The sequence below is a fragment of the Macadamia integrifolia genome, chromosome 1 (assembly GCF_013358625.1).
Source record: "Macadamia integrifolia cultivar HAES 741 chromosome 1, SCU_Mint_v3, whole genome shotgun sequence".
Lineage (NCBI taxonomy): Eukaryota > Viridiplantae > Streptophyta > Magnoliopsida > Proteales > Proteaceae > Macadamia > Macadamia integrifolia.
The window spans coordinates 8,519,661-8,582,333 of record NC_056557.1 but is presented as its reverse complement, the minus strand read 5'-3'; the positions used below and the strand labels follow the sequence as shown (position 1 = coordinate 8,582,333).

General features: G+C 36.2%; 8 protein-coding genes across 11 annotated transcripts; all 8 read right to left on the bottom strand.

Moving 5' to 3' along the window:
- Window positions 1-3,823: 3,823 nt before the first annotated feature.
- Window positions 3,824-6,533, bottom strand: LOC122076748. Of its 2 annotated transcripts, none has more exons than XM_042642249.1 (3): window positions 5,733-6,533; window positions 4,449-5,177; window positions 3,824-4,162 (listed from the first exon to the last, which is right to left on the bottom strand). In XM_042642249.1, the coding sequence occupies exons 1-3, from the start codon at window positions 6,375-6,377 to the stop codon at window positions 4,067-4,069; spliced, it is 1,470 nt and encodes a 489-aa protein (XP_042498183.1). In that variant the 5' UTR covers window positions 6,378-6,533; the 3' UTR covers window positions 3,824-4,066. The 2 variants fall into 2 exon arrangements, with proteins under 2 accessions (XP_042498183.1, XP_042498192.1); XM_042642258.1 differs by having other exon boundaries at window positions 4,081-4,162; window positions 5,039-5,177; window positions 5,733-6,526.
- Window positions 6,534-9,595: 3,062 nt separating this feature from the next.
- Window positions 9,596-14,409, bottom strand: LOC122058423. Its single transcript, XM_042621143.1, has 4 exons — window positions 14,269-14,409; window positions 13,518-13,609; window positions 10,498-10,792; window positions 9,596-9,787 (listed from the first exon to the last, which is right to left on the bottom strand). Exons 1-4 carry the CDS (start codon window positions 14,407-14,409, stop codon window positions 9,596-9,598), a joined length of 720 nt encoding a protein of 239 aa, XP_042477077.1.
- A 2,516-nt stretch (window positions 14,410-16,925) lies between these two features.
- On the bottom strand, window positions 16,926-19,664 carry LOC122078786. Its single transcript, XM_042644918.1, has 3 exons — window positions 18,828-19,664; window positions 17,496-18,224; window positions 16,926-17,221 (listed from the first exon to the last, which is right to left on the bottom strand). The coding sequence occupies exons 1-3, from the start codon at window positions 19,482-19,484 to the stop codon at window positions 17,126-17,128; spliced, it is 1,482 nt and encodes a 493-aa protein (XP_042500852.1). The 5' UTR covers window positions 19,485-19,664; the 3' UTR covers window positions 16,926-17,125.
- A 3,548-nt stretch (window positions 19,665-23,212) lies between these two features.
- Window positions 23,213-38,696, bottom strand: LOC122078794. Of its 3 annotated transcripts, XM_042644937.1 has the most exons (5): window positions 38,397-38,696; window positions 37,512-38,197; window positions 36,779-36,959; window positions 36,209-36,259; window positions 35,714-36,014 (listed from the first exon to the last, which is right to left on the bottom strand). In XM_042644937.1, the coding sequence occupies exons 2-4, from the start codon at window positions 38,172-38,174 to the stop codon at window positions 36,246-36,248; spliced, it is 858 nt and encodes a 285-aa protein (XP_042500871.1). In that variant the 5' UTR covers window positions 38,175-38,197; window positions 38,397-38,696; the 3' UTR covers window positions 35,714-36,014; window positions 36,209-36,245. The 3 variants fall into 3 exon arrangements, 1 of the variants encoding a protein (XP_042500871.1); XR_006140190.1 differs by lacking the exon at window positions 35,714-36,014 and adding an exon at window positions 23,213-23,253 and having other exon boundaries at window positions 36,209-36,959; XR_006140188.1 differs by having other exon boundaries at window positions 36,209-36,959.
- LOC122078776 lies at window positions 27,237-29,940 on the bottom strand. Its single transcript, XM_042644906.1, has 3 exons — window positions 29,158-29,940; window positions 27,814-28,554; window positions 27,237-27,500 (listed from the first exon to the last, which is right to left on the bottom strand). Exons 1-3 carry the CDS (start codon window positions 29,815-29,817, stop codon window positions 27,405-27,407), a joined length of 1,497 nt encoding a protein of 498 aa, XP_042500840.1. The 5' UTR covers window positions 29,818-29,940; the 3' UTR covers window positions 27,237-27,404.
- A 4,843-nt stretch (window positions 38,697-43,539) lies between the features above and the next one.
- Window positions 43,540-46,169, bottom strand: LOC122076614. Its single transcript, XM_042642020.1, has 3 exons — window positions 45,489-46,169; window positions 44,027-44,779; window positions 43,540-43,856 (listed from the first exon to the last, which is right to left on the bottom strand). The coding sequence occupies exons 1-3, from the start codon at window positions 46,131-46,133 to the stop codon at window positions 43,752-43,754; spliced, it is 1,503 nt and encodes a 500-aa protein (XP_042497954.1). The 5' UTR covers window positions 46,134-46,169; the 3' UTR covers window positions 43,540-43,751.
- A 7,633-nt stretch (window positions 46,170-53,802) lies between these two features.
- LOC122084581 lies at window positions 53,803-56,429 on the bottom strand. The gene is made up of 3 exons (XM_042653274.1): window positions 55,707-56,429; window positions 54,413-55,153; window positions 53,803-54,099 (listed from the first exon to the last, which is right to left on the bottom strand). Exons 1-3 carry the CDS (start codon window positions 56,403-56,405, stop codon window positions 54,004-54,006), a joined length of 1,536 nt encoding a protein of 511 aa, XP_042509208.1. The 5' UTR covers window positions 56,406-56,429; the 3' UTR covers window positions 53,803-54,003.
- A 1,245-nt stretch (window positions 56,430-57,674) lies between these two features.
- Window positions 57,675-58,379, bottom strand: LOC122058347. Its single transcript, XM_042621030.1, has 2 exons — window positions 58,317-58,379; window positions 57,675-58,175 (listed from the first exon to the last, which is right to left on the bottom strand). The coding sequence occupies exons 1-2, from the start codon at window positions 58,377-58,379 to the stop codon at window positions 57,675-57,677; spliced, it is 564 nt and encodes a 187-aa protein (XP_042476964.1).
- Window positions 58,380-62,673: the final 4,294 nt, after the last annotated feature.

Here is a 62,673-nt window from a genome sequence, read left to right as displayed (position 1 = left end):
TTTTTTTTTTGGTGAGTTTGTGCCTCTCTTTTCTCTTTTGTTAGTTTAAAGAAACACTTCTTGCACTAGTGGATTCGCCAAATTCCCAGACTGCTCTTGGAAAAATCCAGTGTGTGATATCATACTTCTCCATTGTTGATGGTTATTCCCCTCGATCAAGACAGAGCATCTTATGGTAGTTTGGTAAGACATGCTGAGGGTGCACCTATTTTGCCATATATTGTGGGCAATGAAGAAATTTTGTCGTTTTGTGTGTGGAACAGGGGCCTCCAAAATTTTTTAATTTGTTCCAACTCTAAGGTGGCGATTGATGTTACAAATTGTACTGACCACTGTCCTTGGATGGTCAAACATTTGGGGTGTGCCATTGTTCATGAGTGAAGGCTTGGAACATTGCTGCATTTGAGATATTTGGCGGGAGTTGAATCAACAATTATTATTATTATTATTTTCTTTTTTAAGAGCAAGAGATTGTTCTACCGGGTCACGTGGTCTCTGCAAGAGTGCGAGGGTCAATGAGAATGTACATAGAAGCATCAATATGGATGTTTTTATTTATTTATATTTTATTTTAATGGAGGGCAAGGTGGTAAATTCATATGCTATTGTGCAAGGGAAACATCGATAGCAAACACAAGTCTATGTTTATGAGCAAGTAAATTAAATCAAACCACCCTTGCAAAGGTCACTGAACTGAACTCTAGGCTATTTTAAGTCCCATGATGTCCTTATCCACGTTTACTTTTTTTGCTTTGGGATCTTTAATTCAAAGCTGCCTATGGCTGGCAAAGCATCAATCGGTACTGATTTAGACAAGTCTTCAATAACCTCAAAGCCTGCATCACATAAGTTATAAGATTGTTGTAAGAAGCATGACCAAATTGGCAATAATTATAAAATGGGCTTTCTGTTATATGGTTCTTGGAAAATAACGATCCCTTGAGCAGATTCAAAATCTATAAATGGAGACATAAAAGGCAACAGAAACAAATTTCATTTAGTTAAGATTGCCTGTATAATCTGTACACAAAATTACAAAAGATTCTAAGGTACCCAATGTACTAATAGTACTTGAAACATTATCTTTATAAGTCTTCATTCTTCAATTCTCCAACTAGTTTTTGTATAACAAAGAGATAGAGATTCACAAAAGGTCCAAATTACAGAGAGCATAAAAGGCAGAAAACCCATTGCAATCAGGTGAAAATCATACCTTCCTTCCCACCTCTCTATCTATTATTACCCATAAACCTACACTTATTGGTCCCTTTATGGACTGCTTTCTTTGGCCTTTGGCCTTTTATTTTTCTCTTTTGTTTGTGTTTTATTGCTTTTGCCTTTACTTTTGTGTCATATTTTGGCCTCTGCGTGGAATTATTCCTTTTGCTTTTGCGTCTATCGTGGGATTTTTTGTTTGGACACATAATGCCCTTTGCTTGGTTGATTAATAATTGATGGGAAAAAACCTCTGTGGGGAATGTGGCTCCAGTGCCTAGACATAGAGGGAGGTGGGGCAAAATGACCGTCGCACTCCCCATTAAAGGTGGAAATGCCACCTCTGTTGTTGCTTTCATCATTGCTCCTATTGGCCCCTATGCACGCATAGAGCCAATGTTCTCCCACAGGAAACACTTGCCCTTAGTTGATTTATTGATGTATGAATTCTTTATGTGAAATGTGAATTTGGAGTTTTCGCCTGTATTTCCTTTTTAAATTTTGTCTCGTGATTAGTGGATTCATTCAGCCTATTTCTTAAGAAATAAAAAAGGAAATTCAATGCCAGAGGAAATTACTTCTGAGAGTTTTTTTTTTTTTTTTTTTTTGCTAACGACGGCTATCCAGGCCTTCGGCCTGACTAGTCCCGCGGGCCCATACTGACCCCATAACCACATAGACCGGGTCATACCGAGGTTGAATGAGAACCATTCAACTTTCACTGAAAACAATGAAGAACACTAAACACCCCGTGTGAGTTGCCCAAGGTGTGCTTAGTGGGAGTCGAACTTAGGACGTTCAAATTTACGGCTCGTACCAAGTTCATTGCTCACCAACTGCACTACCCCCTTGGGTTAAAATAGGCAGACCTGCATTCGTATAGGAGACACCCTTTGAGTTATAGATTGCTAGAGTTAATTTGTAGGATTTTGAGTTTTCCTCAAGCCATGGTGAATGCAAATTTGTTGACCACGGCTTTTTCTCGGTCAAAAAATGGAAAATATTTTTCCTATTAATTACATGAATCAAATGCTTCATTTCATCAAGGGTATCACACAAGGGGATGGGATTATGAACTGTCCAAAAGAAAGAAGGGGAGGAAGATGTTTAATGTTTCAAGACCCTCGGATGGTGGATGAACCTACCTGTGAAGGAAAACTCTCCTAATTTTTATGTCATGTAAATGCATATGATATATTAAACACCTTACAGTAAAATCAGGATGAATAGTTGGTTTGTTTTTGTGGACAATCTAATAAATCTTCACTTAAGCACAATGAGGTACGAATGTTATGACCTCATAGTTAAGCGATCGAAAGAGCCTCTTGACATTCTCAAGGGTAAAGTTGCATATTTCGCAACCCCCAGACCTCACACACACAAGAGACTCGTGCACATAGTTAGCAATTCGGCCGAACCGAATTTTAAAGAATTTTATCAAAAATTCGGACCGAATCCGAATTTAAAATAAAATTCTTTAAAATTCGCGACTTTTTCAAAAAAGAATATAATTCGCGAATAATTCGGACCGAATCCGAATTAAACCGAATTATTCGGTCCATTTAAACATTATTTAAAAAAAAAAACCAAAAATAAAAAATAAAAAAAGAAAAAAAAACAATTTAAAAAATAAAAAAAACCCCAATAAGATTTTTTGACCGCTTTTTTGACCGAATCCTTAAATTAATCGTCCGAATTCCGAATCGTGCACGGGTACGCCCTTTTTAAGCGCAATTAGGAACTTGCAGTTGATCATTTTACATATGTGCAATATGTTGGATAAAAAAATAAAAATGTTTATTGCTAAAATAAATACAAATAAAAAAGGCTATATACTAGTATGTTGTTCTACAAAGGGAACATCGAAACCAAACCCAAGTCTACATCTAATGCTCGAGCAAGTTGATTAAATCAACTGACCCTTACAAAGGTCACTGAACTTTAGTCTAGTTTAAATCCCATGTCCTTGTAATGTTTTACTTTTCTAGCTTGGGACGCTTTCGGCGAAAATTGACCAAGGCATCAGTTAATACAGATTTGGAGAAGAGAGAAGCCTTCAGTATCCTCAAACCCTTCAGCATAAAATGCTCTGTTCATTGAATTACTCGTTATTTACTTCATAGTCATCATAATCAGAGGAGATCTGTAGAAAACCCCTGTACTCTGCAACTTCACTTCATCATAAACAGTGAAAGAAATATTTGCCTCCTCATGATAAAGGATAAGACTAGAACAGAAGTTTCAAATTGAAACTATAACCAATTGGAGGGTTTAAGCCCATTGCAAAGTGAACATACAAGTTCAGAATTAATTTTCATAGATGGTGCCTATGATCCTTTTAATTGGCAGTTCTGTTTGACCTGTTTTTGGGATAAACACAGTGACGAAAAAACATCAAGCACATGTTGGATCTGAAAGAACCATCTCAACACTAGAGGAAGAGATTCAGGGGATTGGAGAAGCCATTAATCTTATCCACAATATGATAGTTTTGAGAACTGGCCTTTGGTCAGCTTTTACTTTATCATTTGATAATTTAGAATACTCATTTAGACTTCTTCTTTCTTCAAGTAATTTAACCATGCTGATTTAAGAATAACAAGGAATGTGTGGTGGATTATCTTTCTGCATACATGCAATATCTTGGATCAACAAGATTAAAAATTCTTACAATCAAAACAATACAAAAAAAATGCTATGGACTAGCATATATGCTGTTCTATAAGGGGAACATCGATGAAAAAGCACAAGTCTACATTTATGAGAAAGTTAAATCAAACACTTACAAATTAAGGTTCAGTAGCCACTGAACACTAGTCTATTTTATATCCCATTATAGCTCTATCAAGGTCTACTTTTCTTGTTTGGGAATCTTTAGAGAAAAGTTGACCAAGGCATCAGTCAACACTGTTTGGGAGAGGAGAGAAGCCTTCAATATTCTCAAAGCCTGCATCACAAAAGTAATATTGATGTAAGAAGTATGACTAATACCCTTATAAACCAATGGCACCAACTTTAGTTGAAGATATAACAATCCAATGGAGCTGTATGAATGCAGGGAACGGACTAGCAGGACATATACATTACCAACCTTCACCATGACCTGACCATATGGTTCTGAATTTAAGGGAATCAATGCGATTTCACCATAGGATAGGACTAGTAATTCACTGGTTCTACCTAATTATCTATGAAGCATATCATAATAATTTCCAAAAAATTTAGCCACTCACCTCCACTGTGCCCACTTTAACCGTACGAACCTCCAAGTCATCAAGGGAAAACTCCATGCTTTTAAGAAAGGACAGACTCCAGAAGGAATCTATTGGAGTGAAAACCAAATTGTCTGTTATGAAGAACGTCTCTGGTCCCTTGAGAAATCCTCCTTGACTAGCATTTTCACTTGTTGGAGACTTGGGATTTACAAATTGTAATTGTGAAAGCCAATCATAAATATATGTAGGAGGCTTCTCAATAGTCAGGCAACCAGTGTCAGAGCAACTATCATATCTACACCACAAGGAAGGAGGAGGCTGTTCAGATTCTTTTACTCCTAGTGGGTTGCTACTACAACCAAAACCATGGCTGACCACAGGTTGCAGCAGCAGCTCTCTTAGACTATCATCCCTCATAACTCCTGAACATTCCACACTCCTATACAAATTGTCCATGGATCCCAGTGATGAATTCCCACCCAAGAGTCGTAAAATGGATCCATGGGGAAAAGTAAGGAAGCTGAGAAGAAAGTCAACCATGTCTTCCCCGGCTTCAGCATATAATACTTTTTTAATCGACTTATTCACCAATAATTTCAAATTCAAACCTTCTGCAGAGCTCAAGGAAGACTGCAACACTTCTCCCATCTCAAATTTTGAACCTTCAGATGTAAATTCTTGCTTTCTAAGAAACACATCTGTCAGAGGTGTCTTGGAAAATAAAATTCCCTTGAGCAGTTTCAAAACCTGTCAATGAAGACATGGAAGACAACAGAAACAAATTTACAGTAAGTTAAGATTGACTGAATGATTTAATGTTCTATCACACAATACAAAAGTTTCTGATGGAGGTACCGAATAGTGTACTCATGATAATACTTGAAACAGTGAATAGCTAGCTGATTTATAGGATCCCCAACCCAAAACTCTCACAGTAAAAGAAACTAATAGTGAATAAGACTTTAAACACGTCTATAAGCCTTCATTCTTCAAATTTCCAGCTAGTTCTCATATAACATACAGACACAGATTCTCAAAATGTGCCAATTAAGGCATTCAGCAAGGTCCAAAACAGAGCAAAATGCGAAGCAAAGATACTGAAAAGTCAAGCCCAAAGTAAGGCAAGAAGTCTAGAACCCAACTAGGAATACATGCAAGTAGTCTTCATAAACCCTTTGAAACCCCTTAAGATTAGCTCAAGAAGCAAAGATTCTCTTCAGTCACATTAAAAAGAATGTTCAATATTGAATCTTTGACCAATTAAAAAGTAGAAAACCCATTGCAATCAGGTGATAATCATACCTCCTCTGAGCCAATATTCAATGTGGTCTCTTGGAGTGAACTCATGTCTTTGAGCCCTAATTTGTGCAACTGTGTCAAGATAGTAGCTGTAGACATGGGCTCTACCCGCAAATCATCAGTTACTATAAACTTGGTCTTTCCATGAACAAACACTCCTCCATCTACTTCAGGACTTGCAGCATCGTTTTCTTTTTCCGTGCGTATCTCCCTGTCCATCCTTTTCCCGCAATTGCATCTGACATTCTTGAAAGTAGTATACAAACCGCCAGTCCCCCTTCGGCTGCAATTCCAATCAACACAAATATAATACTTGATGGGCTCTGTATCATCAACATTCAGTTTCAGTTTCCTGCACTTATTTTCAGAAGGATTCCTTGGGTAAAGTAGCATAGACTTGCATGCCCGAGTTTGCAGAAGCTGCTCCTCAAGATTCTCCACCTCTTTGTATAGAGCGGTTATGGATCCAAGAGTGGCTGGTCGTGGTTCTTTGCTGATGAGTCTCACTATGGTTCCCATGGAAATAGTCAAGAAGCTTAAAAGAATGTCCACAAAGTCACTCTTACTTTCAGCCATTACTACCTTGTTGGTCTTCTTGTCGATCAGAACCTTCAGGCTGATTGTCTGTGACCCTGATTGGGAAGCCATTGTTGATTGATTCAAGCAACAGTATTTGTTTCTGATTTCCTTCCCGATAGACCTCTGTAACTATATTGGGTTACCCATCTATCAACATATTCTCCTTTGTTAGTGGTTCTGCTTTTCCTTCTTTTGGGTCGTTCAGGAACGATTTCTTTTCATTTTTTTTTTCTTTTTGCTAAACTTTCCTTCCATTTGGGTCATGTCATACCTTGGAAAGTTGGGCACCTTGTCGGTTACGGTTGATATTGATCGCCAAATACCAATACTTTGACAAAAAAAAAAAAATAATAAATAAATAAATTAAAGTGACCTCCCCTGTAGGTTATCTTAATATTATAATTATCTCTGAACTAATAATTACACTGTATCCCATGATAATTAAATGGTATCCTTGCAGTTAACGGTGTGAAATCAGAAAAAACGAAAAAATAGTTTTACCCTTTGCACTAAAAGAACCCATTCAAAGAACCCATTCAACCATTCAAGTGGAATATATCCATTGGATCCGAGAACGAGATATTCTAGTGTTTCATCACTATGGGAAACAACCTTAGGATTGCAATGGAGATGCCGCACCTCTTTCAAGGAAGAAGTAAATCAAGTGATTTAGAATCGGCTCCGCCTAAGAAGTCTTTGAATTGAACCTAAAATGGAGGGAAAATGAATGGTTGGTCTTTTGAGTGATTGATCTTTTGATCTGATCTAGTTGAGGCAAAATATATGTGAAGATAACTGATTTTTTACTACAAGAGAAGAGCGGAGGAATCCTTTACAGAAATAGAGTCAAAGCTTCGGGCCTGTTTGATTTTTTTTTTTCAAAAACGGTTTTTCCGTTTTTCTGTGCTCAAAAGCGGAAAACACCTCAAAAACCGTTTGTTTTTTCTGTTTCGTTTCACTTGTTTTTTGAAACAAAAATAGAAATTTCTGCCTAATTCTGTGTTTGGAAACAGGAATGGAGAAACAAGTTAGAATTGTTTTTTCTGTTTTTAGAAACAAGTGGGAGCGACAAAAATTATTAAAATCCCGATACTTCACTGGACCTACCCAAACCCCAAACCCATTGTAGAAAATTCTCGCTATCCAAATGCTGCGATTCCAACCTAGTTGTGCGAAGCTCACAGTTTTGGATTGCCGTCATCCTTCTAAAGCTCATCTCCATGAAGCATACCTGCAACTCCAATGTCATGCCTTCACTCGTGAGTTGCATTCCTATAACATCGTGCCTTCACTCATGTCTTGAACTCGACTACACTGTTGAAAACTTTTTGGGAAATAGAAAAATCAAACACCTTTTTGCATTTCCAAAAATCGTTTCTTAGCCCAAAAATAGAAAAAAAAACCGTTTTTATTGTTTTTAGACACAGAAATAGGAGAAAATCAATCAAACGGGCCCGATTCGACTTACAGAAGAGAGAAGGCATCTCAAGATTTGTTTTGAAAATTTAGGGAACTGAGAGCGTAAAATCAAGAAGAATTGTTTTGAGGAGTTATTTTTTTGGAGAAATACCAATATATGTGAAAATTCAACTCGAACAAGATGAAACATTAAATTTTTGAGTGATTGGATACTAGATTAAATGAAAATTGTTTCAGAAATTAGATGTTGAGATTTCAAATATTTACTTACATTTCATAGAGATAATAGAACTTTGTAAGATAATTAGTTTACAATTTCAGATTTCTCGTGTTTGACGCAATGAAAACTTGATTCCTAAAAAAAACACGTAAAATTGTCACACTTTTTTATTTTTAGTTGTCCCTTTAAGGTTGTGACTGGGAGGTAATTTAGATACATCGCCAGACCTCTCTTCGTCGGTTGTCACTAGAGTAATGGTTTGCATTTAGTTAGGGTTTGGTTGGGGAAGAAAATGATAGAATTTTAGGTTTGGCTTAAAAGGGTAGAAAAGGTAGCTCAAGTACATAAAAAGGTATTTTTATCTTAAAAAAATTATCTAAATAAGTCACATCACATTATAGTAGATTCTTACTAATGAAGTTGGTATACTGTCAACTGTAGGAGATACAATGTAATTGTCAGTTCGATTGGGGATGGTTATAACATTAAGGTACACTTCAAGGGAAACCACTATAATTATCCTCCACAACCCCCCCCCCCCCAAAAAAAAAAAATCTTAGAACCCTGAGTTGGATTCCTTGTGTGAAATGTGAATTTATTTTGGTAGAAGTGTGAAATGTGAATTTTGGTAATTCTAATTATTTTAGGGTAAATATGAATGATTAGAGTTGGCCCAATGGATTATTTTTTAGCACTTGTCTCGATGGATAATTTGTTGGTTATGAGAGAGAGAGAGAGAGAGGGAGAGAAATTTGCAAGAAATAGGTTGTAATCAAGTAAAATAGAAATCATGAAACAAAATTTCCAGCACAAATTACATCATTCTTTGGATGTCCGTCCATCTATAAGAATCTCTGGCTAAGATTGTTAAGAAATTTTTTAGGGTTTAAAAAGTACCCATACACTTCAACAAAGTTACCTCTTTTATGGGGATTTTTTTTTTTTTTTGGGAAGTGACTTTCACTCAAATATAGTATTTTAACACCAATTATAGTTCCTCTAATTTGGAGTTTCTTGTATCTGCTTTCTGGAAATTTTATACTTAATTATTGATCACAATTAACCATCATAGCATGAGCATTAGGTGTTTTAGTTGTGTAGAGATATTAGATTCTAATCAGAGATTAATTCCTCAATATTTAACTAATTTTGTAATCTCTTCCTAGAGAGAACAGGTCCATAACACATAGCTAACTGCTGGTAAACATCGGTAACAAAACACAAGTCTATGTCTATGAGCAAGTAAATTAAATCAAAAAACCACCATTTAGAGAAGAGATAAGCCTTCAATAACCTCAAACCCTGCATCACATAAGTTATATAAGATTGATGTAAGAAGATTGACTAATAACCTTATAATCAAATTTGCAATTATAAATTAAATGGGATCTGTTATATGATGGTTCATCTTCACCATAAGAATCCAATGTTCATTAAGTAATTCAGTAGTTCTAACTGATTATATCATAATTCAGTAGTTATGGTAATTCTTGAACATTCCACGCTTTTGTAAAGATTGTTCATGGATCCCAGGGATGAATTCCCACCCAAGAGTTGTAAAATGGATCCAAGAGGCAAGGTCAGGAAGCTGAGGAGAAAGTTAACCATATCTTCCCCAGCTTCAGCATATAAGGCTTTGTTTATTGACTTACTCATCATTAACTTCATACTCATGTATTGTGGAAATATATATATATGAAGTACTTCCGCTGCTCTTAGACTGCACTGCATCTGCCATCTCAAAATTTAGGCCTTCTGATGTTAATATTCCTTGCTTTCTAACAAAAACATCTGTCAGAGGTGTCTTGGAAATTAAGGATCTCTTGAGCAGATTCAAAATCTATAAATGAAGACATCAAAGACAATAGAAGAAAATTTTCATTCAGTTAAGTTTGAACTTATAGTCTGTGTACACAATACAAAAGATTCTGAGGTACAGTGAATGAAAAAAACGGTATATACACATAAAACATTAAACTTCAATTCTCAAACTAGTCCTTGTATAACAAACAGATAAGAGATTCACAAAATGTGCCCATTAAGGTCTTTAGCAAGGTCCAAATTGGAGAGAGAAAGAGAGAGAGAGAGAGAGAGGTAGTAAATCCCAAACAGGGCAAAAAGTCAAGAACCCAAGTAGGAATACATTTAGTATCCTTAGACATAGCCAGTTGGAAAAGCAGAGGCAAAGATCCATTAATTAGACAAATACAAGAAGTGAAAGAAATATATACCTCCTCATAAAGGAAAAGACCAAAACATATGAGGAATAAGTTAATGTTCTACAGCTGCTTTAGTACTGATTTTGGGGATAGAACAGTATATATCCTAGTATGGAACTTTACTTCCTTTCCTTCTACTTAGGGACGAAAGTTAGCTACTGCCCAGGTTGCAGCCAAAGAAATGAAATCTAAAAAGATATTTTGGAAAATACAATAACCTAGGAGGGTATTTGTGAACCCTAGGGGGAAGTGAATATTAAATGTAACCCGGGTAGCAACCAATTTTTTTCTTCTACTACTGAGGGACCTCAAGTGAAGAAGAAAATCATACCTCCTCTGAGCCAATATTCAGTGTAGTCTCTTGAAGTGATCTCTTGTCTTTGATCCCAACTTTGTGTAACAGTGTCACTATAGTAGCTGGAGAAATGGACTTTACCTGCAGATCATCTGTTACCATGAACTTGGTCGTTCCACAAACAAACACTCCTCCATCTCCTACAGATCCTGCAGCTTCATGATCTACTTTTGCCATACATATCTCCTTGTCCATCATTTTCCCGCAACTGCATCTAACAGTTTTGAAAGTACTATAAAATCTGCCAGATCGTCCATTACATATTCCTCGGCTGCAATTCCAATCAGCACAAATATAGTACTGGGTGGGCTCTGTATCGTCAATATTGAGTTTCAGTTTGCTGCAAACTTTTCATTAGGATTCCTTGGATGAAGTAGCATGGACTTGCATGCCTCAGTCTGCAGAAACTGTTCCTCAAGTTCTTGCTCCACCCATTTGTATAGAGTGGTCAAGGACCCAATAGTGATTGGCTGTGGTTGTTTGTTGAGGAGTCTCACTATGGTTCCCATTGTTAAGTTTGTCTCGAATTCTTGACCCGTTTTGAAGATTGACCCAATCCGACATATTTTGGTGGTGACCCGAATGGAAAATTTTCTGAGATCTGTGATGGAAGCAGAGGGCTTGGGCTGGAGCCCATCATTGATCTCATATGGGGGTGCGGGGGCTACGCCCCCGTGGTATGGTTCGATCGGATCGACCGTGATCCGATGGGTCGACCCACGATTTTGGAGTATATATAATGTACTGTTGCTTGTTGAGAAAGTCATTGTATTCCAGGGTTTTCACGCAGCTAGGGTTTCAGGGCAAGTTTTTCCTCGCCGCTGCGAGGGTGTAATTTCTCTTCTGCATAGTGAATCATCTTCTTCTTCGCCCGAGGACGTAGCACACCACCCTAGTGTGTGAACCTCGTTAAATTTTTATCGTGCGGATCTATTATCTCTTTATTATTCGTGTTTCTTGGTGTTTGATCTAACAAACTGGTATCAGAGCTCTGGGTTACTTCGATCCATGGCTTCAACGAAATACAATATTGATAGGTTTGACGGCAACATCAGTTTTAGTTTATGGCAGGTTCGAATGATGGCTATTCTCACGCAGCAGGGTTTGAAGAAAACCCTATTTGGGAAGGCGAAGAAACCTGCAACTATGTCCGATAATGATTGGAGAGATTTGGATGATAAAGCCCTTTCAGCTATTCAATTGTGTCTGTCTTTCGAATGATGTTCTACAGGAAGTTCTCTCAGAGAAAACGGCTGCAGAGTTATGGGTGAAGTTAGAGAACCTCTACCTCACCAAATCCCTCACCAATAGGTTGAGATTGAAGCAACAACTGTATACCCTTTATATGGGTGAAGGTACTTCTATTAAATCCCATATATCTGAGTTCAATTCTATTGTTACTGATTTGAAAAAGATAGATATTAAAATAGACGATGAAGATTTAGCCCTATTATTGTTATGTGCTCTGTCTCCATCTTATAAGCATTTTAGGGATACCATGATTTATGGTAGAGAGACAATCTCTATTAAGGATGTCAAAACGAATCTGCAAAGCAAGCAGAAGATTGATGATGAGTTGACAACTACCAATAAATCTGATGGTGTTGGTTTGGTAGCTAGAGGGAGAACGAATGAAAGGGGTTCAGATTGTGACAAAACAAGGCTAGATCAAAATCTAAGCACAAGAATTTAACCTGCAATTACTGTAAGAAAAAGGGGCATATTAAATCTGAATGCTATAAGCTTTTAAATAAGCAGAAGGCAGGTGGTGGTGTTCAAAATCAACAGAAAAGAGATGATTCTGCAGAAGCTAGTATTACTGAAGATGAGAGTGAGTCTGATATGCTTTTGGTGACTGATGATAAAGTTAGATCACAGGATGAATGGATTCTTGACTCTGGTTGTTCCTACCATATGTGTCCCAATCGTGAATGGTTCTCCACATACGAATCAGTTCGAGGTGGAGTTGTGTTGATGGGAAATAATGCTTCTTGTAAGACTATTGGAATGGGAACGATCAATATCAAGATGTATGATGGCATTGTCAGAACCTTGTCCAATGTCAGGCATGTCCCTGATTTGAAGAAGAATCTCATCAGTTTAGGCACTCTTGATTCAAATGGGTGCAAGTATACAGCTGAAGGTGGAGTCATGAAGATCAGGAAGGGTGTTCTCTTATTGATGAAAGGAATCAAGGTTGGCAGTTTGTATGTGTTGCAGGGTACTACAGTTACTGGGTCTGTTGCAGCAGCTTCATCATCTATGTCTGAATCAGATGTCACAAATTTATGGCACATGAGGTTAGGCCATATGAGTGAAAGAGGAATGGCATCATTAAGTAAAAGGGGCTTGTTGTGTGGTCAGAGTACAGGAGCAATGGAGTTCTATGAGCATTGTGTGTTTGGGAAGCAGAAAAGAGTTAGTTTCAGTACTGCTATTCACAGGACCAAGGGAACTTTGGACTACATTCATTCAGACCTATGGGGGCCCTCCAGGGTTGCTTCAAAGGGGGCTGGTGCAAGATACTTGCTTACTTTCATTGACGATTTCTCTAGGAAGGTTTGGGTCTATTTCTTGAAGCACAAAAATGAAGTATTTGTCATTTTCAAACAATGGAAGAATTTGCTTGAGAAGCAGACCGGGAAACAAATTAAAAGGTTGAAAATCGATAATGGCCTAGAGTTTTGTGAAGGTAACTTTAATGAGTTCTGCAAAAATGAAGGTATTGCAAGACACCATACAGTTGTTAAAACACCCCAGCAGAATGGAGTGGCAGAGCGTATGAATAGAACCTTGTTAGAAAAGGCGAGGTATATGTTATCAAATGCAGGATTGGGCAAGGAGTTCTGGGCAGAAGCAGTTAACACAGCAACCTTGTTGGTGAATCGATCTCCTTGCACAGCTATTGAGTGTAAGACTCCAGAAGAAGTTTGGTCAGGTGAACCTACAGACTACCGAACTATAGGCTATTTTAAATCCCATTATGTTTAGTTTACTTCTCTTCTTTAGGAATCTTTAGGGAAAAGTTGACCAAGGCATCTGTCAATACTGATTTGGAGAGGAGAGAAGCCTTCAATAGTCTCAAAGCCTGTATCACAAAAGTAACATTGATGTAAGAAGTATGACTAATACCCTTATAAATTAGTTGGCACCAATTGACATCTATGGCTCTGTTAGACAATTTAGTCGAAGATATAACAATCCAATGGAGGTGTATGAATGCAGGGAACGGTTTGGCAGGACATATACCTTACCAACCTTAACCACGACCAGATCATATGGTTCTGAATTTAAGGGAACCAATGCATTTCACCATAGGATAGGAATAGCTGTAGACATGGGCTCTACCTGCAGATCATCGGTTACCATGAACTTGGTCTTTCCACAAACACTCCTCCATCTCCTTCAGGACTTGCAGCCTTGTTATCTTTTTTCCTGTGCATCTCCATGTCCATCATTTTTCCTCAATTGCATCTGACATTCTTGAGAGTAGTATACAAACCACCATCAGTATTCCGTCGACTACAATTCCAATTAGCACAAATATAGTACTAGGTGGGCTCTGTATCGTCGATGTTCAGTTTTAGTTTCCTGCACTCATTTTCATAAGCTTTCCTTGGATGAAGTAGCATGGACTTGCATGTCTTTGTCTGCAGAAGCTGCTTCTCAAGATTCTCCACCTCTTTGTATAGAGTGGTCAAAGGACCCAATAGTGGCTGGCTGTGGTTGTTTGTTGATGAGTCTCACTATAGTTCCCATGGGCATAGTCAAGAAGCTTATTAACAGAATGTCCACAAAGTCACCACTAGTTTCAACCATTGCGACTATGTTGTTCTTCTCATCAATCAGAACCTTCAGGCTGATGGTCTGTGACCCTTTTGAAGCCATTGTTGATTGATTCAAGCAACTGTTTAAATGAATTGGTTCCTACTTCACTTCACACCTCTCCCTCTATATATATAAAAGAGTTCCCCACCGTTACCACTACCCAACTAAGAACCTCATAATTGGATGAGACCCAGCGATTCAAATACCCCATTCAAGTTGACAACCCATAGAAATTAGAAAATAGTAAACGAAAAATGAAAAAGTGAGACTCATTTCATGGAATCCTGTTTTCAAATGTTGGAAGTGGGAGCACTCACCGCTTCGGTAACATGCGCCCCTCTGTTATAGAGGTGGGACTTAATTGCCAATTCAACACATATAATTGGGATTGCAAGAGTCCAAGAAAGCATCTAGTTAGCAAGTAACATTTTCTTTCATTTATTTATTTTCTAAGGCTCTCTTTGGTATGATTTCTATTTGTATTTATTAATTATTTTTTAAAAATTATTTGTGACAATAAATTGTGGATTACAAATAGTATTCGTTTGGTCACTATTTATAAAATAGATTATACAATGAGAAAATGGATTTCAGTTTTCACCTTCAGATTTGAGCTTCAAGCGAGAGAGATGATAGGATTTGAGATTTTTTATTGGAAAAGTATAAAACATACTGAAGTCACCTATTTATCATTGATTTTGAATAGTTTTTAACACACATGCTCATTTAAGGTAGCAAAAATCAATATAAATGATTTGTTGCCACAAATCACAAATAGCTTGAGAGTAATTTGTGATTTGTGATTTATTCTAATTTATTAGAAATAGAAATAAGTGTTATAAATTATACCAAACACATGTAAAAATAAAAATAAGTCAAATAAATACAAATAGAAATCAAACCAAAGAGAGCCTAAAATATTTTCATCCAAACTAAAGATGAAAACCCATCTAGATGGTGAATAAAGGCCAAGGCTACGAAGCTTTACTATCACTAGAATAGGCAGACCTGCAATGTAAAATTCATCATATAGGAGATACCCTTTGAGTTACATATTGCTAGAGTTAATTTGTAGGACTGTTGACCACGGCTTTTTTGTGGCGAAAGAATGGGAAATCTTCCTCCTATTAATTATATGAATCAAATGTTTCATTTCATCTGGGATATCACGCAACAGGGGGAGGGAATTATCGACTTTGTCCAAAGGAAGGAGGGGGAGGGAGATGTTTTAAGACCCTATGATGGTGGCTGAGAGAGCGGTTCAGGTTCACGTACAAGAATGTGCGAGAACGGTTCTGATCCGTGGATATAGAATCAATTTTCTCTCTCTTCATATAATAGATTCTATATACACGGATCAGGAGTGTACGAAAACATTCTCGTAAGTGAACCTGATTCGTTAATGGTGGTTGAACCCTACCCAAGGAGTAAAACTCTCCTAATTTTTATGTCTTGTGAATGCATATGATATATTAAACACCTTACATTAAAATCAAGATGAACAGTTGGTGTGTTTTTGTGGAAAAACCAATTGAACCATATAATAAATCTTCACTTAAGCACAATGAGGTATGAATGCTATGACTTGGTGGTGAAGCGGTCGAAAGAGCCTCTTGACAATCTCGGTTGCATAGTTCTCGACCCCCCAGACCTCGCACACACAAGAGCCTTGTGCACGGGTACCGCCTTTTTAAGCACAATTAGGAACTTGCAGTTGATCTTTTTACATATGTGCAATATGTTGGATCAACAAAATAAAAATCTTTATTGCTAAAATAAATACAAATAAAAAAGGCTATAGACTAGTATGCTGTTCTACAAGGGGAACATCGAAACCAAACCCAAGTCTACATATAAAGATCGAGCAAGTTAATCAAATCAACTGACTTACTGACCCTTACAAAGGTCACTGAACCTTAGTCTAGTTTAAATCCATGTCCATACTATGTCCTACTTTTCTAGCTTGGGACGCTTTCGGCGAAAGTTTAACTAAGGCATCAGTCAATACAGATTTGGAGAAGAGAGAAGCCTTCAGCATCCTTGGAAAAAGAAGCATGACTAATACCCTTCAGCACATAATGCTTTGTTCATTGACTTACTCATTATTTACTTCATAGTCATCATAATCAGTGGAGATATGTAGAAAACCCCTGTACTCTGTACTCTGAAACTTCACTTCATCATAATCAGTGAAAGAAATATATGCCTCCTCATGATAAAGGATTAGACCAAAACAGAAGTTTCAAATTGAACATACAACAAGTTCAGAATTTATTTTCATAGATAGTGCATATGATTCTTTTATTTGGCAGCTCTGTTTGATCTGTTTTTGGATAAACACAGCGACGAAAAAGCATCAAGCACATGTTCGGTCTGAAAGAACTATCTCAGCACTAGAGGAAGAGATTCAGGGGATTGGAGAAGCCACACGCTCCTTGGTCAGCTTTTACTTTATTATTTGATAATTAAGAATACTCATTTATATTTCTTCTTTCTTCAAGTAATTTAAGAATGCTGATTTAAGCCTAACAAGGAACCTGTAGTAGATTATCTTTCTACATACATGCAATACGGTCGATCAACAAGACTAAAAATTCTTATAACCAAAATAATACAAAATAAAAAATGCTACAGACCAGTATATATGCTGTTCTATAAGGGGAACATCGATGACAAACACAAGTCGACATTTATGAGAAAATTAAATCAAACACTTACAAATTAAGGTTCAGTAGAACTCTAGGCTATTTTAAATCCCATTATGTCTCTATAAGGTCTACTTTTCTTGTTTGGGAATCTTTAGAGAAAAGTTGACCAAGGCATCAGTCAACGCTGTTTTGGAGATGAGAGAAGCCTTCAATAGCCTCAAAGCCTGCATCACAAAAGTAACATTGATGTAAGAAGTATTGACTAATACCCTTATAAACCAATGGCACCAACTTTAGTCGAAGATATGACAATCCAATGGAGGTGTATGAATGCAGAGAACGGACTAGTAGGACATATACAACATGACCAGACCACATGGTTCTGAATTTAAGGGAATCAATGCAATTTCACTATAGGATAGGAATAGTAATTCACTGGTTCTACCTAATTATCTATGAAGCACATCATAATAATTTCCAAAAAATTTAGCCACTCACCTCCACTGTGCCCACTTTAACCGTACGAACCTCCAAGTCATCAAGGGAAAACTCCATGCTTTTAAGAAAGGACAGACTCCAGAAGGAATCTATTGGAGTGAAAACCAAATTGTCTGTTATGAAGAACGTCTCTGGTCCCTTGAGAAATCCTCCTTCACTAGCTTTTTCACTTGTTGGAGACTTGGGATTTACAAATTGTAATTGTGAAAGCCGACCAGAAATGTATGGAGTAGGCTTCTCAATAGTCAGGCAACCAGTGTAAGGGTAACTATCATATCTAAACCACAAGGAAGAAGGAGGCTGTTCAGATTCTTTTACTCCTAGTGAGTTGCTACTACAACCAAAACCACGGCTGACCACAGGTTGCAGCAGCAGGTCTCTGAGACTATCATCCCTCGTAACTCCTGAACATTCCACACTTCTGTACAAATTGTCCATGGATCCCAGTGATGAATTCCCACCCAAGAGTCGTAAAATGGATCCAAGGCGAAAAGTAAGGAAGCTCACAAGAAAGTCAACCATGTCTTCCCCGGCTTCAGCATATAATACTTTTTTAATCGACTTATTCACCATTAATTTCAAATTCAAACCTTCTGCAGAGCTCAAGGAAGACTGCAACACTTCTCCCATCTCAAATTTTAAACCTTCAGATGTTAATTCTTGCTTTCTAAGAAACACATCTGTCAGAGGTGTCTTGGAAAATAAAATTCCCTTGAGCAGTTTCAAAATCTATCAATGAAGAGATGGAAGACAACAGAAACAAATTTACAGTAAGTTAAGATTGACTGAATGACTGAATGTTCTATCACAAAATACAAAAGATTCTGATGGAGGTACCGAATAGTGTACTTATGATAATACCTGAAACAGTGAATAGCTAGCTGATTTATAGGGTCCCCAACCAAAAACTATCACAGTAAAAGAAACTAATAGTGAATAAGACCTTAAACATGTTTATAGCCTTCATTCTTCAAATTTCCAACTTGTTCTCATATAACAAACAGACAGAGATTCTCAAAATGTGCCAATTAAGGCATTCATCAAGGTCCAAAACAGAGCAAAATGCGAAGCAAGACAAATAAAGATACTGAAAAGTCAAGCCCAATGTAAGGCAAGAAGTCTAGAACCCAACTAGGAATACATGCAAGTAGTCTTCATAAACCCTTTGAAACCCCTTAAGATTAGCTCAAGAAGCAAAGATCCAGGAGACGAATACAACAAGTAAAATAAAGGAGAAAGTTTCTCTTCAGTCACATTAAAAAGAATGTTCAATATTGAATCTTTAACCAATTAAAAAGTAGAAAACCCATTGCAATAAGGTGATAATCATACCTCCTCTGAGCCAATATTCAATGTGGTCTCTTGGAGTGAACTCATGTCTTTGAGCCCTAATTTCCGCAACTGTGTCAAGATAGTAGCTGTAGAAATGGGCTCTACCCGTAAATCATCAGTTACTATAAACTTGGTCTTTCCATGAACAAACATTCCTCCATCTACTTCAGGACTTGCAGCTTCGTTTTCTTTTTCCGTGCGTATCTCCCTGTCCATCATTTTCCCGCAATTGCATCTGACATTCTGGAAAGTAGTATACAAACCGCCAGTCCCCCTTTTGCTGCAACTCCAATCAGCACAAATGTAATACTTGATGGGCTCTACATCATCAACATTCAGTTTCAGTTTCAGTTTCAGTTTCCTGCACTTATTTTCAGAAGGATTCCTTGGATAAAGTAGCATAGACTTGCATGCCTGAGTTTGCAGAAGCTGCTCCTCAAGATTCTCCACCTCTTTGTATAGAGCGGTTATGGATCCAAGAGTGGCTGGTCGTGGTTCTTTGCTGATGAGTCTCACTATGGTTCCCATGGACATAGTCAAGAAGCTTAAAAGAATGTCCACAAAGTCACTCTTACTTTCAGCAATTACTACCTTGTTGGTCTTCTTGTCCAGCAGAACCTTCAGGCTGATTGTCTGTGACCCTGATTGGGAAGCCATTGTTGATTGATTCAAGCAATAGTATTTGTTCCTGATTTCCTTCCCGATCGACCTCTGCAACTATATTGGGTTACCCATCCATCAACATATTCTCCTTTGTTAGTGGTTCTGCTTTTCCTTCCTTTTGGGTCTTTCAGGAACGATTTCTTTTCTTCTTTTTTAATTTTTTTTTTTCTTTTTTTGCTAAACTTTCCTTTCATTTGGGTCATGTCATACCTTGGAAAGTTGGGTACCTTGTCGGTCACCGTTGATATTGATCGCCGAATACCAATACTTTGAAAAATATATAAAAAATAGTTTTACCCATTGCACTAAAAGAACCTATTCAAGTGGAATATATGCGTTGGATCCGAGAACGAGATATTCTAGTGTTTCTTCGGTACGGGAAACAACCTTAGGATTGCAATGGATTTGTCGCACTTCTTTCAGGAAAGAAGCAAATCAAGGGGTTTAGGTTCTGCTCCGCCTAAGAAGTCTTTGAATTGAACCAAAAATGGAGAAAAAATGAATGGTTGATCTTTTGATCTGAACTAGTTGAGGCAAAATATATGTGAAGATAACTGATTTTTTACCACAAGAGAAGAGCGGAGGAATCCTTTATAGAAATAGAGTCAAAGCTTCGGGCCTGTTTGATTTTTTTTTCAAAAGCGGTTTTTCTGTACCTGCAAAATTGTTAGATTTTTCTATTTCGTTTCACTTGTTTTTGGAAACAGAAATAAAAATTTATGTTTATTTCTGTGTCTAGAAACAGAAATGGAGAAACAAGTTAGAATTATTTTTCTGTTTTTAGAAACAAATGGGAGCGACAAAAATTGTGAAAAACCCGATACTTCACTCGACCTACCCAAACCCCAACGCAGTGTCGAAAATTCTTACTATCAAATGCGGCGATTCCAACCTGGTTATGCGAAGCTCACAGTTTCGGATTGCTGTCATCCTTCTGAAGCTCATCTCCATTAAGCATACTTGCAACTCCAATGTCATGTCTTTACTCGTGAGCATAGTTAGCAAATTCGGATTCGGGAATTATTCGGGCGGAGAATTATTCGGAATAATTCGATTGATTAATTTAAGAATTCGGTTAAAAAAGCGGACAAAATAAAAATCGGAGTCGGATTCGGATTCGAGAATTATTCGATTAAAAAAATAAAAGTCGGGCAAAAAATTCGGATATTATTTTTATAGTTTATTGTATATTTTTTATTTATCAAGTTATTAACTTGATTTGTATACTTAGAAATAGCAAATTACTTTATACAATAAAGTAAAAAACTATAAAAAAAATTATCATTGAGCGATGGAAGCAATGGTTATTGTAATCCAATTTCTACTCATGAAATAGATTAGGCCCCAAAAGAGTGAAAGCAATATTACAACTACAATAAAACAAATAAATAAATTGACCACAAAAAATTTTCACTATCATTTTGCTTGGGTTCACAAGACCCATATTGCACTAAGACGCACTAATTTTTCAAAATTAAAGCAACAATATAAAAGAAGGTTGATTGATACGGCGATATGAATCTGTCCTGGTCCCTCGGAACCTCAAATTATCCATCAAGGCTTGATATCTCCCCTATCTTAGGATGAACTGATGAAGTTATGAGAAGAAATGAAACAAAGAGTAGATTCGTACAATTGTTACAGAAGAATTAGGTGGAGAAAAAAGATGGGAAGAAGGAGGCGGAAATTTGTGGGAGAAGAAGATGAAAAAAAAAAAAACTATTTAGGTGGTGGGTACCGTGGGTTTCATATATGACGTTTTGTTTTTTTGTTTTCTTGTTTTTAAATTTTAAATACTGTTTAAGTGTACCGAATAATTCGGTTCGGCCGAATTATTCGCGTTTTAAATTCAAATTAGTAAAAAGCGCATTTTTTACCGAATTTTATTTTTAATTCGGATTTGGTCCGAATTTTTGAATTAATTCGGAAAAATTCGGTTCGGCCGAATAATTCGCGAATTATTCGGCCGAATTGATAACATTGCTCATGAGTTGCATTCCTATAACGTCATGCCTTCACTCATGTATTGAACTCGACTATACTGTTGAAAACATTTCGGGAAACAGAAAAATCAAACACCTTTTTTAATTTCCAAAAATCGTTTCTTAGCACAAAAACAGAGAAAACCGTTTTTGTTGTTTTTAGACACAGAAATACGATAAACAAAATCAAATGGGCCCGATTCGTCTTATAGAAGAGAGAAGGCAACTCAAGATTTGTTTTGAAAATTTAGGGAACTGAGAGCGTAAAATCAAGAAGAATTGTTTTGAAGAGTTATTTTTGTGGAGAAATACCAAAATATGTGAAAATTCAACTGGAACGAGATGAAACATTAAATTTTTGAGTGATTGACTATTGGATTAAATGAAAATTGTTACAGAAATTAGATGTTGAGATTTCGAATATTTGCTTACGTTTCATAGAGATAATAGAACTTTGTAAGATAATTAGTTTACAATTTCAGATTTCTCGTGTTTGGCGCAATGAAAGCTTGATTCCTAAAAAAACCCCTAAAATTGTCGTACTTTTTTTTATTTTTAATTGTCCCTTTAATGTTGTGGTTGAGAGGTAATTTAGATACATCATCGGACCTCTCTTCGTCGATTGTCACTAGAGTGATGGTTTGCATTTAGTTAGGGTTTGGTTGGGGAAGAAAATGATAGAATTTTAGGTTTGGCTTGAAAGGGTAGAAAAAGGTAGCTCAAGTACATAAAAGGTATGTTTGTCCTTAAAACACTATCTAAATAAGTCACATCACATTATAACAGATTCTTACTAATGAAGTTGGTACACCGTCAACAGTAGGAGGTACAATGTAATTGTTAGTTCGATTGGGGATGATTATAACATCAAGGTAAATTTCAGGGGAGACCACTGTAATTATCCCCCACCCCAAAAAAATAAATAAATAAATAAAATCCTTAGAACCCTAGGTTGGACTGGGTTGGACTCCTTGTGTGAAATGTGAATTTATTTTGGTAGAAGTGTGAAATGTGAATTTTGGTAGTTCACATTATTTTAGGGTAAATATGAATGATTAGGGTTGGCGCAATGGATTATTTTTTGGCACTTGTTTAGATGGATAATTTGTTGGTTAGAGAGAGAGAGAGAGAGAGAGAGAGAGAGAGAGAGAGAGAGAGAGAGAGAGAGAGAGAGAGAGAGAGAGAGAGAGAGAGAGAAGAGAGAGAGAGAGAGAGAGAGAGAGAGAGAGAGAGAGAGAGAGATTTGCAAGAAATAGGTTGTAATCAAGTAAGATAGAAATCGTGAAACAAAATTTACCTCACATTACATCATTCTTTCGATGTCCATCGATAGAAATCTCTGGCTAAGATTGTTGAGAAATTTTTTAGGTTTAAAAAGTACCCATACACTTCAACAAAGTTACCTCTTTTATGGGGATTTTTGTTTTTGGAAGTGATTTTCACTCAAATAAAGTATTTTAACACCAATTATTGTTCCTCTAATTTGGAGTTTCTTCTATCTGCTTTCTGGAAATTTTATACTTAATTATTGATGAAAATTAACCATCATAGCATGAGCATTAGGTGTTTTAGTTGTGTAGAGATTTTAGATTCTAATCAGAGATTAATTCGTCAACATTTAACTAATTTTGTAATCTCTTCCTATAGAGAGAACAGGTCCATAACACAGCTAACTACTGGTAAACATCGGTAACAAAACACAAGTCTATGTCTATGAGCAAGTAAATTAAATCAAAAAACCACCATTTAGAGAAGAGATAAGCCTTCAATAACCTCAAACCCTGCATCACATAAGTTATATAAGATTGATGTAAGAAGATTGACTAATACCCTTATAATCAAATTTGCAATTATAAATTAAATGGGATCTGTTATATGATGGTTCATCTTCACCTTAAGAATCCAATGTTCATTAAGTAATTCAGTAGTTCTAACTGATTATATTATCTATGATGCCATATCATAATTTTGTAAACTTTTGAGACACTCCCCTGCTCTCTGTTCACGTTAATCTCTCGGACCTCCAAGTCATCCAGGGGAACCTTCAATTGTTAAGAGAGGAGAGACAGAAACTCCAGCTAGAGACTAGAGGTTTGAAAACCAAATTGTTTGTTACCATGAAATTCGCCGGCCCCTTGAGAAATCCTCCCTTTGGTGGAGACTTATTCCGTAAAGATGTACAATGTAAATTTGGTGTCAAAACGAGGTGGTTAAACCTAATTAGGTTTAAAATTTAGGATTTTGCTACTTGGTCATGTAACCCCTACATTAGTTTTATGGGCTAAAGAGAGTGAGTGGAGAGGCATCAACAAGGATAGAGTTTTGTGATTTTATAATGGTTGAGATGGTAATTTCACAGCATCCTATGTTTGATCAGGGTCCATGCAACCATGTAGCGTTCTTTTCCCTAAAAAGTTATTTTATGTGAGAAATATTGCCGCCGTACTCATTCATGAACACCATATATTGTTATGGATAAGATCTACCATCAATAGAAATGAGGAGCAGTAGCTCAAGGTAAGGAGAAATAGTGGTTTACAGGAATTGCTAATTCCTTTCCTTGTATCTTAAGGGGGTGTTTGGTTCGGCAAATCAAATGATGTATGTATCGGATATGAATGTCAATCTTTTGATAAACATTCTTCTGAATTATGTTTCTTTGTGAAAAATCATTTAATTGCCTTAAGGCTAGTACATGTTTCTCACGGGTTGAGATATTGGCTTCCGTAGAGAACGTCTTTCCGCTTTCTCCTTTTATACTATGTGGTAAAAATGTTGCTCAAATCTGAGTTTAAATGTTGAGGTAAACTCAGATTTGGAACATATCCTTTGTAATATGGTCATTCATGGGAAGTAGGATGCTCACTTATGAGGGTCATCCTAGTGGAACCAAACAACTCCAAAAATAAAGAATTATCATTCTAAAGAATGTCATCCCAAAGATTTACTGAACCAAACACCCCCTAAGACATTCTGATGTGATGGTCATTGTCTGGAAAGATAGCGTCATGCATCTATTGCTTTCTATTATCTTTTTCTTTGATTTTTCTACCTCCTCTTTTTATTCCCTTATTTAATATCCATACAAAGTAGTCCCTACCAATAACCATTAAGACTAACAAATCTTTCCCATCAAAATGTTGGGGAAAGTTGCCATGGAGGAGCGTTCAGCCACTTCTATAAAATCCTTGATTAATTACTACTCCCATCTTTTATTGTATAAGTTGATCATACTCATGTACTCTCTTGATACCCTTTGGACACCTTACTAAGTTCAAACCCCTTGGTCAAGGGACTCCCTCTCAACTGTGGGTGTAGGAAAACTCAGTACCAAAATGTTTGTCAACAATTAAAGCAAATGTGGAAACAGTTTTCCTAATTTGGCCAGTGTAGTGGCCTAGTGGGCATATCTAAACTAGTGCAAATGTCTCCTAATTTGACTGGGGTTGAGATTTTCTGGACAAGTGCATATATGTCCTAATTTGGCTATGCATTCAAAGTATCAACTGGTTCCCCAATTCCCACTGATCAATTAGAGATTCAAAAATCTCATTTGACACATATAATCGACATGGTTAATGTTCAGTGTCACGTAGACAAATTTGGTCGAAACAAAATAGAGGAAAATATAACAAATAAATGAAAAGAGATAAAATAGAGAATTCACAATTTGATAAATTAGTTTTACGAACTAACCTTTGAGTTTTGGCTAATTAGGAGGCAGCTAGCCTCTTGGCCATCGAGGAGGTTATGACCTTTTTCTCTTCTCAAGTAGAGAAATCATAAGAACCAATTGTCATCAAATCTGTCTTCTTTTAATTCATGATCTCTAATAAATAGGGCAGTATAGCCGTTACATAACCTACTTCTGTAACGAATCTGGGCAGCCTCTTTATTAAGAACCAGAATAGAGCATAGCAGAGGAAGTTCAATGAAAGAGTGCTTATACAAAACATTTGGCACTCACCTTCATAGACCCTTTGTGACAATTCTTTTTTAAATAATAAATAAATAATTGAAAAAGAAAACTTGTGGCATACACAGGAATGATAGAAAATATACTTGCAATACATCACATGGAGATCAGATAAACATGCAACAACGAATACATAGTCAGGTTTTAGGCATACCTGAATCCATGGCTGAACAACTTCTCAATGTCTTCTCGTATGCCCCTTGTACAACACGATCAATATTGGTCTGATCTATCCTCTTTCCCTTTTGCTTTAGGTCATTAGCCTCACTTAATGGGTCAGTGATAACCATGGTTTAAAGTATCTCCAATACCGATACGATACCCACCGATACAATACATGAAAGTTTTAAAATCCTTTCGTATCGATATATATCCTACGATACATACCGATATGCATCAATACACCACCGATAATCGATATGACTATGGAAAATATAAAATCGAGGTGAAATGTACGTTTCAGTATGTATCGGTACTCATCGGTGAGTATCAGTATGTATCGATCAGTACGTAGCGGTGAATATCGATACGTATCGGTATGTACCGATACAGTGCGCTACGGTCATATAATGGCCAAGATGGGTAATTTTTCAAAAAAAACATGATTTTTTGAGGGGATTTTGTTCCAAAGTTGCTGCCAGCCATATTTCTCTCTAACTAAAGTGGAAATCAAGGTTGGGAACAATGATTTTATATTTATGGGACAACTATAAACCTTTAATTCTTAGTGTGATTCCCTCAATTTAGTGTTTATGCATAATACAAGTTATCAATAGCTTTTTTTAACAAATTCTTTATGCAAAAGTGTTTAAAAAAATGTTTCCTATCCATTTCTGCGTGTGTATCTTTAACGTATCTTAGCGTATCTCCGATATGATACGATACCCTCCGATACGTATCTTAATTTTGACTGATCGATACGGCGATCGATACTGATACTTTAATCCTTGGTGATAACTATATATAGGGGTGAGGATAGAGACCAACCCTGCAAAGAAATTAGGGTTTCCTCCCCATTAAGGAAACAATATCTTAGGTCCACACATAGTAATATATATTTAATACCATTAAGGTGTGCTAATAGAATCCAATATCTCCATAGAGATTACTTACCATTATTGGATTCTTTCTGCTTACTCCATCTGCAGTCAACACCACTAAATCGATTTTGGAAACAAATTTTGGACTATGCTAGCCCACCTAATTGGAAATCTTACAAGGAACACTAAAGTGAGAACCAATCTCACATCTTGGAGCTTTTCAATAAATGGTGTGGGGAAGAGAATTTTCCCCCAAAAACCCACACTACATATACATCTTCTAACTATACTGTTGTAGTTCTGACAGTCATCATTCTCTGAACTCATTCAGCAGATCTCTTCAAGCTATACACATTCAGAATTTATTATAAAAATGCTGCTCATGATACTTTTAATTAGCATTGCTGGTTAGCCTACTGTTTGGTTAAACACAGTGAAGAAAAAGAGATTTAGGGGATTAGAGCAGGTATCATTCTCATCGATACATTTCACCTGGAGAAGGCAATCTTGATCTCAGACTATTTGGGAGCCATTAATCTTATCCAAAATATGATAGTTTTGAGAACTGGCCTTGGTTAGCTTTTGCTTTATCATTTGATAATTAAGAATACTCATATTTGGATTTCTTCTTTCTTCAAGTAATTTAAGCTTGCTGATTTAAGCACAAGAAGGAAAAGGATGGTGGATTATCTTTCTACATACATGCAATATGTTGGATCAACAAGATTAAAAATTCTTACTACCAAAATACTACAAAATAAAAAAGGCTATAGACTGGTAAATATGCTGTCCTATAAGGTAAACATCGATGACAAACACAAGTTTACATTCATGATAAAGTTCATTAAATCAAAATACCCTCAAAAAATTAAGGTTCAGTAGTAACTGACCTCTAGGCTATTAGGGTTCAACAAGTTTACTTCTCTTCTTTAGGAATCTTTCGGGCAAAGTTGACCAAGGCATCTGTCAATACTGATTTGGAGAGAAGAGAAGCTTTCAATAGCCTCAAAGCCTGCATCACAAAAGTAACATTGATGTAAGAAGCATGACTAATACCCTTAAAAATCAGTTGGCACCAATTGAATCTATGGGCTCTGTTAGACAATATAGTTTAAGATATAACAATCCAATGGAGGTGTGTGAATGCAGGGGAACGGTTTGGCAGGGCATATACATTACCAACCTTCACCATAAACAGACCATATAGTTCTGAATTTAAGGGAACCAATGCATTTTCACCATAGGATAGGAATAGTTATTCACTGGTTCTACCTAATTATCTATGAAGCATATCGTAATAATTTCTAAAAAAATTAGCCACTCACCTCCACCGTGCCCATTTTAACCGTACGAACCTCCAAGTCATCTAGGGGAAACTCCATGCTTTTGAGAAAGGAGAGACTCCAGAAGGAATCTGTTGGAGTGAAAACCAAATCGTCTGTTATGAAGAACGTCTCTGGTCCCTTGAGAAATCCTCCTTGACCAGCTGTTTCACTTGTTGGAGACTTGGGATTTACAAATCGTAATTGTGAAAACGTGCCAGCACAATACATATCACGCTTCTCAGTAGTCAAGCAACCGGTGTAATAGTTGTTATAATTATCCTGTACACTTCTACACCACAAGGAAGAAGGAGGCTGTTCAGATTCTTTTACTCCTAGTGGGTTGCTACTACAACCAAAACCACGGCTGACCACAGGTTGCAGCAGCAGCTCTCTTAGACTATCATCCCTCGTAACTCCTGAACATTCCACACTTCTATACAAATTGTCCATGGATCCCAGTGATGAATTCCCACCCAAGAGTCGTAAAATGGATCCAAGAGGAAAAGTAAGGAAGCTGAGAAGAAAGTCAACCATGTCTTCCCTGGCTTCAGCATATAACACTTTTTTAATTGACTTGTTGACCATTAATTTCAAATTCAAACCTTCTGCAGAGCTCAAGGAAGACTGCAACAAATCTCCCATCTCAAATTTTAAACCTTCAGATGTAAATTCTTGCTTTCTAATAAACACATCTGTCAGAGGTGTCTTGGAAAATAAAATTCCCTTGAGCAGTTTCAAAATCTATCAATGAAGAGATGGAAGACAACAGAAACAAATTTACAGTAAGTTAAGATTGACTGAATGACTGAATGTTCTATCACACAATACAAAAGATTCTGATGGAGGTACCGAATAGTGTACTTATGATAATACTTGAAACAGTGAATAGCTAGCTGATTTATAGGGTCACCAACCCAAAACTATCACAGTAAAAGAAACTAATAGTGAATAAGACCTTAAACATGTTTATAACCTTCATTCTTCAAATTTCCAACTAGTTCTCATGTAACAAACAGACAGAGATTCTCAAAATGTGCCAATTAAGGCATTCATCAAGGTCCAAAACAGAGCAAAATGCGAAGCAAGACAAATAAAGATACTGAAAAGTCAAGCCCAAAGTAAGGCAAGAAGTCTAGAACCCAACTAGGAATACATGCAAGTAGTCTTCATAAACCCTTTGATACCCCTTAAGATTAGCTCAAGAAGCGAAGATCCATGAGACAAATACAATAAGTAAAATAAAGGAGAAAGTTTCTCTTCAGTCACATTAAAAAGAATGTTCAATATTGAATCTTTAACCAATTAAAAAGTAGAAAACCCATTGCAATCAGGAGATAATCATACCTCCTCTGAGCCAATATTCAATGTGGTCTCTTGGAGTGAACTCATGTCTTTGAGCCCTAATTTGCTCAACTGTGTCAAGATAGTAGCTGTAGACATGGGCTCTATCCGTAAATCATCAGTTACTATAAACTTGGTCTTTCCATGAACAAACACGCCTCCATCTACTTCAGGACTTGCAGCCTCGTTTTCTTTTTCCCTGCGTATCTCCCTGTCCATCATTCTCCCGCAATTGCATCTGACATTCTTGAAAGTAGTATACAAACCGCCAGTCCACCTTCGGCTGCAATTCCAATCAACACAAATATAATACTTGATGGGCTCTGTATCATCAACATTCAGTTTCAGTTTCAGTTTCAGTTTCCTGCACTCATTTTCAGAAGGGTTCTTTGGATAAAGTAGCTTAGACTTGCATGCCTGAGTCTGCAGAAGCTGCTGCTGCTCAAGATTCTCCACCTCTTTGTATAGAGTGGTCATGGATCCAAGAGTGGCTGGTTGTGGTTCTTTGCTGATGAGTCTCACCATGGTTCCCATGGACATAGTCAAGAAGCTTAAAAGAATGTCCACAAAGTCACTTTTACTTTCAGCAAATACTACCTTGTTGGTCTTCTTGTCCATCAGAACCTTCAGGCTGATTGTCTGTGACCCTGATTGGGAAGCCATTGTTGATTGATTCAAGCAATAGTATTTGTTCCTGATTTCCTTCCCGATCGACCTCTGTAATTATATTGGGTTGCCCGTCTATCAACATATTCTCCTTTTGTTAATGGTTCTGATTTTCCTTCCTTTTGGGTCTTTCAGGAACGATTTCTTTACATTTTTTTTTTTTTTTAACTAAACTTTCCTATCTGGGTCATGTCATACCTTGGAAAGTTGGGTACCTTGTCGGTTACGGTTGATATTTATCTTAATATTATAATCATTATCAAGAGTCATGAAGACTTGAACAATGTAAAATATAATAAGACTTAGGTATGAATCGTCTAAGTTAAACATGATCAGGCCTTTTACCCGAGTTATTATAATATAGACGAATTTAATCATTTTTTAAATAATATCAAACTAGTTCACTACTTTAGTAATTCACTTGTATTTTTAAACATATTGCTACTAGAGTTAATTTGTAGGACCAAGATTTTCTTAAGCCACAAAAACGGCAAATCTCATGACCATGGCATTTGGATGGACTATGATCCCTCATAAATGTTGAATGTTCCACGCTCTTGTACAGATTGTTCACGCAATCTCACCCAAGAATTTATAAAATTTATCCAGGAGGCAAGGTAAGAAAGCTGAGGAGAAAGTTAACCTCGTCTTCCCTAGCTTCGGCATATAATGCTTTGTTCATGTCTGCTTAATTATTTATTTATTTCTTTTTTATTCATTATTTACTCTTTTGTTTTTCTTATACTTTAGGGTGTTTTATTTTGGTACACGCAATGCATTTGCTCGGTTGATTGATTGGTGTACGGATAATAATAATAAAAAAAAGTGTTAGAGATGAAAATGGATAGTCAAAAATTCAAATTCGATTCATATTTGTTTTGAAGTATTCAAATCCAAATTTGAATAATTCAGAAAAAGCTATTTCATTAGAATAAAAATCAACAAGTATCAGAAAAAAATAGATAAAAAACTAATGAGGGTTCTTAAAAATTCGAGAGGTTCTAGAGAATGTGAAAAGAGTGAGACAATCGAGAGAAGTGGATTGAGAATATTGGAGGGAGGAAGGTCCAGATTAATTACACCAGTACATCAAGGATGTAAACAGATAGTTGTAAATCCAAATTTGATTTGCATCTATATCCATATAGGGGTATTCGTATCCAGTAAAGGAATATACAGATTTGATCACATCCAATCCATTTTTGGTCAATATTCAATTAGTTTATACCCTTATAAAAATATGATATCAGATACCAAGTTGGTCACTATCAATACAACAAAATTTAAGGGAAGAGAAAGAAAAAAATAATAATGAAGTTGAACACAATTAGATGGGATCCACCACATGGATCTTAACCCTCCAATTTGCTCTATTCAACAATATACTTGAGACGAGGCCCAATTTGAGTATATCTTTCTCACAACTTCCACTATGTTTATTTTTGGCATGCCCCTAGCTCTTTTAGATCGTTCTATCTACATTGGATCACTTTTCCTTAATGGGGCATTCGCAACTGTCTGTTGTACATGGCCATATCACCTCAAAAGACTTTCTCAAAGCATATCATGTATTGAGGCAACTCCCAAATCCACTCTAATTCATTTATCAATTTTATCTTTCCTTGTTTTCCCACACATCCATTTCAACATCCTCATCTTTGTTATTCCTTGCTTGTCTATATCGATAGTCAATTACGATTGATATATTTATCAATATCAATACTAGTATGGATTTCTTGTATCAAACCAATTCGAGATCAAAAACCCGTTTTTCTACTTGGAAAAAAAAAATTGCTTTTAAGCCAATACAATTGATCCATATTGTTATGGTTAAAAAGGGTTAAAAAGGATTCCAATCATACAAATACGTAGATTTGTGACTTTAGGTGGGAAATATTACCATCGTACTCATTCATGGACACCAGATATAGTTAGGGATAAGATCTATATCCACCAATAGGGACTTAACTATCAAATTAATGTTTGATTTTTTTTGTTTTTTTGCTATTCTATCCTACTAAGCGTCGCTGGCCAATGGCCACCTACTCCTACACACAATCACTTGCATACACATGCATATGATAGGTTTGATCTCACAACCTCCTCCCCTGAATAGTTTTGTTGACGGCAATGCTGAATGAATGTGGATCCTTAGTGCAACTGCAAAGTCATTTTTGTTAAGACATGTTGGTTGGAACCAACCTTTGATGGTGCCTCTTCTTACATTTCATAAATAGCTATGAGGTTTAACACTTAAACCCATCCCTACAATAGCTTCAAAACAGTTTTTATAACTTCTTTCCGGGTTCATATCTTAATTTTTGTCATCAATTGATTATATTTTTAAGTATGTGCAATACCTTGGATCAACAAAATTAAAAGTTCTTACTTCCACTATTGAGCTGTTCTATAAGAACATCAATAACATCAATGACAAAACACATTTCTGAGTTTCATGAGAAAATTGATTGAATCAAACGCCACTTACAAAGGTCATGTCCTTATGAACATTTACTTTTCTTTCTTGGAACTTCTTCAGGCTTTCGAGGCTCGACGAAGACATCAGTCAGTACCGATTTGGAGAAGAGAGAAGCCACCAGTAGTCCCAAAGCCTGCAACACAAAAGTAAAATTGATGAAAGAAGCATGACTTAATACCCTTATAATCCTATTAGAATTTATAAAAATGGGCTGTGTCACAAAATTTTGATAGGGTTCTGGCATTTCAAAATATATAAGAATCCAGTACTTAAGTAATTCACTACTTCTACCTGATTATCAATCAAAAGTTCTTTGCCACTCACCTGGTACCTGCCCACTTTAACCGTCTTAACCTCCTAGTCATCTAGGGGAACCTTCATGCTTTTAAGAAAGGAGAGACTCCAGATAGAGACTATTGGAGTGATAACCAAATCGTCTGTTACAATGAAATTCGCCGGCCACTTGAGAAATCCACCTTGACTTGATGTATACCTTGTTGGAAAGTCGGGACTTACAAAGCTTAATGGTGAAAGACAATCACTTTCACCTCTAAGTTTAGACTTGGTAGCAGTCAGGTAGCCAGAGTAAGGTTTGTCTTTATTCTGTGGATTTTGATAGCTTCTACACCAAATGGCTTCATCAATATCTACTCCTAGAAGCTTGTAGGAATCATAGCAGCTAAGGCCAGGGTAAAGGGGAGGATAATTTAGGCTATCATCCCTCGTAAATCCTGAAAAACATCCCATGCTACAGTACAACTTCTCAATGGATTCCAGTGATGAATTCCCCCCTTCAAGAGTTGTAAAATGGATCCAACAGGTAAGGTAAGGAAGCTGAGGAGAAGGTTAACCATGAGTTCATCAGCTTCAGCAAATAATACTTTGTTCATTGACTTGCTCATCGTTAATTTAACCATAAAACTCATAACTACTCATAACTCCAGTATAGCTCAAGGGAGACTACAATGCATCTTCTATCTCAACTTTTACAGCTTCTGATGTAAATATCCCTTGCTTTCTAAGAAACACATCTGTCAGAGGTGTCTTGGAAAATAATGATCCCTTGAGCAGATTCAAAATCTGTAAATGAAAACATCAAAGACAGTAAACACAATTTTTTAGTAAGGATTCTTATGGAGGTACCTAACACAGTAAAAGAGAGTAAACAGTAAATGCAAATAAAGACCTTAAAGAAATTTATAAGTCTTCATTTTAAAATTCTCATACTAGTCCACTTTAGTGTAGAACTCTACTTACCTTCTTACTACTTCTTACTAATCAAACAATTTAGTAAGATATTTTAAATCAAAAGAAAAAAAAACAAAAAAAACAAAAAAAACAAAGAAAAAAACAAGAACAAAAAACAAGAACAAAAAACAAAAAAAAAACCAAAAAAACAAAACAAAAACAGAGCTTAAGTGAAGATGAAAACAGAAGGTTTGAATTGAATCTTTAGTTACTTAAAATGTAGAAAGCCATTGCAAGGTGAAAATCATTCATACCTCCTCTGAGCCAATACTCAATGTGGTCTCTTGGAGGGAACTCGTCTTTGATCCCAAGTTTATGCAACAGTGTCAAGATAGTAGCTGGAGTCATAGGCTCTACCTGCGAATCATCGGTTACCATGAACTTGGTCATTCCCCGAACAGACACTCCTCCATCTCCTTCAGCTCTTGCAGCATCATCTTCTACATTCATGTTTATCCCCCTGCCCATCTTTTTCCCGCAGTTGCATATGATATTCTTGAAAGTAGTATATCAACCACCAGATTGTCTTCGGCTGAAGTTCCAATCATCACAAATGTAGTGCTTGGTAGGCTCTATGGGCTCCGTATTATCAATGTTCAGTTTCAGTTTCCTGCACTTGTTTTCAAAAGGATTCTTCGGATGAAGTAGCATGGACTTGCATGCCTGAGTCTGCAGAAGCTTCTCCTCAAGATCCTTCACCTGATTGTATAGAGTAGTCAAGGAACCAAAAGTGGCTGGATGTGGTTGTTTGCTGATGAGTCTTACTATGGTTCCCATAGGCATAGTCAAGAAGCTCAAAAGAATGTCCACAAAGTCACTCTCAGCTTCAGCCATTATTACTTTGTTCTTCTCCTTGTCTATCAGAATCTTCAGGCTGATGCTCTGTGACCCTTGACAAGCCATTGTTGATTGATTCAAGCAACCTATAAAACAATTCTTCACTACTCTGTCTTTCCTACTCCGTTTGATAGGCTTATATAGCAGAATCCACTGCCTATGTAAACCCCATGTTAATAATGATAAGATGAAGATGAGGATATAAATGAGATTAACTACATGGAAGACCCAGTTCATGACGATTCATATACCACATTCAAACCGATCTGCAACCCATAGAAAATAGTAACCAAAGTAATAAAAGGTGGGACTTATTTCATGGAATCCAGTTTCTAAGCATTGGAAGTTGGAGCATGAATCAAGTCTCTCCTTAACCTCTGTGCCTCTCTTTTCTCTTTTGTTGGTTTAATTAAAGAAACACTTCTTGAACAGTAGCACTTGGAAAAATCCAATGTGTGATATCAGACTTCTCCATTATTGTGATGGTTATTATTCCCCTTGATCAAAACACAGCATCTAACTGTAAGGTGAAGATTGATGTTCTGAGTTGCACGACCCACTGTCCTTGGATGGCCGAACCATTTATCAAACGTTTTCAATTTTAAAATCAGCACTATTCCATCTCCTTAGGTCTTACAGCACCATCTTCTTTTGCCATGTGTATCTCCTTGTCCATCATTTTTCCGCAATTGCATCTCGCATTTTTTAAAGTAGTATACAAATGGCCAAATCGGGTGCATTCCCAACAAGCACAAATATAGTGCTCGGTGAGCTCTATATCATTGATATTTAGTTTCAGTTTCAGTTTCCTGCACTCAATTTCATAAGGATTCCTTGAATGAAGTAGCTTGGACTTGCATGGCTTAGTCTGCAGAAGCTACTCCTCAAGATTCTCCACCCATTTGTATAGACTGGTCATGGACCCAATAATGCCTGGATGAGGTTGTTTGCTGATGAGTCTCACTATGGTTCCCATGGGCATTGTCAAGAGCTTAAAATAACGTCCACAAAGTCACTGTTGGCTTCAGCAACTACAACTCTGATTGTTCTCCTTGTCCATCACAACCTACAGGCCGATTGTCTGTGACCCTTCTCGGGAAGCCATTGTTGATTGATTCAGGAAACTCTTCAAGAGAATCAATGACTAATTTCTTTCCCTTTCCCTCGACCACTATAACTAAAATGTGAATCTGATCGTCCACATTACTGTAAACATGAATCAATACAGTTGGTGATGGATATTTTAGTTGTGTAGGGATATTAGATTCTAATCAGAGTTTAATTCCTTTATATTTAGCACTGTTTATAAGGAATGTATAAGACTGAATCGACCTTAATCTCTTCTTAGAGAATAGTTCATATCCCAAAGCTACCTAGTGGCAAATAGAGCCTTAATTAGACAAACATCGCCAAACACAAGTCTATGTTTATGAGCAAGTAAATAAACTTAAATCAAACCACCCTTACAAATTAAGGTCACTGAACAAATCTTAGGCTATTTTAACCCATGATGACCTTATCCAGGTTTACTCTTCATGGTCAGGACTCCTTAATTCAAAGTTGAATATGGCTTGCAAACATCAGTTGGCAACGATTTAGAGAAGAGATTAGCCTTCAATAAGCTCAAACCCTGCATCACATTAGTTATAAGATTGATATAAGAAGATTGACTAATCAAATTGGCAATTATAAATTAAACGGACTCTGTTATATAGTTCATCTTCACCATAGGAATCCAATGTTCAATGCGTAACTCACTAATTCTAATTGATTATATTATCTATGATGCCATATCATAATTTTGTAAACTTTTGAGACACTCACCTGCTCCCTGGACACTCTAATCTCACGCACCTCCAAGTCAGCCAGGGGAACCTTCAATCGTGTAACAAAGGAGAGACAGAGAATCGAGTTAGACACTAAAGGTTTAAAAACAAAATTGTCTGTTACCATGAAATTCGCTGGTCTCTTGAGAAATCCTCCTCCACTTTGTGGAGACTTATTCCATAAACTTCGGCAACATCCACTTGTTCCACCATGATAATAAGACTGACACTTAGTAGTCAGGTAGGCAGTGTAAGGGTTATCATCTTTCTTCTGCAGATTTTCATAACTTGTACACCACAAGTAATTAGGCTGACCATCAATTTCATTTAGTCCTAGTGGGTTGTAAGAACCACGGCAGAGGCCAGGGTACAGCAGCAGGTCCCTTATAGTATCAGTCTCGGTAATTCTTGACCATGCCACACTCATATACAGATTGTCCATGGATCCCAGCAATGAATTCCCACCCAAGAGTTGTAAAATGGATCCAAGAGGCAAGGTAAGGAAGCTGAGGAGAAAGTTAACCAGATCTTCCCCAGCTTCAGCATACGGCTTTGTTTATTGACTTACTCATCATTAACTTCATACACATGTATTCCGGAAATGTGAATGAAGTAATTCCACTGCTCTTAGACTGCACTGCATCTGCTATCTCAAAATTTAGGGCTTCAGATGTAAATCCTTGCTTTCTAAGAAAAACATCTGTCAGAGGTGTCTTGGAAAATAACGATCTCTTGAGCAGATTCAAAATCTATAAATGAAGACATCAAAGACAACAGAAGAAAATTTTCATTTAGTTAAAGATTGGACATACAGTTGAAACAGTGAATGAAAAATGTAAACAGCATATACACATATAGACATTAAACTTCAATTCTCCAACTAGTCCTTGTATAACAAACATATAAGAAATTCACAAAAATGTGCCCATTATGCTCTTTAGCAAGGTCCAAATTGCAGAGAGCACAATGGACTGTAAGATAAATAATTAAAGATACTGAAAAGTCAAACCCAAATAGGAAGGACAGCAAACCACCCCAGATAAGAGAAAAAGTCAAGAACCCAAGCAGGAATATATTTAGTATCCTTACATAGCCAGTTGGAAAACCAGAGAGGCAAACATCCATTATACAAATACAAGAAATGTAAAAAATATATACCCCCTCATAAAGGAAAAGACCAAAACATAAGAGGAATAAATTAATTTAGGAAAAATATTCTAGTGTGGAACTTTACTTTCCTTCTACTGGGGGACCTCAAGTGAAGAAGAAAACAGAAGGTTCAAATTGAATTAAAATCATACCTCCTCTGAGCCAATATTCAGTGTAGTCTCTTGAAGTGATCTCTCGTCTTTGATCCCAACTTTGTACAACAGTGTCACTATAGTAGCTGGAGAAATGGACTTTACCTGCAAATCATCTGTTACCATGAACTTGGTCGTTCCACAAACAAACACTCCTCCATCTCCTACAGATCCTGCAGCTTCATGATCTAGTTTTTCCATACACGTCTCCTTGTCCATCATTTTCCCGCAACTGCATCTAACAGTTTTGAAAGTACTATAAAATCTGCCAGATCCTCCATTACATATTCCTCGGCTGCAATTCCAATCAGCACAAATATAGTACTTGGTGGGCTCTTTATCGTCAATATTGAGTTTCAGTTTGCTGCAAACTTTTTCATTAGGATTCCTTGGATGAAGTAGCATGGACTTGCATGCCTCAGTCTGCAGAAACTGTTCCTCAAGTTCCTGCTCCACCCATTTGTATAGAGTGGTCAAGGACCCAATAGTGACTGGCTGTGGTTGTTTGTTGAGGAGTCTCACTATGGTTCCCATGGGCATAGTCAAGAAGCTTAAAAGAATGTCCACAAAGTCACCATCAGCTTCAGCCATTACTACTCTGTTCTTCTCCTTGTCGATATAAACCTTCAGGCTGAGGGTCTGTGGCCCTTCTTCGAAAGCCATTGTTGATTGATTCAGATGTGAACCTGAAAGGGTATTTGATTAATAAGCATATAGAAGTTTGTTAAACATCAGGAGAAAAAATTACTAAATAAGTGTACATTCATCAAGAGCATTTACAAGTCTAACCAAACCCAATACAGCAAGCTTAGTAAATAATTGCAAGAAATAAAGCTTCCGAGTGATTTGGATCCTAGAAGAAGAAGAAGAAGAAGAAGCTCTTACCCTCTCTCTACGACTCTGCAACCTTGGGTTCAGTTGAGCATTTTCTCTATCTTTTGTTTATTTGTTCTGCTTTCCTTCCTCTTATGTCAATACCTGGACCGGTCTGAAACGTTTCTTTTTTATGGAAAATTTACTATCACTCCCCACTTGGCCTTTATTTACTGAAACTTTCTTACGTTTTTTATGTTTTTTTCTTCTGATATTCTCTGGTTTTGGACTTGCACATCTCTTTACGGTTCAAAACATGGTTTTACTAAGTTAAGAAAACAGCCAATCAGCTTGTCCTTCTATTATTTCTTGATCCAAATGTTGTTTTGCTTAAACTCAAACTCCTCCTTGGCTCCCAAATTGTTATTTTATTATTTTATTATTTTATTATTTTATTATTTTATCTTTTATGAATTTTCTTTAAATGGATAGGTTTTGAGTCACTTAAAGATATTGTTCATTTATTAGTTTTTTATTTTTAGACTTAATCCATCATCAGGGTTATTCTTTATTTATTAATTTATTTTTCCCTTTATCTCATCCATCATCATAAGTTTAGTAATCTTTTTTTTTTTTTCCTATCAATATTGAATTGATATCGATCTCAATCAATATTAATTCGGATCGGTATCGATCTTAATGTTACATTCTCCGTTAGGGTTGCGACATATGGTTTTAGGGATTAAAAAAATCATAAAAAAATTAATAAAAGTATTGAATTTGTATCGTTCTCAATAAATATCGATACAAATCACTTAATCCTTCCAAACTGAAAAGAAATTTAAATTCATGGAAACTCGCCACTCTCTAATGGAGGAATGAGACCCATATAAAGTATTGATTTTCATTCTTAATCAATTTGAACCAATCAATTTTTAAACTGATCAATTTAAAAAATATTTAATAGATTACCAGTGAAAAGAAAAGGTAATCTGAATATTTAAAAAAAGCATGAAAAAAAGAGACACAAAAATTCAAAAGCAGGGAAATATCAGAAAAGAAATAAAAAAATAGAGGAAGTTTATAAATATAGGCAAAGTATTGGAGTCTGATAGTAAATTTCCCTCCTTTTGTTTTCGATTTTTCTGCTTTGTTTGTATCCTGCGATATCCATGAGGTCATGACCACTGTTAGTTAAAACGCGTTCCCCTTTTTTTCCTGTTTAAAACGTGTTTTCCCGTATGTTATTATACAATCTGGAAAAAAAAGGGAAACGGCAAAAGAATCCGTTTTAAACGTGTTTTAAACGGCCGTTTTAAACGCGTATCCGTTTTTTAAGGGTAAAATAAGAATTTTATTAAAAAATTAATTAATTAAAAAAAAAACCTATTAGTAAAAGTGAAGAGTGAAGACAATATAGTTCTTGGTTTTTTGTTTTTAACTTCCATACTATCTATAGGAAAAAAATCTCATCTTCTTATAGCCCATTGAGTAAGGAGAAGTTAAAGTTAGCAACATCTCATTTTCTTGTAGCCCATTGAGCTATTTTATCTTGGGACTCCTAGAGCTTTTGGAATATTAGATGCATGTATACAAGTAATAATCTCTCAAATTGCATGAGTATACTACTGTTTTTTTTGTTTCGTTTTTTTGAAAACTACACGTTTAATACTCGTACCGTTCGTTTTCTTCTGTTTGCTATTTCCTATTTTTTTGACCGTTTTTTGATCGTATCATTCATCATTTTTATCTGTTTAAAACTGGTACCGTACGTTTCTGTTTTTTGCCGTTCCCGTTTTAACTAACAGTGGCCATGGCAATTCCGCAGGTGCTCATGCCTCACCCCACAGGCCGCCTCTCTACCTATATCTCTGGCACCCTGCACCCAGCCGATTCTACCTCAAACCTTGTCTACCAAGCCAACAACCTATCCGGCAACGGCCCCATTACGAGTGAAGACTCCTCACACCATCTGCTATCCGCCCTGCACACCCACTCATGCAACTTCTCAAATAACCCCAACATCCTATCACATCTCCTACCCCTACTATCTTACTTTTCCATTACTGGACCTACCCCACTAACAATGGAGACCACCCATCCTCACTAGCCACAGCAATATGGCCTAGGCCCAGGCCCAGGCCCAGACCCAGACCCTTAACCTGATTTACTCCCTTGGTCCAATACCTGAACTAGCTAACCCCACTCACCCAGTTCAGGACACAACCTTCCTACTGAGATTGTTAACCCTCCATGCGCCTCACCCATTCCACTGCCCCTGCTCATATCCTCTGTGTCCTCCCCTGTGTTGTCCTTCTTGGGGAAAAATAAATAAATAAATTGCTTGGGGAGTCCAACAAGTTGAAACTTATGAGCAAAGTGGTTTCAGATTGATGCTGCTCATGCTCTGGTCTCAAATACACCGTCCTTTCAAGAGCATTTTTTACAGGATGCCCCGTGGTGGTTAGGGGAGATCAGCACCAAGGGATTTATGAAGATCATTTCATAAAATTATCAAGGGTTGGGAAAGGCTTTGACAGTTAGCTCTCTTCACCATCTTTCCCAAACTACTCACCCGGATATCGTATTCCTTATGGAGACCAGATGTTGCGAGTCTTGTGACAAGAAGCTTGAGAGGATTGGTCGTTGGATCAAACTAACGTCTCTCTTTGCCGTTGAACCAGTGAATACTGGAGTTAGATTAGCCCCTTTTTAGGAGGATTTGGCACCTCTCCTGAGGGGTGATTGTCCAGGTCTTGCCCCATAGCTATCTGGGCGATCGCCAAATGTCCGACGTCTCTTTCTCCGTGCTTCGTTAGGAACCATTGGATTGTCATCTGGACACGTGGTGAATGTCCAGGGAGCTATGGGGTGATTACCGCTAAGGAGAAGAGTGTTAGCGGTTCTTTCTTCATGCCTTGTTAGACACCATTGGATAGTCGCTTGGACATGTAACGATCACCCAAATAGCTATGGGGTGACCAGGGCAAACATGCACCACTAAGGAGAAAGTCGAATCCTTTTTGGGATAGTAATTCGAAGATTGAAGTCTTCTTATATGCTGATTCAAGAATGATAGATATTAAGGTTAGTACAAAACTCAAACTCCCCTTTCTTCCTAACTTGTGTATATGGAGATCCTGTCGGATCTTGTAGGCAGATTGTGTGGGATAGAATTATTTCATTTGGGGTGAATTGCCATGATAATTGGCCTGTGCTCCGTGACTTCAATTACTTTTTGTCTTGGCGCAAGAAGCGGGGAGGGAATACCAGAGAAACTCGTGACGTTATGCATTTTAGGGTCTTTTTGGACTCATGCCCATGGATTTAGGGGACAGTATGGATAGGTGCCTATTGGTTGATTTCACCTTCTTTTTTAAGTAAGATTTTCTTACTATTTTATCCCTAAAACGATACAGATAATCGATCTAGATCGATCAGAAAAGGAGCTAAATTGGACGATCACCACTCAGGAAATGAGCTAAATTTAACGGCGCCCAATGAGAGGTGGAGAACAAGGTGCCGATAGAAGTTTTTTTTTTTTTCTTTAATAAATAGATATCATTGCAATTAAAATCTTGATAAAAAAAAAAAAATTGTTTGAAGAATCAATCAGCTATGGAAAAAGAGTCCCCAATTCTAGTTTAATTCTCTCCATACCCATTGCCATTGTACATTTTCAAAATTCAACACTCTTATATTTTGAAAATTCAATGATGTTGGAACTTTAAGGTATTTAAGAGGTTAAAATGAATCTGAATTTCAAAAAACTTTTTATAATCGCAAATTAGTAAAGAGAGAATTATACAAGAATTAGAGATGAGCCAAATCCCAGAATCACAAGATTGAAACGTCATAATGAATAATCCATGAGGGAAAGTAATCCATGTACATTTGTAGTGGGTGATACTGTGGTGGCCTGGTGGGTTCATGGTTTTAAGTATTGTTATCAGTTTAATAACGATTGCATTAGTGTTGGAACTGATATCGCGACTCGATGCGTATCAGAGGACTTTGCCACATATATACCAATGCCCCCTTTTTTTTTAATATAATTTGGACATGTTGGCTGCAATGGGATGATTTTGCCTCTTTCTTTAAAATTTGGATCTTTTTTTCACTATTCCTGGTTGTATTATTTCCATGGATTCTATGACCATACAACTTGCCCTACTTTCATTAGTGAGTTAATTATTGATGGTGCTTGGAATGTTTTGTTGCTTCAAGTCTTATTTCCCCCATATCTTGTTAAAGCAATTGTCTCACATTCTTTAGAGTAATTTGAATCATGATGATAAATGGTACTGCCCTATGACAAAGAAAACTGATTATTGAGTACTTCAAGTTGTTAGTTCATATTAGGGGTGTGAATTCTAAGCCCGCACTGGTAGGCTCGATCGATCCAGACACGTTTATGGTCCGACTTAGATTGGTCCGTTTAAAAAATGTGTCGGGCTTGAGCCCACACCGGTAGGCCCAATCGAGCCTGACATGTTTATTAAACGGGTGTTCACGTTATAAGTAGCTAGCCCGACCAAACCGACTCGTTGTAACCTGACCCCTTTAATACTACATAAAATTCCTATTTTGCCACTATTAGTAAGAAACAAATTAAGCTTTCTTACCCTTTGCTTCGTAATAGGTTTTGGTTTAATTAAGCTTTATTTTGTAAGTTGTAAATGTCATAATCTCTTCTTTTTCCTTGTAAGAACAACCATAATCTTATATCATTTTTCTTTTTTATTAAAGATTTGCTTCACATATTTATGGGCATTCAACCAACTTAAGAAAATATTTTTAGGGTAGCCATGTTTAAAGCTCGTTTAGGCTTAAATAGGTCCGTAGTCCAGTTAAGGCTCGGTTAAGACCCATTTAAAAAAGCCCGATTAAAACCCGACACTGACCGATCCGATTATAAACCATACCATGCCCACAAAGCTAGGCCCGTTAACTTAAACGGGCGTTCACGATGTAAGGCTTTTAAGTGGTCAAGCCCGATTAAGCCCGATAGAGACCGGCCTAGCCCGACCGATTGACACCCCTAGACTTCATGTTGATTGCGTGGTTGTTCAAATACCTCTTCTAGGTTTGAACATTGAAGGTTTGGATTTTTATTTTATTTTTTTGATAAAAAATAAATTAAGACGGAAAAGAAAAAAATTACAAAGGCAAGATACCACAAGGGAAAAAAATGAAAAGAAGAGAGATCAAAACATGAAAATGAGAACTGAAATGTGAATTTACTAGAGAAACAGGTCCATAACACATAGCTAACTGGTGGTAAACAGAGCCATTAGAGGAACATCGATAACAAAAAACACAAGTCTATATCTATGAGCAAGTAAATTAAATCAAAAAACCACCATTACAAAGGTCACTGAACTCAATAGGCTATTATTATAAGTCCCATGATATCCATATCAACATTTACTCTTCTTGTTTGGGACTCTTTAATTCAAAGTTGAATATGGCTTGCAAAGCATCAGTTGGCACCGATTTAGAGAAGAGATAAAACTTCAATAACCTCAAAGCCTGCATCACATAATTTATATGTAAGATTGATTTAAGAAGATTGACTAATACCCTTATATAGTTCATCTTCATTATAAAAATCCAATGCCCATGAAGTAATTAACTAGTTCTAACTGATTATATTATCTATGATGCCATATCATAATCTTGTAAACTTTTGAGACACTCACCTGCTCTCTGCCCACGTTAATCTCTCGGACCTCCAAATCATCCAGGGGAACTTTAAATTGTGTAACAAAGGAGAGACAGTGACTCCAGTTAGAGACTAAAGGTTTGAAAACCAAATTGTCTGTTACCATGAAATTTGCTGGTCCTTTGAGAAATCCTCCTCCACTTGGTGGAAACTTAAGTTGTAAATATTTACAGCATTCACTTGTTCGACCATGATCAGGCTGCCGCTCAGTAGTCAGGTAGGCAGTATAAGGGTTATCATCTTTATTCTGCGGATTTTGATAACTTGTACACCGCAAGGAATCAGGCTGACCATCAATTTCATTTAGTCCTAGTGGGTTGTAAGAACCACGGCAGAGGCAGGGGTGCAGAAGCAGGTCCCTTATAGTATCAGTCTTGGTAATTCTTGACCATGCCACACTCATATACAGATTGTCCATGGATCCCAGCAATGAATTCCCACCCAAGAGTTGTAAAATGGATCCAAGAGGCAAGGTAAGGAAGCTGAGGAGAAAGTTAACCAGATCTTCCCCAGCTTCAGAATACAAGGCTTTGTTTATTGACTTACTCATCATTAACTTCATACTCATGTCTCTTGGAAATCTATATAAAGTACTTCCGCTGCTCTTAGACTGCACTGCATCTGCTATCTCAAAATTTAGGCCTTCTGAAGTAGATATTCCTTGCTTTCTAACAAAAACATCTGTCAGAGGTGTCTTGGAAAATAAAGATCTCTTGAGCAGATTCAAAATCTATAAATGAAGACATCGAAGACAACGGAAGAAAATTTTCATTTAGTTAAAGATTGGATGTATAATCTGTACACAATACAAAAGATTCTGAGGTACCTAGTATATACTCATAATACTTCAAACAGTATATACACATAGAATATTAAACTTCAATTCTCCAACTAGTCCTAGTATAACAAACAAATAGAGATTCACAAAATGTGCCCATTACGTCTTTAGCAAGGCCCAAAATACAGAGAGCACAATGGGTTGTAAGAAAAATAATTAAAGATACTGAAAAGTCAAAGACCAAAGAGAAGGAAAGCAGTAAAGCCCAAATAAGGCAAAAAGTCAAGAACCCAATTGGAATGAGAACATGCATTCTCATTTAGGAATGCATTTCCTTCACTCCAAATAGATCCTGCCTATGAAGTCTATGATGAAATGCCTGAAAAAATTCTAAAATCAAGAATGTAATTTTGCCAAATATACCTCCACAAAATGTTCTCATTTTTTTCTTTGAGAAAGCATTTTCTGAGGTGGGACAATGACAACATGCATACCAAGCATAGCCTTAGTATCCTTACATAGCCAGTTGGAAAACCAGAGAGGCAAACAGAAGGTTTGGGGATAGAACAGTATAAATCCTAGTGTGGAACTTTACTTCCTTCTACTGAGGGATCTCAAGTGAAGAAGAAAACAGAAGGTTCAAATTGAATCAAAATCATACCTCCTCTGAGCCAATATTCAGTGTAGTCTCTTGAAGTGATCTCTTGTCTTTGATCCCAACTTTGTCCAACAGTGTCACTATAGTAGCTGGAGAAATAGACTTTACCTGCAAATCATCTGTTACCATGAACTTGGACTTTCCAAAGACAAACACTCCTCCATCTCCAGCCACATATTCTTTGTTCCTGCGTATCTCCCTGTCCATCATTTTCCCGCAGTTGCATCTGTCATTCTTGAAAGCACTAAACAAACCGTAATTCTCACGGCTACAATTCCAATCGGCACAAATATAGTATTTGGTAGCATCGATATTCAGTTTCAGTTTCCTACCGTACTCCTCTTCATAAGGATTCTTTGGATGAAGTAGCATGGACTTGCATGCTTGATTCTGCAGAAGCTGCTCATCAAGATTCTCCACCCATTGGTATAGACTGGTCAAGGATCCACTATTGGCAGGCTCTGGATGTTTGCTGATGAGTCTCACTATGGTTCCCATGGGCATAGTCAAGAAGTTGAAAAGAATGTCCACAAAGTCACTCTCAGCTTCAGCCATTACTACTCTGTTGTTCTTCTTGTCGATCAGAACCTTCAGGTTGATGGTCTGTGATGATCCTTCTTGGGAAGCCATTGTTGATTGATGATTCATTCAAGCAACTCTCTTAGAGAATTTGTTCTTAATTTCTTGGTCGAGTTCTATGGCAATACAACAATAATCTTAATTTTATCCCAACTTAATAAGTCAGGTACATGAATCCAAACAAAACAAAATGAAGAAAACAGAAAACAAGAGAAGGGGACATATAATTGGAAAAGGATGAAGAGGATAGAGGTTCAATCCACATGGTAGGAGAAACTCAACTAAATGTTGTCGGGAACATGAATCCTAACCCTGCAATAGGTTCCTATCTAAGGTCATACTTGGGACAAGGCTGAGACTAAGCGTATCATTCTTCACCACTTTGGTTATGAGAATGGGACATTATAATGAGTCCATTCTCTTACGATCTGATCCACAAATATAGAATCCACCTAAATTTTTCCTTAGGTGGATACCATCTGTGTGGATCAATCCTGCACGAGAACTTGATCCCTGAACCTGATCTACTTTCCATTATAATGCCCTTGGTGGGTTATTGCTTGATTGGTTTATAAAGACAAAAGCATGGTATCTGGTATCATATCGGTCATTTTTTGGTAACACTGGTACCATATTGGTCACCGCTGATAATAATATGATAATATCAAGACGAGCTCGTACATTTCAAAAGGCCATTTTCCAATAATAAAAAGAAAATCTATATTGATTAATACCATGATACCAATACGTATTGGCCATGTGAATTTGATAGTCAATATTTGATATGCTACAGTAAATATGAATTTAAAAAGTTGAGGTCTTTGATGGGTGGTGGATTTTTTTTTGCTTTTTTTTTCCCCCCTTTTTTTTGCCCTTCGTTGGGTGCATAATTTGTTGGATATTGGTATTATAAATGAATTTGTAAGTTTAATGAATAATTTTGAAAGAAAGAAAAAAAAAATTTCCCTCTTTTCAGGAGGTGCATTGTAGATACAATTGATACTGGCATCGATGGTTCGTGGGACCTACAAAAGCACATGCAAAAGTATCAACATGAATGAGATTTTTTATTAAAAAAAAAAAAATGAGACTTTATTTCATAGACTAGGTAACTTTCTTTTTCCCTTTGGTTTTATGTGAATTTTTAGTGTATTAGAAGGGAAAACAATAATCTTCACAAAAATTGCTAATTTTTTCCTTCTTGCCTAAGGTATTTTAATGTGTTAGTCATTGCTTACCAAAAAATAACAATGTGAGGTCATTGTCTGAAAGGTAGCATCATGCACCAATTGTTTTCTAGTAACTTTGTTGGATTTTTCTTCATCCTCCTTTTTTTTATAGCCATTAGCCATACAAATTTGTTCGTACCAATAACCATGAGACTAACAAATCTTTTCTATCAAAATACTGGTGAAAGTTTTCCTCCACAGCCCCACCTATGGAGAGGGCTCAGCCACTTCTAAGGTCATTAATTAATTATTACACCCATCTTTTTTTTTTTTTTAAGTTAACTAAGGTGTTCCTGCCACCTTATGCGCACCTCAACTAATCCTCGGGGAGACTAGCGCAACAACCCACCAATACGGTTTCCACTTAAATCGCAGATGTACAGATGGAGAATCAAATCTGAGACCGTGCGCCCATCCACAAAATCCCTAATTCGCCCTAACCATCTGGGCAACCCACGGATAATACTCATGTATTGTCCCCATATACCTTCTAAACAACATCAGATTCACCATTGACTGTTGGTTTGGGGAAAACTCAATCCCAAAATGTTTTTCAGCAATTTAGGCAAATGAGGGAGCAATTTTCCTAATTTGGTCAGTGTAGTGGGGAAATCTAAACTAGTCCCAAAATGTTTTTCTAATGTTGTTAGATCGATTGATGATGTTGAGATTTTGTAAACAAGTGAAACCCAAGGTCCCTCTCTCCCATGATAAATTTCATAGATGCAAAAAATCTAGAGGTATGTGAATGCAAGGGAGAGTATTTTGGTCTTGCTATTCATAATTAAATTATGAATCTTCCCCAGTACCACAATATATAAACCTTCATTATTCATCAAAACAATTGACCCTGATTCTTCGCCTACTAATGAATATGGCCAAAGTAGACCAATTCTAACTGAGCCTAAGAAGAAACCGGCTGAGTCTGAAAGTATTTGGTTTAGAACCGATGGAGACTGATCCCATACCCAATTTTGAATGTGAAAGCTAGAACACATGGAAGGTGGAATGTGACACCCTGAAACCTGGCCTAGGGTTTTCGGACATCAATGGTCCATAGGATCTGTAAATTCTAGGCGATAATGAACCAGAATAGTATCCTCACAAACATAAGTGCAAGCAAGAGTTAACTAAATTAATATATTATTAAAATTTAAAGCTCAAATATCTAATTCAAATTTCAAACTTAAAGTAATGTTGAATTAAAGTATGTCTTCAAACTCTAACTCAAAATATACATCATCTAAAAATAAAAATCATTGTCTTCTTTAAATTCATAAGCAATGTCCTTCTGCTGATCAACTATAGGCTCAACATTCACGTCATCTCCATAATAGTCCTCACCAACGTCTTCTACAAGTTATGAGGGTAAGTATGAGGGTAAGTCTCTGGGAATAAACTTAATGAGTAGAATTATAACACTAAACAACTTTAAAATCACGATCATACAATTAATATGGGGAAAGACATATATAGTTTAATAAATAAATTTTCAAAAAATCAAAAGAACAAGCATACCACATATACTTACATTGCTCCATTTATATCGTCGCATAAGTACATATGATGACTCAAAAGAAATTAAACAACAAATTCATAATATCATCCATGAATGACAAATGTGTCATAGCCACCACATTGCCTCTACTCAACATACAAAAATTCGTAGAAACTAGCTAGTATCCAACCTCCCAAAGACCAAATCATACCTCCCGAAGGTCAAGTAACAATTGGTAGATTCTACTGAAGGTAGGTTGCGTCATCTAGTAGTCTACAGTTCCACTGAGAAAAAGTCTAGTAAACCAATCATTACCTCAACATTATAACGACAATATTGATAAGACGAGACAACAATAATAAAGTCAACCAAGAACAAAAAATATATATAAATATAAACAAGTTCGGAATTCAAGTTTGATCAATATTCTAATTCCACCCTATTAGTCCCTACGTAAATTTGAAATCAATTTCAATTTCAGTTTTTATAAAAGTCATCAAAACAACTACAAATAACAAATCAATGATCAAGGAAGTCTCACATCCCTCCTCAATCAAGGTTGGTAATGTAAAGTATCATTACCACAACAAACAATGCATCTTATATATCAAAACAGTAAATTTATGTAAGCTAATGTTTTTAAACACATATGCATAGACAAAAACTCATGTGATATAAGAATTATGTAATGCACATAGTACATTACTCCATGCAATCATAATCGTAACTTAACACATAATATTAGCAACTAACATTATGTAATCAATACCCCATTTATAAAATTATGCTATGTATAATAATTCAAATCATAAAATAAAATTCAATTTGTTTCCTCATTCTCTCATGTACATAACATTAAGTTTGTAAAATTATATTTTACTGACAAAACAACATGAAATTCAAGGTTTAGAATAGATCTATTGTTTATAAAATCTCTTATGGATAGCACTATAAAAATAAGCAAGTTAGGATAGAGGCTCTACTCACCTTGATGTCGTTCCTAAAATTCTGCCTCAACCTATTCTGCCTACTGACATAGAAAAATAGAAAATAAATATCTCTGAAATTCCAAATAAGTTGAAATTATATCCTATTGAAACGTAACTCAAATATACAAGTCTCATACGAAAATCACATAAAAAAACCATTCTTAGCTTAGGTATCAATCTCCCTCAAAAATGATCTTCAGACTGTAATAGATTCTGACTAGCAAGTTTATAAAATTCATTAACCTACTTTTCCGAACTCAAATCACTTCCAATTTTTTCATAGATTTAGAAAATTCATGAAAATTTCTACGATAAAAAAAATTAGATTAAAACTCGAAGTTTATTTCCTTCCATCATTACTCCATTCTTTGGTATAAAAAACTCCCCTCACAGTGACCTATCTGAATATATGAATGTTTCGGTGTAACAAATCAACTCCGAATTTAATGAAATTTTTAGGAGATCTCGTAAACACATGCATATAATCCCAGTAATTATTTCATATCATAAAAAAATTATTAAATATTTTTAATAATATAAAAAATCTCAGATTACTGTTCTGTCTGATCCAAAAATTACTATTAACATATCAAAATCTTATTTTTTTCTCTCCTAAAACCCATAATCTAAAGTCTCAAACTTTTAAATCATGATCAATCCTCAAATTAGAAAATAATAAAGTAATTAAATAATGCTAAGAACTCTTATTTTGAAAATTGTTCGAAATCTTGATTCTTTTCTCCTTTTTCTTCTCCTTCCTTCTCCTTTTTCTTCTCCACAATATATTTTCTTTTTCTTCCTTTTGATTTTCCTTAAATAGAGATTGAGAGACAATAGAGCCACGTTTTTTGCTTCTACTTTCCTTCCCCAAATCATGTCCAACTCTATTTCTACCATTCATATTTCATCTCCAACTCCATCTTTTCCTCTATTCTAGTCACAATTGATCTCCAACTCTTTCTCTCACTTATCCTATATTATCTTACTTACTTTATGCTCAAGTCTATCTAAATTTCAAAAGGAAAGTCTCAACTTTATTAGAGAAGCCTTCATTTGTTCATTATTAATTAACAATAATTAGTTTGTTAGGGTTGTCAATTAATTAGGCCTTATCCACTTGTTATCTAATTATCCATGTGGATAATATATATATATATATATATATATAGTTAAAGTAAGTCAATATTAGTTAGTTAGGGTTCTTAAGTAAGTAAGTCAATATTAAGATTGACATTAAAATCATATAATTAAAAGAAAAGTTAAGTTATGATTCAATGGCAAAATGGTAAATTAAGGTTCAAGGGCAAAATGGTAATTTCTAGGGTAAAAACTCTAAAGTTATTCTATACTGTAGTTACATTTAATGGATGAATTTTAGCACTTACCAAGGATTGATGCACCCTCAACGATCTGGTATCCCCACTTTAAGTCACCCTGACCCTACAATGGTCAAAAGACAAAAATACCCCTACTCAGATTTCAGGGTATTACAATCTCCCAACCTAACGGCGGGCCCATACTGACCCCACAACAACATGAACTGGGTCATACCGAGGTTGAATGAAAACAATTCAATTTTCACTGAAAGCAATGAAGAACACTAAACACCCTGTGTGAGTGGCTCAAGCCTCAAGGTGTGCCTAGTGGGAGTCTAATTTAGGACGTCCAAGTTTAAGTTTCGTACCAAGTTCGTTGCTCACCAACTATACTACCTCTTGGGTTATTTGCAATTATAACTTATGATGTTTAATTGGTTTTTCTTATAATTTATCTATAGAGGCAAAGCCAGTAATTAAGGAAGTTTTGGGAGCATTTATAGTGGCGTCATTAGGACTCTGCGACTGCATTTGGGTGCCATGGGTGGCGGTTGGGGATGCCCAAGTCTCTACAATGGCTGCTTTAAAAAATTGCAGCCCCAAATCTCTTTCCTTGGCCGTGGCTGCTACTTCCTTTTACATACCATTCAATGGCTGCTCCTTTCTAGGTAACGGTAAGTTTTTAATAGTAATTTTGAGAGTAAATGATGGGAATATGTTGTTATATAGAGGGAAATAACAGTGTCTTTTTCAGTTTTATGCTAATGGCCTTATGCATCAAGGGTGAAATATTTATTCAAAACAAGGAGGTTAAACCTAATTAGGTTTAAAATTCAGGATTTTGCTACTTGGTCATGTAACCACTACATCAGTTTTATGGGCTAAAGAGAGTGAACAGAAAGAAATCAACAAGGATAGAGTTTTGTGATTTTATAATGATTGAGATGGTAATTTCGCAGCATCGTATGTTTGACCAGGATCCATGCAACCATGTAGCGTTCTTTTCCTTAAAAAATTATTTTATGTGAAAAATATTGCCGCCGTACTCATTCATGAACACCATATATTGTTACGGGTAAGATCTGCCATCAATAGAAATGGGGAGCAGTAGCACAAGGTAAGGGGAAATAGTGGTTTACAGGAATTGCTAATTCCTTTCCTTGTATCTCAAGGCATTCTGATGTGATGGTCATTGCCTGGAAAGGTAGCATCATGCATCTATTGCTTTCTATTATCTTTTTCTTTGATTTTTCTGCCTCCTCTATTTATTCCCTTATTTAATATCCATACAAAGTTGTCCCTACCAATAACCATTAAGACTAACAAATCTTTCCCATCAAAATGTTGGGGAAAGTTGCATTGGAGGAGCGTTCAGCCACTTCTATAAAGTCCTTGATTAATTACTACTCCCATCTTTTATTGTATAAGTCGATCATACTCATGTACTGTCTCTTAATACCCTTTGGACACCTTTCGAAGTTCAAACCCCTTGGTCAAGGGACTCTCCCTCGACTGTGGGTGTAGGAAAACTCAGTACCATAATGTTTGTCAGCAATTAAAGCAAATGTGGAAACAGTTTTCCTAATTTGGCCAGTGTAGTGACCTAGTGGGCATATCTAAACTAGTGCAAATGTCTCCTAATTTGACTGAGGTTGAGATTTTCTGGACAAGTGCAAATATGTCCTAATTTGGCTATGCATTCAAAGTATCAACCGGTTCCCCAATTCCCACTGATCAATTAGAGATTCGAAAATCTCATTTTTGACACATATAGTCAACATGGTTAATGTTCAGTGTTACGTAGACAAATTTTGTGGAAACAAAATAGAGGAAAATATAACAAATAAATGAAAAGAGATAAAATAGAGAATTCCCTATTTGATAAATTAGTTTTACGAACTAAGCTTTGAGTTTTGGCTAATTAGGAGGTAACCAGCCTCTTAGCCTTATCGAGGAAGTTATGACCTTCTCTTCTCAAGTAGAGAAATCATAAGAACCAATTGTCATCAAGTCTGTCTTTTCTTAATTCATGATCTCTAATAAATAGGGCAGTATAGCCGTTACATAACCTACTTCTGTAATGAATCTGGGCAGCCTCTTTATTAAGAACCAGAACAGAGCATAGCAGAGGAAGTTCAATGAAAGAATGCTTATACAAAACATTTGGCACTCACCTTCACAGACCCTTTGTGACAATTTCTTTTTTAAATAATAAATAAATAATTGAAAAGGAAAGCTTGTGGCATACACAGGAACACTACATATAGATCCTCTAACTATACTGCTGTAGTTCTGACAGTCATCATTCTCTGAACTCATTCAGCAGATCTCTTCAAGCTATACACATTCAGAATTTATTATATAAATGCTGCTTATGATACTTTTAATTAGCATTGCTGGTTAGCCTACTGTTTGGTTAAACACAGTGAAGAAAAAGAGATTTTGGGGATTAGAGCAGGTATCATTCTCATCGATACATTTCACCTGGAGAAGGCATCTTGATCTCAGACTATTTGGAAGCCATTAATATTATCCACAATATGATAGTTTTGAGAACTGGCCTTGGTCAGCTTTTACTTTATCATTTGATAATTAAGAATACTCATATTTGGATTTCTTCTTTCTTCAAGTAATTTAAGCTTGCTGATTTAAGCACAAGAAGGAAAAGGATGGTGGATTATCTTTCTACATACATGCAATATGTTGAATCAACAAGATTAAAAATTCTTACTACCAAAATACCACAAAATAAAAAAGGCTATAGACTGGTATATATGCTGTCCTATAACGTAAACATCAATGACAAACACAAGTTTACATTCATGATAAAGTTCATTAAATCAAAGTACCCACAAAAAATTAAGGTTCGGTAGTAATTGAACTCTAGGCTATTGGGGTTCAACAAGTTTACTTCTCTTCTTTAGGAATCTTTCGGGCAAAGTTGACCAAGGCATCTGTCAATACTGATTTGGAGAGAAGAGAAGCTTTCAATAACCTCAAAGCCTGCATCACAAAAGTAACATTGATGTAAGAAGCATGACTAATACCCTTAAAAATCAGTTGGCACAAATTGAATCTGAGGGCTCTGTTAGACAATATAGTTTAAGATGTAACAATCCAATGGAGGTGTGTGAATGCAGGGGAACGGTTTGGCAGGACATATACATTACCAACCTTCACCATAAACAGACCATATAGTTCTGAATTTAAGGGAACCAATGCATTTTCACCATACGATAGGAATAGTTATTCATTGGTTCTACCTAATTATCTATGAAGCATATCGTAATAATTTCTAAAAAAATTAGCCACTCACCTCTACCATGCCCACTTTAACCGTACGAACCTCCAAGTCATCTAGGGGAAACTCCATGCTTTTGAGAAAGGAGAGACTCCAGAAGGAATCTATTGGAGTGAAAACCAAATCGTCTGTTATGAAGAACGTCTCTGGTCCCTTGAGAAATCCTCCATGACCTGCTGTTTCACTTGTTGGAGACTTGGGATTTACAAATCGTAATTGTGAAAACGTGCTAGAACAATACATATCAGGCTTCTCAGTAGTCAGGCAACCGGTGTGAGAGTAGTTATAATTATCCTGTACACTTCTACACCACAAGGAAGAAGGAGGCTGTTCAGATTCTTTTACTCCTAGTGGGTTGCTACTACAACCAAAACCACGGCTGAGCACAGGTTGCAGCAGCAGCTCTCTAACACTATCATCCCTCGTAACTCTTGAACATTCTACACTTCTGTACAAATTGTCCATAGATCCCAGTGATGAATTCCCACCCAAGAGTCGTAAAATGGATCCAAGAGGAAAAGCAAGGAAGCTGAGAAGAAAGTCAACCATGTCTTCCCTGGCTTCAGCATATAATACTTTTTTAGTTGACTTATTTACCATTAATTTCAAATTCAAACCTTCTGCAGAGCTCAAGGAAGACTGCAACAAATCTCCCATCTCAAATTTTAAACCTTCAGATGTAAATTCTTGCTTTCTAAGAAAAACATCTGTCAGAGGTGTCTTGGAAAATAAAATTCCCTTGAGCAGTTTCAAAATCTATCAATGAAGATATGGAAGACAACAGAAACAAATTTACAGTGAGTTAAGATTGACTGAATGACTGAATGTTCTATCACACAATACAAAAGATTCTGATGGAGGTACCGAATTGTACACTCATGATAATACTTGATACAGTGAATAGCTAGCTGATTTATAGGACCCCCAACCCAAAACTATCACAGTAAAAGAAACTAATACTGATTTATAGGATCCCAACCCAAAACAGAGCAAAATGTGCCAATTAAAGCCTTCAGCAAGGTCCAAAACAGAGCAAAATGCGAAGCAAGACAAATAAAGATGCTGAAAATCAAAGCTCAAAGTAAGGCAAGAAGTCTAGAACCCAAATAGTAACACATGCAAGTAGTATTCATAAACCCTTTGAAACCCCTTAAGATGAACTCAAGAAGCAAAGATCCATGAGATAAATACAATAAGTAAAGAAAAGAGGAAGTTTCTCTTCAGTAACATTAAAAAGAATGTTCAATATTGAATCTTGGAATTTTCAATATTGAATCTTTAACCCAATGCAATAAGGTGATAATCATACCTCCTCTGAGCCAATATTCAATGTGGTCTCTTGGAGTGAACTCATGTCTTTGAGCCCTAATTTGCGCAACTGTGTCAATATGGTAGCTGTAGACATGGGTTCTATCCTCAAATCATCGGTTACCATATACTTGGTTTTTCCATAAACAAAACCTCCTCCATCTACCACAGGACTTGCAGCCTCTTTTTCTTTTTCCCTGCATATCTTCTTGGCCATCATTTTCCCACAATTGCATCTGACATTCTTGAAAGTAGTATACAAACCGCCAGTCCCCCTTCGGCTGCAATTCCAATCAACACAAATATAATACTTGATGGGCTCTGTATTATCAACATTCAATTTCAGTTTCAGTTTCAGTTTCCTGCACTCATTTTCAGAAGGGTTCCTTGGATAAAGTAGCATAGACTTGCATGCCTGAGTTTGCAGAAGCTGCTGCTTCTCAAGATTCTCCACCTCTTTGTATAAAGTGGTCATGGATCCAAGAGTGGCTGGTTGTGGTTCTTTGCTGATGAGTCTCACTATGGTTCCCATTGACATAGTCAAGAAGCTTAAAAGAATGTCCACAAAGTCACTCTCAGCTTCAGCCATTACTACTCTGTTATTCTTGTCGATCAGAATCTTCAGCCTACTGGTCTGTGACGATCCTTCTTGGGAAGCCATTGTTGATTTTTTTCTTTCGTAAACTTTAAGTGTAGCCATTGTTGATTCAAGCAACTCTGATAGTCTAGCTAACACAAATCAGAAGCTCTTGAATGCTTAACAGAGGATGTTGCAATACTAATTTTAAATGAATTTAGCAAACCCCTGTTTTTTTAATGGAGGTGCAGCTTCATGATGAAAACTGTCAGTCCATCCATCAATCAACAATCACTCCACTCACCTTAGGTTTGCTTGTAGAGAAAATCCTAATTTTCCTCTGGATTTTTAGGTTCTTAATGTTGGATTTGTTCGGCCATCCACCAAATCCAGCTAGTAGCAACTAGCAAGCAGGCGTTGTTCAGGAGCACTCTACATGTCCGGTCCGGTGGACATTTAATCTGTGATGGTGGTTCAACCATTTGACGTCGGACCAAAATATGTCTAAGTTGTAGTGTCTTATAGAACCAATCGACCCAATGTCAGACTAAGTGCCTAGGACAGAACAATAGCCAAGCTGTCCAAAAAGAAAGAAAGAAAAAAATTCTTCCATAGTGATTCCACAAATCCCTCCTTGGTCTGAAATGGTTCAATAATTCTAAATCAAACCAAAGTATTAATTTATCAAATCGATTGTCGATCAATGTCGGTTCATGATTCTTACAGGACCAATGGGTAATAGTGGACATACCAAGACTTGATCCCACAATCAACCAATTCGAACGGTGATGAGTTGAAGACATTTTCACCACTAGACTACCAACCCCATTGATTGTTGAGATACCCTTAATGTCATAGAACATTTCTATCTAGAGCTAATTGTTATGCTGTAATGGACAAACCAATGGAACAATCTAATATAAACATTGACAAGAACTCTAGGCTATTTTAAATTTTAAATCCCATGATGTCCTTGTGAAAGATCACTTTTCTTGCTTGGGACTCTTTAGGCCAAATTGACAAAGGCATCAGTGAGTACCGATTGGGAGCAGAGAGAAGCCTTCAATAGTCTCAAAAAGCCTGCATCACAAAAGTAACATGGATATAAGAAGCTTAGGTAATAACTTCTAATCCAAAAGGCATGGAAGATAACAATCTAATGAAGATGTATGAATGCAGAGGAAAGGTTTGGGTGGACTTATACCTCACCAACCCCTTGTTCTGAATTCAAGAAAACCAATGAATTCTCAATATTAGATACTCCAATGCTGAAGTAAATTGTCTGTTAACCTGAACTACATTGGTCCCTTGAGAAATCCACCTTGACCTACTGTTTCACTTGTTGGGGAGTTGGGATTTGCAAAATGTAATAGTGAAAAGCAAGCTCAGTAGTCAGGTAGCCAAAGTAATTATCATTATACATTTCATTAGTACTTTTACTCCTGATGGGTTGCTCCCACTAAACCATGGCAGAGCCCCGGCTTCTTGGAGGGAACTCATGCCTTTGAACCCTAGTTTATGCAATAGCTTCACGATAGTAGCTGCAGAAATGGGCTTTACCTGCAAATCATCGTTTACCATGAACTTGGTCGTTCCACAAACAAAAACTCCTCTATCTCCTTCAGGAATTGCACTCTGATCTTCTTTTTTCATTAATATCTCATTGTCCATCATTTTCCCACAATTGCATCTAACATTCTTGAAAGTAGTATACAAACTGCCACTCTCCTGTCCGCTACAATTCCAATCAGCACAAATATAGTACTTGGTGGGCTCTGTATCATCAATATTCAGTTTCAGTTTCCTGCACTCATTTTCATAAAGATTTCTTGGATGAAGTAGAATGGACTTGCATACCAGAGTCTGCAGAAACTGCTCCTCAAGATTCCCCACCTGTTTGTATAGAGTGGTCAAGGACCTAATAGTGGCTGGCTGTGGTTGTTTTTTGATGAGTTTCAATATGGTTCCGATTTGGCATAGTCAAGAAGCTGAAAAGAATGACTACAAAGTCGCTATCAGCTTCTGCCATTCTACTTTTCTGTTCTTCTTGTCAATTAGAACCTTCAGGCTGATGGTTTGTGACTCTTGTGAAGCCATTGTTGATTGATTCAAGGAACTCGCCAAGAGAATTATTGTCTCTGTTCATAATGAATCATGTTATGAAGAAAAGAACCCCTACCGCATAATATGGAGAAAGATTGAGACTATGTTTGGTATGATTTCTTTTCCTTTTAATAGGTATGCTTCAAGGACTGTTAAATCCATGACCTCTTAATTTGAGATGTTTGTCTTTATCAACTGATCTATCACTTATGATTTTTTTTATCTCCACAAAAAAAAAAAAAAAAAAAAAAAAAAAAAAAAAAGGCTTTTTGGGCTAGGTTTCCAATCCAGTGCCATGGAGCCTGCTCCAAAATAAGACCCGCAGGAAGGTTTTGGGAAGAATGAAAATAAAGAGAGTGATGGTGGAGATGATATGATATTTTAGAATGTCTTGTGCAATTAGAATGTATTTCAAAATGTAGGCGGATCACCGTGAGACAATAGTAAAGTTTCATTATGATCAAGTGCTAATTGTTTCAAGTCAAGAAATAGCCTCCACATATTATGACTCTCCATAGACCAGTAGTAATTAGAGCCATGCATTCCAAGAACATATAGTAAATACAATCTAAGTTAATGAGTCTGGATCAACTCTCCATATAGGGATGTAAGTTTGGCCCTGATGGCCATGCCCAATTGGAATTTACCATTTGGAGGGGTTTAGTTGAAGAATTAGGGTAGTCAATACCATGACTTCCTAGGATCTCAAAATTACCTATAAACTACCCAATCAATTGTCTTGTGTGAAATGTGTAGCGATAAGCACTCATTATTGATTTATACCCTTGTATTTGCAGCCTTTTATTTTCATTAAATTTTCTTTACCCAAAAAAAAAAAAATTCATTAAATTTTCAAATTTGTATGTTGCTACTTGGCTAACTCCTTGTGAGATGAAAATTAACATATAAATAAAGGATCTTGAGATTTATGTATTCACAAAATTTCCACCTATGCAACTTCCCACGTGGCAGTTTTATGCTTTCCATGAATTCCATAATGAGTGTATATCTTGGAAAACTGCTATTAAACTGAAATATTTTTAGGTAAAATTTCTTGTTTTCCATGCATAAGAAAAAAAAAAAAAAAAAAAAAAAAAAAAAATCCACCCATGGAAGTTTCTATACACCCAACCATCTAATGTGCAACACACTCGGAAGAGTGATTTTGGCAAATCCAACTGTTAAATAAGAAGGTCATGGTCTAGCTTGGTCATACACCAATTTCGGTGCAAAACTCAATCATTTACACCCCATATATTGACATATTTTCTGATGATAAGAAATCCAATAAATCGGCAAAGTTTAATATTTGTTACACATTTTTATATATGAAAAATTGAGGCTTGACCAATAAAAAATAAATTAAAACGTTAAAAGAAATGAATAAAAGACCTATAGATATTTAATTATCATTTTTTTTTTATATAAACTACACCTTAATGGTATATTTCAGATTGACATAATAATATAGTATATTGAAATTGAGTGGTTTCTCTAAAGGGACCAGGTTGAGAATATTTCAGATGCCTACTTAAAAAGGACCTTTGGTGAACATTGATCTTTCATTCAAATGACATTCGGCAACTAAGAGAATAACTAATAACTCTTATGGTGTGAATGTTGTTGGTATTTTCTAGGGGTGTCAAAAAATCCCGATCATGTAACCTTGGTGGAAAGTAAACAGTCCAACCTGACTTGGACCTAAAATTCTCAACCCTAGTATTTACCACTCGCGATTCTTCCGATATGGACACCAAATACTCATTTTTGATAGTCTGTTTAAGTTGTTAATGCATCATGTAAACCTTGGTGGTAAGTGAAATGGTACAAGCAAGGTTATATTCACATTTTTTTTGTGTTTTATCAATTTTTAGCAATATAATTACATCTTAAGTGTCAAGGATATGAAAAAGTAAAATAATGTTGATGATATGGTTTCTATGCTGTCATATCTTACTAGAAAAAGTAGATCCAGAAGAAAATGGGATATTGGAGTAAACCTGAGATGTATCATACTTTTCAAGAAAGAACCATGGAAGCCCATAAAGCCGATGATCTCTGTATCGGAGAAAGTAAATTTCACAAAACCAGCACTGGATTTCATAGATCATTGCCATATTGTAGCCTGATTTCACTATCATCATCAAAACACTTCGGACTCCCATGAATCATCAACACCACAATTGTTCAGTTTAAGGAAACAAAGAAACATCAATACTATTATCAACTAAAATTCCTTTTGAGGAAGCATAACCATGGAGAGAATAAATATTGTAGAAATAATCTTTTTACTAGCAAAATAAATATAAAATAAAAATTTGTAATTTTATTTTAATTGTTAATTATTTTAATTTATGCCTGATTTTTTATGATTTCTCAATTTGATGGGGTGATTTCTATTTTAAAAATTGTTTGGTTTGATTTTTGCACCTTATTTTAGTGAAATAGAAATCAAACGGAATAGAAATTTTGAAATATATGAGTTGTTTCAATCTTGAAATTGAAACTGAATTCATTCTTGCTCTTTAAAACGTGGTTAATTTGATGGCAAAGAAATAATTTCATGTTAAAAATGAAATACCACCCTTCATCTTCTCTCGATGGTTTCAACATCAATATGTCTCACCCCACCCTAGCAAAAATAAAAAAATAAAACCAATATGCCTCACTACCCCACCTCTACTATTCGCCACCCCACCCTCTCCCAAAGAAATATATAGAATCTATTATGATCATAGTTAAACTATCAAACAGATTTTTTATTCATGAAATTTTTCAAATTGATGTATCAAAAACAATTTCAATTTATTGATTAGATTCAAAACTATTTGTTGACTATTTCATAAAATCAATTTGAAATTGAAATAAAAATCACACCAAGCCTGGTATTACCTTCATTTAAAAAAAAAAAAAGTGTTATACTAATAGAAAAATTACTTCTTTTTTTTCCCACCAACCATGATTATAATAAGATTTTCCCAATAAAATGCTAATGTATAAATAATGTGCTAAGGGGACATTGAAGCCAAACAAAAGTCCATATCAAGGATTACCTTTCTTGCTTGGGACTCTTTAATTAAAAGTTGACCATGGCTGGCAAGGTGATTTGGAGAAAAGAAAAGTCCCTGCATCACCAAATTTATAATATTGATATAAGTATATGGCAACAGGCAACCTATGCCTTTTCACCATAAAAATCAAAGGTTGAAGTAATTCACTAGTTCTACCAGTTTAAATTATGTATGATGCATCAAAATTTTCAAAAATTTTGAACCAATCACATGCTTGATATCTAGGTGGCCCACCTCCAAGTCATTTGAGGGAACCTTCATGCTTGTAAGAAAGGAGACACTCTAGAGTCCAGATAGAGACTAGTGGACTGAAAACTAAAACATAGTTTGACAATGTTCCATTTCTGTTGTTTCAATGTTTCTTGTTCTCAGAAACAAAGAAACAACCTAAAAAATGTTTAATAAAATTGTTCCGTTTCACCCGTTTTTAAAACATAAATCAAAATTTATGCCTATTTACAGTTCTAGAAACGACTTTGACAAAACAAGTCCGACTTGTTTCTTCATTTCTGGAAACGAATTTGAGAGAGAAAAAATGTTGTTGTGCCCAATAAATCTCTCAACTATTTAAACCTAAAAAGAGGCAACCAAACCCTCTCTCCTTTATGGGCATTCGATAATACTATTGGGTTTTTTAGTGACATTATGTCTGCAAAAAAACGTTTCGAGAAACAAGTCTCAAATACCAAAAAATCTATTTTTGTTTTCGAAAACGTGAAAAGCCATTTTTATTGTTTCTAGACACAGAAACAGCAGAAACATTATCAAACGGTGTCTAAATTGTTTGTCACTCTAAAAGTCGTCCGCAACTTGGGATTTACAAATTGTAATAGTGAAAATAAATCTTTGAAATGACTTAGATTAGATTTCTCAGCAGTCAGGTAACAAGAGTTTTTACCAAAAAAAAAAAAAAAAAAAAAAAAAAAAAGGTAACCAGAGTAAGGACTATCTTTATTCAAAAAAAAAAAAAGGTAACCAGAGTAAGGACTATCTTTATTCAGTCTTTATAATATACAATCTGTCTAAAGCGAAGAAGGTATATAACTTCTACACCACAATGGCAGAGGCTATTCGGATTGTTATACTTCTAATGGGTTGCTCCTGCAACCAAAACCACAGTAGATCATGGAGTGCAGCAGGAGGTCATAATTTGGGTGAACTGAAGATGAAAAAAATTATTTTTCATGACATATGAGAAGTTAGCAGAATCCATAGTA

Excerpts from the sequence above, each read along its gene's own strand:
- LOC122058347 (XM_042621030.1), bottom strand. The coding sequence starts at position 58,379 with ATGGCTTCACAAGAGTCACAAACCATCAGCCTGAAGGTTCTAATTGAC. Across the intron at positions 58,176-58,316 it reads TTGACAAGAAGAACAGAAAA|GTGGGGAATCTTGAGGAGCA; the intron begins GTAGAATGGCAG and ends CTATACAAACAG.
- LOC122076748 (XM_042642249.1), bottom strand. The coding sequence starts at position 6,377 with ATGGCTTCCCAATCAGGGTCACAGACAATCAGCCTGAAGGTTCTGATC. Across the intron at positions 5,178-5,732 it reads TGAATATTGGCTCAGAGGAG|GTTTTGAAACTGCTCAAGGG; the intron begins GTATGATTATCA and ends CTTCATTGACAG. Across the intron at positions 4,163-4,448 it reads TTAAAGTGGGCACAGTGGAG|GCTTTGAGAATATTGAAGGC; the intron begins GTGAGTGGCTAA and ends TTTGTGATGCAG.
- LOC122078776 (XM_042644906.1), bottom strand. The coding sequence starts at position 29,817 with ATGGCTTCCCAATCAGGGTCACAGACAATCAGCCTGAAGGTTCTGATG. Across the intron at positions 28,555-29,157 it reads TGAATATTGGCTCAGAGGAG|ATTTTGAAACTGCTCAAGGG; the intron begins GTATGATTATCT and ends CTTCATTGATAG. Across the intron at positions 27,501-27,813 it reads TTAAAATGGGCACGGTGGAG|GCTTTGAGGCTATTGAAAGC; the intron begins GTGAGTGGCTAA and ends TTTGTGATGCAG.
- LOC122078786 (XM_042644918.1), bottom strand. The coding sequence starts at position 19,484 with ATGGCTTCCCAATCAGGGTCACAGACAATCAGCCTGAAGGTTCTGCTG. Across the intron at positions 18,225-18,827 it reads TGAATATTGGCTCAGAGGAG|ATTTTGAAACTGCTCAAGGG; the intron begins GTATGATTATCA and ends CTTCATTGATAG. Across the intron at positions 17,222-17,495 it reads TTAAAGTGGGCACAGTGGAG|GCTTTGAGGCTATTGAAGGC; the intron begins GTGAGTGGCTAA and ends TTTGTGATGCAG.
- LOC122084581 (XM_042653274.1), bottom strand. The coding sequence starts at position 56,405 with ATGGCTACACTTAAAGTTTACGAAAGAAAAAAATCAACAATGGCTTCC. Across the intron at positions 55,154-55,706 it reads TGAATATTGGCTCAGAGGAG|ATTTTGAAACTGCTCAAGGG; the intron begins GTATGATTATCA and ends CTTCATTGATAG. Across the intron at positions 54,100-54,412 it reads TTAAAGTGGGCATGGTAGAG|GCTTTGAGGTTATTGAAAGC; the intron begins GTGAGTGGCTAA and ends TTTGTGATGCAG.
- LOC122078794 (XM_042644937.1), bottom strand. The coding sequence starts at position 38,174 with ATGGCTTTCGAAGAAGGGCCACAGACCCTCAGCCTGAAGGTTTATATC. Across the intron at positions 36,960-37,511 it reads TGAATATTGGCTCAGAGGAG|ATTTTGAATCTGCTCAAGAG; the intron begins GTATGATTTTAA and ends CTTCATTTATAG.
- LOC122058423 (XM_042621143.1), bottom strand. The coding sequence starts at position 14,409 with ATGGCTTCAAAAGGGTCACAGACCATCAGCCTGAAGGTTCTGATTGAT. Across the intron at positions 13,610-14,268 it reads CTATGCCCATGGGAACTATA|GCTTTGAGACTATTGAAGGC; the intron begins GTGAGACTCATC and ends TTTGTGATACAG. Across the intron at positions 10,793-13,517 it reads AAGATTCCTAAAGAAGAGAA|CCGAGGAATATGTAATGGAC; the intron begins GTAAACTAAACA and ends TTGGAATTGCAG.
- LOC122076614 (XM_042642020.1), bottom strand. The coding sequence starts at position 46,133 with ATGAATCATCAATCAACAATGGCTTCCCAAGAAGGATCATCACAGACC. Across the intron at positions 44,780-45,488 it reads TGAATATTGGCTCAGAGGAG|ATTTTGAATCTGCTCAAGAG; the intron begins GTATGATTTTGA and ends CTTCATTTATAG. Across the intron at positions 43,857-44,026 it reads TTAACGTGGGCAGAGAGCAG|GCTTTGAGGTTATTGAAGTT; the intron begins GTGAGTGTCTCA and ends TATGTGATGCAG.